Below are 53207 nucleotides of genomic sequence, written 5' to 3'. Positions count from 1 at the left end.
ATCTGTCTATCTATCTATCTATCTATCTATCTATCTGTCTGTCTGTCTGTCTGTCTGTCTGTCTGTCTGTCTGTCTGTCTGTCTGTCTATCTATTTATCTGTCTATCTATTTATCTATCTATCTATCTATCTATCTTCTCATCTTCTCTGATGGCTTCATTAGCACGACCATTCTCTTTCATTTCAAAGCTCCCTAGAAAGCTGGAATGAGCCCTTAAATATTTCTTAACTCATCCCTGGCTCATCCCTCCTTTTCCCCCTTTTTCTTTTCTGCGCCTTGCAAATTGAGATATGTCTGACAGAGCACATAATCCCGATCCTGAATTTGGATTTGGGCTGCAGCTACTGTTTGTGAGGGCTGCACTCTTTCTGTATGCGCTTCAAGTCAAAAGGCATAGAAGCTAAGACCTAAGATCTCTGCATGTAAAATCTGCTGGGAATCTGTCATGTGACGATCTCTTTTTATCTACACAGTTGGCTTGTGTGTGTGTGTGCACACGTGTGTTGGAGTAGGAGTAAGCGGTTGTGTGTTGGCAAATGTATGTGTGCACGTGTGAATGAGTGGTAGTAAATCACTATCTCACTCTTGTATCTTTGGCTCTCCTGGGTCGCAGGTTTGCAGTCAGCTTACTGCAAATCCACAAATCCATATTCTGTAGTTAAAAATCAAATTAGTCCCCATGATAATGAATTTCCTCTTTGATTTTCTCTTTGTATTTGAAGCACATGTCTTAATCAGAGTCTCTATATCTTCAAGCCTTGTGCTGCTCCTTCCTCCCGTGCCTTTATTAATGCTTGTGACAATTCCTGCCCTTTTTTTTCTTATAACACTATTATTAGGACGCATCAGACAGAACAAGTGCTTATGTTCTCTGACAATTCTCAGAAATCTGAAAGCTCCCCCAACAAACAAGAATTAATGCCTCCAAGAAACAAGGTAGCTTCAAGTCTTGATCAAGGACAGTTTGCTGTTCTCGTTCTCAAATGCAAAGTGCAGCCCTTAGCGTAGCTACAAAAAGGAACAACCAAAGGGCACGGAGACAGTTTCATCATTGCTTCTTCCAAGCAGCTATCTAGTCAGTGTTATCTAACGTTAAATAATAACAGGATAACAAAATGTCAATTTCTCTTTTCCCATTATGAACAAGGCGAAGAATCCCATTCAGAGAAAACGTGGATATGGTGCTTATTACCCTGCAGGGCTGCACGTTTGTTTCATTGTTTGATGTTAAAACGATACGTAACCCAGCAAAAGATGAGACACTTTTAAATTAGAGTGCCCCTAAAACAACATCTGCAAATCCTTACTACATGACCATGGTCTTTGTTGTTGAAAATGTGCTCATCAAGATGTCCTGTTTTTATTACATGGTTGTTATTGTGTCTTCAGTTTCTTGGCATGTGCATCCCTTGATTAAGAAATCCTCAATTAAAATTCATATGTTTGTGTGGCTGTGTGTGTTTCGTGCTCGTTTCAAAGACCGAAAGCTAGAAAGGAAATTATCATGCACTCGCGAAAGAGACTGGGAAGATGCAGGCGTTGTTCTTATTTTTGTGGTGTCACCCGTGTCCCACTTTAGAAACAAATGCATCATAATGTTCCGTGCCTTTTTTTCAATCTGGAATGATTCTCAAGCTGAGTTGAATTATTAAATATAAATGGGGTGTCAACGATGTGTCAAAACACAACAAAAACATCATGCAGCATGGAATCTGGGCTTTGAATGTGTGAGCACGTTTTTGTTTTTTTATCATGAAGGCTTGTCAGAGGAGAAGTATTCTGCCTCTCATCTGAATTGTTGTAGAGAGGATAGAGGGATGACAGTATCCCGGCTGCGGGCCAAACCGAACCTTTCAATCTTTGCTCTGCAGGGACGGACCACTCAACTCTGCCAGCCAAGTTCTGTATACACCAAATGCTGCAGTAACCTTGACAGGAGCTGACCTTTGCAATTATAATCCCTATTTTCTCATGTATCGGAGCTAGTTTTTCACTTGTTCCATGCGGTCGAGTGAAATATAACCCAGTTTAAAGATACTCTCTACTTAGCTTTAGCGTTGCGATAAGCTCTGTCTTTTCTTCTGGTCCAGCCTGATACTCATATTAACTCTATCCACATCTCAAGTTATATCCGTCCAAATAATCACGACTTGTTATTCTGTTCTTACCCCGAGGCCCATCCTCTCCAGGCCCAACCCAGTGTAAACTCCTGCATACAGTGGCCTGTCCAACCTGTGCCCCGGCTGTCAGCTTCCCAGGCAGGCTGCGTTGACAAGGGGAGGCCACTAGGGCTGTCTGTCATGGGGTTATTCTCGGGGCGGAGACGGTTCAGCTGATTCGCTGACACCGGCTGCCGTGTGCGGGGGCTGGAAGGGCGGGCATTTGGCGGGGAGTTACAAAAGCGTGTGTGTGCGTGAGTGTGTGCGCGTGTGCGTTTGGCGGGGGAGCTACCCGGGGTTAGCCTCGCCAGATGACAGGTATAAGGAAGGCGGGGAGAGAGACTTGGGAGGCGAAAGAGAGAAACACACCTGAACACACACATCGCTGCGATCCCACAAGCAGCTGAAGGACAATGGACAGGGGTTTCAGACCTCAGCAACACAGCAGGGAATAAATGTTTTTAAGAGAAGTGTGTTTCAAATTAACTTTTTTACATGTTTCGTTTGTTCAGCGTCGTGTCTGGTCATGACAGAACCAGCTCCCCTCCATTATATTGTTTAATCATTAAATTCAGAAGTTTGCATTTGCTGCTTCAAAGTGGGAACATAAAACACAGTTTGTGCGTCACTGTAAATTTCTCACTGTTCCTGGCAAACTGTTATTTTGTGTTAACTGAGATGGTAGTAAAGTCTTCCCCATCTTTGCTACATAACCATCAGAGGTACACACTTTTATGCTTTAGGTCAACTTTTGTTAGTCTAGTTTTATTCTCTTTCTCGTAGTCGGCATTGTCTCACGGAGTGCCTGTTTGTCCATTGCAGTATTCGAAGGACCGGAGGTTGAGTTAGGAATCCAGATACATAACCAGTGGAAGGAGGTAAATAGAGAAGACACAATAATGGGGCATGACAAGATGAGGCAAGAGATATATACAGATATATTTATCTGATCATTTTTGCAAGGACAGCTCAGACTTTTAACTTTTCCCTGCTTTCCCCGATGGATCTGGTTTTGAGAATAAATAATTCTGCTGAAAACCTCATCTTTCTCCAGGAAAAAAACTTCACCCTTCAAGATTTCCATTACAAATAGTAATGAATTTATCCACCAATATTTTTGATTAGTTTTGAGTTAGCCGATATGATGCAAGGATGAAAGTGTAAATCATTGATGTAAGTCACACTTTAAATGCGCCTGCACAGTATGTGTGTGTGTAATGTACCTTCTGTTGGTCTTTACCGTCTGAATGCCATTCCATCAGAGAGATTCATTTACCCCCTGCTGTAGTTTTGTCTCAGATATGTTGATCTAAGGACTGATATTTTAGCTTTATGGCATCTGGACCGTCTTCCCATGTCCTGGGCTTTGACATCATCATCTGCTGGAGTGCAACGCCCCTGTTCAGTTTGCTCTCCTTTGGGCTTGTTGGTTCAATGGGGTGATCACATCCTATTAGGAGCCTGATCAACTTTGCAAAAAAAATTATGCAAAGGTACATTCCCATCTATGTTTTTACAAGATTTTAAATGTGTACTGAGTACACATGAGCATAAATATAATGAAGGTGAATTTTCTGTGTGTGTGAGATTGGGTCTAATCCCTTGATCTGCATCAGACGGTCTCAACGACGTGCCGATGCTGACTTTGGCCACAGGAGCCAGGACAGCCGAGGCGCCGAGGCAGCCCCGTTCCACTCATGTGGTGCCAGCACTGTGGGCCTTAAACAAACAGGGTCAGCTTACAAAGATGTAGCAGCGACATGGATCCTCTGGACTCTCAGTCAGGTCCTCAGATGTGCTCTGTTCATAAATATGTCAGTCTCCCTGCACACGGCACCTTGGGGTTGGGAGATTTATTATCCAAGGAGACCTGTATAATAAAATATTTTAACTAATAACATATCTAGTGAATACTCTCACTGCTTTGTTTGCTTTTTACAAAAGAAGTGTGGCTGTGAGTGTCTTTGTTGTGATCTTGTTCGAACATGAAAAGTTGCAGCATTTGAAGCAATCCGACCTTAAGTGGCTGCTTTGAAATTCCAATAAACGTTGGCATTCTTTGAAAATGTATTAGTGTCTCTATCACACACACACACACACACACACACACACACACACACACACACACACACACGAACACATTATATATACATGTATGTACCAATTAACAATATATAAAAAGAGCTCAGCTGATAACGTCTTCTCCTCATACCCTGGACCTCAATTATCATCTTGAGAGTTTCTAAATCCTGCATTAGATAAATGGCAATTGACTCTTTCCTGTTTCCTATAATAGAAGCCGCATCGTGACACTGCAAATGAGATGGAGTTCAGACATTAGTATTCTTTTAATTTGACCCAAGGCACCTCCATGCAATCAGATCTGAAGCCAAAGCACTTAGCCTATGCTAAGGATTAATGACGGCCATCTAAAACAATTTGGGAGCCAATCAGTTGAACTGAGGAGGGTAAATCTAATATGATAATTTATCTGCATCAATGCGACTCGCCTGGCAGGGAGGAGTATGCTAATTGCGCGACCCTTACCTAGTGACTGGATGCACACAGCTGGGTGTGACTGCTCTAGCTCTGCTATTAGGGAACTTTGAGGGACTTTGGAGTTTGCTGAAGCGAGTTCTCCTTGGAGGTTGATGGGAAGTGAACCTCGCCGCCTCACACTGAGCGTAGTCCTGCTCCCCTCAACCCCTCCATTTCAATTTCCATAATGTGCCGCCTCCAATGACATGACAGCAAGGCGCAAATAAGTGTCTATATCGGTATGAGATGGAGATGTGTAGAGGAGCGAGGTTTTAATATGGTTGGAAGACGTCCCCAAGGGACCATTTTTGCTACTACAGAACATCAGTTACACAGTTACGACAATAGTCTCTTAATTGATTCGTTTAATTAGCCGGAGATGGAGTTTGCGGTACAGCCTGTCATCCTGTATCAGAGGGGGTCTCCTCGGCAGCCCGCATGGCCAGCCTCTTACACCGCAGTAGTCAGACTTCCATTAAAGTGTAATTATATGTAAATGAAAACTACATAAAACCCTTTTTCAACTTGACCACAGAAACAACCCTTTCAGGCGCTCAGTGCCTCTTTTTTTACTGATGAAAAGCGAGCAAAGTAGCATTTGGAAAATGCAGCAGCCAGACGTTTTTATACTTTACACTGACACATTTGAAACCTTTCGGCGCACTTGTGAAAGACAAGCAGTTAATCAGTGCTTTTGATGGAGAGGTAACTCAATAACTCCGTTGCCAGCTTTGTATTGTGAGTGCACTTGGGTGAGTTGGGGGTTGGAAGGGAGGGTGGGGATCAGGGGGCCTGTATTGGGGAATGTAAGAGTTTCTATTTAAACCGACGCCTCTCGACAAAAACAGCCACCCTTCCAAATCCTATACACCCGGTCCCCCCCCCCCCCCCTCGCCTCGTTGTTTACCGCAGGCCCCAACTTCACAAGCCGCCTCGATATGAAGTTGGAGCCACCGAGCTAAGAGCAGGGGAGTGATTACAACTTCCTTCAGTGTGAATGGTGCAGATGTCGGGCTGGCCTCAGTGAAGCAGAACAATGCCCTCAAAGACGTCTGGACACAATGGGCCTTTCTCCTCCGCCGGAGATGTCTCTCTATAGCAGCTTGCAGCGCAGGGATGCTAAGCAGGTGGCACACAGGGAGACAGAGACGGCCCCGGCCTTTTTAAGTTCCCCCGAGCTGAAAAGCATCGGCTGGGTACATGTGTGGAGGAGTCGCCGCGGATTGCTTCTGTGGTCAGCCTGGGCATTAGTGTCTGGAGGTGTCATTTAGCCCTGGATTAGCCAGGCTGCCTGTTCACTGGGGATTTTCCTCCCATTGACGGGCCGCGGAGAGAATCTGGGATTGATGCTCTCAGGCGTCTTTTTCTCTGATCTGCCACGGCTTGGTTGAGGATAGAGAGGAGGAGGAAGTTACCACCCATAACTCTCCACCTCTCCCCCCCCCCCCCCTTTTCCCCCCCTACTTAGAAATTTCTAAAACCCATTTTCTATATTTAATTCTCAAAGAATTATTAATATATTTTTGCAATATTATTTTTAAATGGTAAACAAAAGAAAACACCTCTCTCTAACTCATGAAAAAAAATCTTTGGATGGGGATTTTTGGATGACATGCTCTTATGTACAGTATGCATATCATAATATAATATATCACATACTGTATCTAATATGTAGTAGGATATTTGCATTTGTGTGGTTTTCCAATGTTTGTATGGCACTTGTTCCGGGCCCCTCTTTGATAGTGTTTGCCCCACCACATGTTTGTGTACTAAAATGAAAGCGCCCTGCTCTTATGGATTTGCAGATTTAATTATGACAGCACGAGCGTCCCACCGTGTGTTTACTACCCTCTCTATGGAGCAGAATAATTTGCTCTCCACTTCCCCAACTGTGTGGCATTACTGTGATTTTCCCGGGCCCAGTGGAGAGCGGTGGGGACCAAATGAAGAGGAGTCACCTGGAATCTCCTTCCAAGGTCTCGCGGAGTTAACATGTAATGAATAAATTAATATCTAATGAAGGAGCGGGGCCACTGCTACACTCACCCCGCACCGGTGCCATCAAGGAAGACAGAGGTTGAAGATGCAAAAAAATACCGCAGTTAATGCCGCGAATTGACAAACAAGATCAAGAGGGAGAGAGAATGGTGCTAAATACTTTGTGTGCTCGCCTACTGGGCTCATTTGAGCAGAAGTTAATGTGATCTGTACTTTTCTTCTTTTGTCTCATTTGTGTTCTCATCTAGGTTCATGCCGAAGCTGTGCTTTCATCACTCTGAGGGCTGATTAAAGATTTCTGACTCTTGTAAGTGTTGTTTTTTCACAAAATATTAGTTTAAGAATAGTGAGCAGTAATTTCTGTCACAGACTCTCGCCCCTGAAAGAAGAAAATTCACACATCATTTTCCACTTCCTATGTCTTTCTTGCTCTTTCCCGCAATGACTACCCACCTCGCCGCCGCTCTGTGTCCCTGGCATGTGTACAGTATGGTGTGTGGTGTATGATGGGGGCAAAACAATGTGCCCACAGATTTACCTTTCTTGTATCTTTTGTCATTGAGGGATTTAATGCGTCATTGGCACACTTGCAGGCTGAGTCCTGCTGGGCTGTTGCTAATGTCGAGGCCCCCTCGTGCGAGTACATTATCTCTGAGCCGTCCTATTATTCTGGAACAGTCTTTGACTTCTAATGTGCTTATCTAGCTGTCCCCGGATATCTAGCATCATTATGAAGCAAACTAACAATCCATTATCCTCATCTCTTGTCATTACGGCGAGCAATACTCCATTAGCTTAAGTTCTGTTGTGCGGCTCTCTTAATTTACATGAGTGACAATTTGATGTCCAACAAGTACGGACGCAAATTTATCAGCACGAAGGCAGTGAGACATGTGACGACAGATTTTCTCCACTGTTCTGATTCGTTGTCAGATAAGGAAAAAAATATTCCAGTTTGGAGGTCAGAAGACATAAGAACCAAAACACTTGCTCTAAATTGTGATGTGTTCTCAGACGTCCTTATCCAATTAAAAAACTGCATATTTATGTATAAAGAAGACAATATATTTTATACAATATAAATTGAAAAAAAAAAATTCTTAAAATTAACAGTTTTGTCTGTGTTGTGTTTAAACCGCCTGTAGTTTATATCAGGACATAGATTTCTGACACCTTGAATTAAAAGAGAAGCTTTAAAAAAAAATGGTGACTGTAACATGATCAGAGTAATTCGACCTCTCTATGCTGCACTGCAGGATGACACAGTAACAGGATACTGAACAAAGTTAGGAAACGCTCCTACCTTAGAATTCTGCACAGTGTTCAGTTTCCTTCTTTCTCTTTAATTTAATGTTTTTTTTTCTCCTCAAATACAAAATACTCTTGTACATTGGATGTTTTAATTGTTTTAAGATTTGCCACATTTAAGAACACTACTGTTTGACCGGCACAATGGGGAAACAGTGGAACAGTGAATCTGAGCGGAAGTGTTTTCGAGTATGAGACAGGGGAAACTAGTCAAACGGTCCAATCAGCGACCGAGTCGAGCATAAACAAAGTAGCAGCAAGAGGTGAGACATATTAACCTCTACCCTGAATCAAATTCTGATATTTTTAGCTGTGCAGAGCGTTCACACTGCACTTTGATCCAGTGCCAATGCACAGAGAGACTCAGTGCTGACCTGCACGTTGGTCGAATTATCAGAGGAAATACCAGAGCTTTCACTGGCTGCAGCGCACAATGCAACAAATGTGGAGGGACGAGGAGAGAAGGGGAGAGGATGAGGGCAATTTTTTGTTTAGAGCATAATTATAAGGGATGACTGAGCCCTCACCCACTGCTCAAATTCATATCAAAGGTTACTGTATCTCCCCTGCGCTGCAGCATAGCGGGAATACCTTTCAGTGCCGGGGACACAGATGTTTGTAATCGAAGTCTTACACAATTTCACAATTCCTCATTGTTTATTTTAGGACTCTTGAAATGTGGTTTCCCTTTCCTTATTCGGTGTCGCTCTCAAGTCCGTGGTTGTCTTTGGGATGTGGCCACAGGCACCGGAGAGCAGGATCTGCTATTGATCAAAATAAGTGAGACCTTTCATTTTAGTGTCAGCGCAATAAAATCAAAAACAGAGGGACGAGAAAAATCACAAAATGATGAGATAGAAAAAAGGCAAAAAATCCAAGCATGTTACTGATTAACACAGCATGACTGTCAAATGTGCAAATGTAAATTATGAAAGTATGGTCAGCTGTGGGAGAAACATGTTAGATAAAGATAATTTTATTAAATTAATTCTATTTTTATTAAAAAGTGGAAATGACCTCAAATCTATTGGATTTCACTGCACATTTTGATTTAACCATTGTACAGACAGAGAATCCGATTCCACGTCTCACCGTCGATGATGTATTTCTTCCGAAAGGCCGCCTGTAATAAGCCTGAGACGACGGTGATGTGACACTATTTGCCGAGGACCTGTTTTGCAAGTGCAATTAAATTCCCCGATATTGAGTGTTACAGTGAGCTCTGCTTCTCCACGGGAGCCGGGAGAAGCATATGTAGTGTACCTCCGTCTCCGATTACACACATAATACTCAGGTACGACGCACTTGGCAGCAGAGGTGAAAACATCCTTCTTGATACAGCATATACATATTTTTCTAAAGCATGCAATATCACCCGTTCACCGAGAGTGTGGCGTGTTTTAGTGAAGTGTAATAAAAGAAACACTTTCTGTATTTTATTACATTTTATGGTATTTTCTGTCTCTTGTAAATCCAATGTTTTTCCTCAGATCCATGAATTATCTTTAACTTGTCCCTTGAATTCCATGATATTTTAAATTCACAATTTCCTCTAAAAGTCTGAAAGTAACCAGTTTTTTTCTTCCTTTCTACACAGCGGCAGGTGCATGCACGACCATAAATCCGTCAGATTTTACGAGGAGCAACACACCAAAAACAACAAAATATGTCACCGTTCAGCCCATTCTTGTGACATGTTTGTGCAATGACATAACCGACCACGAGTGATTAATTCCCCTAATGGTCCATTCTTAGGCGAGAGGGCACTGGGAGGGCACGACCTTGGGGATAGAGGAAATGGCTGCGAAAAGCGGGGGGTCATCCTTCTGCAGGGATGACCACCGCTGGTTCACCTGCGACTTACACACGGTCCACCCTCTGCAACAGGAGAACAGCAAGACGTCCTCAACACTTCAGCTCCCCGAGACAACAGCTTGTCCTAAGAGAACAATAAAACAGTGTCAGTTTCTGCAGGGAAATAGAGGCAAAGTGAAAGAGGAAACAATTCGTCCACAACAGGACACGCGGCTGTGGAGGATAACCTGCCTTCAAAGATGCCGGGGTGGTGTATCAGAATAGTTAAGAGGTGGCGCACTTCAAAAGGCTCCGTGCGGCTCCCAGAGTCGTTTTTCCTGCTATTCTTGTGCTTCGGTTTTGGGTTTCTATAAGTAGCCCTGCATCCTGTCCCTCTGTGGTCTCAGGTGGATAGGTTTTGTTTTTGTAGCTGGGGCCGGGGCCGGGCCTTTAATGGCTATCTGTGCTTCCACGGCTTCTGTTGGCAGGGCTGATTGGCTTAGGGATGCACATATACAGTATTTCAGACAAAAGAACAATAAAACTTCTGTGAACCACGGGTTGGATCATTGTATTATGTTGTTTGACATTAGTTGTTTTGATGGCTAAGGTTACACAGTTCAGAGAGAGGCTGATGACATTAAAGTTTAGCGGTTGCTTTGAGGAGACTGATATTTGAGGAGGAGGGGGATTATGGAGCAAGTGTCAAACAAGCCCGAGGTTAAACCTTTGGCTTTTATCGTAAATGATTGCCTTTGTCGACTAATAAGTGATATTTTTTTCTAATTTCCAAGGCTCAAGGCTTTGGTTTAAGATAAAAACAAAGTATTCAAAGGTTTTAGTGAATGTCAAGTTTTTCAGAAAAACTTTCCAGTTTTATTACCTCTGCCAGGACATTACGTTTTCACCAGCGCTTGTTATTTATCAGCATTACACAATAACTACTGGACCGATTATCAGGATATAAATACTGGATGCAGTAGCTTTCATTTCTGGTGCAGATTAGTGGGCAGATCCAGGATTTATTTTTCACTTTCTTTAACTTTGATTTATTGCAATTTCCAAATATCCATCCAATTCTCACGTGTAAATCTTGTTAAAACATTTTATTAAGACATATTTAAGGGGTTGGTATCGATGAGTGTTTGCAATTTTATGCAAATTCCCCCCAAAATCAGGATCTAGTGGATTTTAATCTGGTTTCATCGGGATGTATTATATGTTTTTGCTGCTGCACGGGAACATTTAGATCTAGAAACTTGTAACTAAAAACCAATGTATAGCTGAGAAACGTAATGTGGCCTTAGATTTAAGTCTTGTTTGAATTGAAAGGGTCTTTTAGGATTTAAATGAAAAATGATCAGTTGCACTACTAACTGTCTAAACTAATTTCACAGTTACTTCCGATAATGAAAACTTACCTTGATCTACTCGACACTCTCTCTACACTCTCTCGATGAGTATGGATCATTGAAATACAATCCAATGACTTGAGCCTTGACAGCAAATGAAAGTGAAAGGCCAATAACATTTTAATAAAGTGGATATCTGAGACTTGTGGTTTGTTAATGTCCTCAACTCCTCTTTGTCCTTGTGTGAGAAGCCATCTGTCCTAAGCTTGCCCCAAGTGTCACTGTATCCGCCTTTATCCCCCAGAACCTCCTGGATAAGTACAGGTCTGACGAGGTGCCGGTCTGCAACTTTATCGGACCCTTCCCCGTCCGTCTGTCTGCCTCTGGCCTCTCCTCGTGTCCTCCCCCTTTCAGAGCCTCTGAGATCCTTTTGAAACATCTCGACCACGTTGATCGGTGGTGGTCTGCTGGTTGGCCCTGCCCCTCCCACAGCACTCAGAAGGCCACATGGTCCATTGTTCGGAGCACCAGCCCTGATTATCGTGCACGCACCAATGGGGTCGGTAGTCAAGCCACTTAAATGACCTCTACGCTGTAATTGGGTACAGTCTGTAGTAACCCTGTGGTCTAGGTTCTGGCCGGCGCGCACCTCGACTCCCTCTGGACCACCTGTACCTTTGTTGGCAACCCAGCGAGCAATGGGTGGCCAGAGGAGTCCCTTGTGCATGTGTCTCTCTCTTCCCCTCAACCTCCCGTTTCCTCTTAATGGCTTTCAACTTTGTCTGGCTGTCCTCCACACTTCTTTGAACCCGAGGTCAGCCTCCCAATTAATTACAGCTTCTGCTGATTACGGGGGTGAGAGGGAAAGTGGCGGACTTTGCCTTCTGTGTGGCGGTTCCAAACCGGACAGCTTGACTGTTTATTTAACTATGTTAGTATCCCAGGTTAAGTATGTCCATGCCATTGTTTCCTCGTGACCCGCGACCTCTACTGTCTGGAATTAATCAAGCAAGTCCTGTCTAAGAGTTCAGGGTATTTTGGGCTAGTTTTAGTTCACAGTTTACAGTGCGATGAGATTGATTTTTACAAATCATGACTTAGTTATAAGTAGAATACAGGACCTCGTTTTTTATTCATTGTTTTAGGGCCAACTCAGAAACAGTGAGGGAGGGAAGTGCACCAGCAAACTCTAAACGGGTGCAATCTCACCCTCATATCCTGATTGTGCAGTTGGTAGTGGGGACAATGAAGGCGGAGAGAGGGAAATGTGCACGGCAGCTTTCCATTATGAGATAGTGTGTATTACTGTAATCCAGAGGGTCTCCTGCTCGCTGTGGCGTGTGCCAGACTCCTGGGTGGGCAATCTCAGAGACAGTGGGGAGGCCCAGCTTATTTCTGGGCACATTTGGCATGGCCTATATGGCTGTTACCAGAAATAGAAGTGGAACAGAAGTCGTAAAAAAGACGTTGTGATATGTTTTGGGGGGAAACTTTTTAAGTGCTAGAGTTGATAGGTGTACTGTAAATGTGCAACATGGGCAGGTGGCTTAAAACTAGCCTCTCCGAAAACACATGTAATCGTCAGAATTTGGGTTATACCCTCTTCAGCATGTTACAGTTTGTGTCTAGCTGCCTTGATTATCGTGTGGCACATTTTCCTCTCCTTAAATGTCACGCAGTCATGAAAATAATAGTTTTTGGATTTAGAAAATTGAAATGATGGCACAGAAAAAGGGAAATAGTCAAACTGCATATATGACAACCCTTGATACAGTTTGTAATTGGCCCTTCCCTCCTCATGGTTCACTTCCAGGGACCCTCACAGTATGAGAGCCTGTGCTGCCCTGAAGACTACTTGTCGGAAGCCTACTGATCCTCTCAAGGTCTGGAATGGCCTCAGGAGAGTCTGAAAGCCTGTCGATGTTCTCTCATAAAGCTTATCTCAGTGCTGTTGGCACCAGGCTGGCACTGGAGCATTGCTCTCTGCTGAGATAGAAAGACAGGGTTGGTGTCCCACTGGAAATGTGTCTCATGCTTGTTAAGGTGTCTGCAGGAACATTGGCATAGAGCTTTTCAGGGGGTTGCAATAAAAAAATGTCACACACAAACATGAACAGCCAGTCACATATGTAATAACGTATAATAATTATAAATATAACTATATTTATTTAGCACAAATTTACAAATTAAAAAGAGATATTAAGAATGTTGCCTGTCTGATGTCGATATGTCAGCTTTAGGGGCTAACACACCTAAGGCCTGATCAGCCTGAGGTCAATTCATGATACTGCATCAAATATATACGCTGTAGCTCCGGTCTAGCCAACGCTTAGACTCTACGTAGAATCCAACGACGTAACCTGACGTGCACCTCCCAAGATATGTAACTAAGCATCGGGGCAATGCAAAAAGCAAGAGCTGTGATTGGTTCACTTGGTAGCGTCACATTTCACACACGGTATATCTGGTATCTCCTGCTTGGCCTCACTCGGTTGTCTGCTCCGATATCTTTCTTTTCTTAGTTGCAGCTCTTTAGGAAAAGGTAATTGCTCTTCAACATCTATCAGCTCCAACTCCAACTTCATAACACTTGCTATTGTTCCAGGGTAAACAGCCACGCCAGATTATTTGTTAAATAAGTGGACCGGAAACCGGAAGAAACTCAACAGAGTAGCAGAGAAATGGCCGCTGGCATATTTGCGGTGGACGCACATACACTTATGCACCACTATGAATGCCCCCAACGGTGTAGCTTCGATGCAAAGCCCTGAATCAGCCTTCAGTCTCCAACTAAGATTTGAGAATAACCATGCAGAGCTCCGTTCACAGATCTAAGTGAACGCCCAGCAACATATAGGCTTGATAAGGTCTTAATGTGGTTAGAAGCAAGACCCTTTTATGGCTTTAAAAACAATGAGTTGAATTTTAAGATCAATGCAGAATGTAACGGGCAAGTTAGCACCGACAGCAGTAATGCATGTTTCTTACAGCATCCGAGCAGCAGCACTCTTTCCTAGATGGTGTGGATGCAGGGAGCTTTTAATGATACAAGTTTACAGAACATTACAGTTGAGTGTAGCGGAGGAGAAAATTATTGCATTATGGCCTTGAGAAGTTTTTTGAATTAAAAGAAAGACGAGTGGACACCATTTTTCACAAAGCAAAAATCAGAATCAATAACAACCTCAAGATGTGCAGGCATACACAGACTATTAAAGTCTACATGAAGATTGACACCCGCTGTTCCTGCATAAAAGAGAAGATGTGAACTTCACTGAGGTACTCAGTCGCCATAGTTACCAGGACAACAATGATGATTGTTCGAAGGTCATAACCTTGCATGACCTGGGTTCAGGGGGAGGCTGTCTGCGGTTTCCTGAGAATAATAAGTGGGAAATCTTCACTTCCCAGACCTCCCAGTAACCCTACAAAGCCGGAGATTTACGAGGCCCGGCGAGGACGCCCCTGATTGGGTTTATGACAGGACTTCCACTACTGTCATCAGGAGGTCCTCAACTCTAAACTTAGCCTGGTCTGGAAGGTGTAATGCTCAGCGAAGGGCTGGAGGAGACGTGGAGTTTCTCCGAGGGGGAAACAGAATCAGGAATCGCAGCAGTAAACGTTGCAATGCCCGTTTTCTGTAGCACCGTGCACATGTTGCTGCTCCATTATGTACCGGTGCCTTCTTAACTTGTAAACAGAAATATATGAGCGTTGCATGGACGACCAGATGACTTTCACTCTGATAGACACACACACACGTACACGCACACACTCAGGCATGGACTGGCACTACTGGAGACATACATTGCATGGGTCACCTGTCAGGTCATGCCCCCCCCCCCCCCCCCCCTCCACTGATTTGCCCTGCTGTATGACTGTATTGATTATGGGTTTGTCTGGAAGCATGCACTCAAGCACATTTTCGTCTTAGAATCTGAACATAATCTATCAGAGCATATGTTGTAAGATATCTGTGTGTAGGTCTGCTCTGGTACAGCTGTCTTTGTGAGGACCACTGGAGTGTACAAGGACATTTTGGCAAAGTGAGGACCCTTTGGCCGGTCCTCCCTTTGTGACTGTTTGGGGATTAAGACTTGGTTTTATGGTTAGGGTTAGAATTAGGTTTAGGTTAAATTAGGCAAGGTTAGATTAGGTTAAGGGTTAGGGTTAGAATTAGGTTAGGTTAAGGGTTAGGGTTAGGCATTTAGTTTGGAGGGTTAGGTTTAGGGTAAGGGGCTAGGGAATGTATTATGCCAATGAGTGTCCTCACTCAGATAGCTGTACAAACGTGTGTTAGTGTGTGTGTGTGTGCACGTGTTGTATTGTACTATTATACATGGACTCAAGTCAATAATAAAACAAACTTGACAGGTTCAATGCCTGACAGAGTGAAAACAGTCCTTAGTCAAATAATTTATTTCCTATAATTTAAGAACAGAGAAATTCCTCACTAACCAGCATCCAACACAAACCAACTTAATAGAAAATGTGGAAACCTGGCTAGTGCCAAAGGTGCTGGACTAAACACAAAGCAACCAAAATTGGGTCCAGACATTTTCTGAAGTTTCCCTGTTTTCATTCCATACGTGGGTGTGCCAGGAGATTGTCCAGGACAGACCAGTCCATAACAAGAGGAACATTTCCAGAACTTGAAGGCGCCTAGGCAGTAGACAGGACATGAAGTATAAATGCACATAGAGGTTCTCATTTCCAAAAGATCTAAAATCTTGTTGGCTCTCCAAGTTGGCATCTACTATGTGAATGGCTCCTCTTTGTCCTCCTGAGATATTTGTATCGGTCCTGTTTCATGTCTGCAGCTTATTGGAAACGACATCAACAAACCCACTCACTTGACGTGAATTTTTCGGACACACTTGCAGAAAAGTTCAGGAAAATGTCCTAGGCAACTGACTCGGATTTTTGCGTACGTCTGAAAGAATCTTAAGCGTCTGAAGACCCAATCTGGACTCAGTGGGGCTTAGTGGCTGAGGAACTGTCACTACCCCTGAGGGAGAAGAAAAGGAAAAGAGAAATGGCTACAGTCAAATTTCCTTTTGACCAAATATAATTCAATATATATTTTTTTACGTCTCTTCAGTTCTTATCTCATTAATGACTTATCTCATTTGTTTTTTTGAGGCCACAAGTGACCCACAAGTGCATTAAATGAATAGGACCTGCTGATGTCTGTGAGAGGACACCCTGGGCGCAACCATGAAATATCTGCGAGGAGCCATGACCACTGAGATAATAACCCCTCCCTAGACTGAGGGTTCGCTCTCCCACCTCTCTCCTCCACTTGTTTCAGGTTTGGACAGATAGTGAGATGAGGCCCATGTATCTCCCAGTAGAGCAGAGGGCAAGGAAGCGCATTATGGAAAGTATGCGGATGAATAGAACGTTTTATAATTACAGTTACATAGTAGTTTTCAGGATAATGAATAGGCACAGTGCCGGCATGTGTACATATATTTGCATTATGCATTAATGGGTGTACATCGTGGTTATATTATAGAAAACTTACTCTCTTGTCTGTATATATTTATAGTATCAGTAACAAAGGGTTTTCTTGACCACAAAGGTTTATAATCAAGATACTAAATGCCAGCTCCATGTAGGCGAGTGTTGGTTGTGTCCTAGCGGGGAGTTTTGTGTGTAGGAGCTTTTTTGTGTTCATGTGTCGAGCCACATCCAGGGCGGGAGAGAAGAGAAGATGGGGGCAGCTCTAATTAAAGCCAAAGGAAGAGTGTCGTCTGCTGTGAACCTCGCAACTAGGGGCCACGGCAAATCAATGGACAGCCAGAACTGTCATCATCATCAACAGCTCCCGATCACAGCTATTGGAGGAGAACAAAAAGGAATGAGAAAGACTCTACCAGGAAGCTCCTACCACCTGTGCAGAGCAAGAGAAAGTGGGGGAGTGGGAGGGAAACACAGGGAGAAGAAGATACTGACGCCATGGTTCAGGCTATTGTGAAACGCTGGAGATTTATCGTTTCTCAGTCCAGAACAGGCAATTTTGTCATCATCACCGGGGACATCTATTTTCATAAACAAGACCGAAATTGTATGAACAGCATCTGTGATCAGAGTGATCTAATGACCCTTTAAGAAAATATAGATTTTTCCTGGCCTTTGCTGGAGGATCAAACTGCTGCATATGGAGAGTTCCAGCAGAAAATATTCCTGGCAATATAACAAGTGTTCCACAAGAGCAGGTTTAGACGACCGGACCCTGCACGCGGCATCAGAGCTCCCCTGTCCACGTGAATTGCGCCTCTCGACCAGCAAGCCGAGGGAGCGCTGGATCGGATTCTTACGCAAACACAAGCACATAAATGGCATGTTCTCATGGCATTAGCATTCCAAATGTTTTTTCGAGACGAATGTGAATGCGACTATTTTGGTCTCATAACCCGCTCTCTCAGATAACTCCCTTTGAATAAATGAATTCTGACAAGGGGAATCTGCATACAAAAACACAGCGGGTTGAGAGGGAGCGGCTGGTCCGCTGGCGAGGGCCTCCGACGCTCTCTCTGAATCTCTTCATTCACCGCCTGCACCTTATGGACTCAGGGTTTCTTTAAATGGCTGCCTCTGTTTACCCTCTGTCGGTGGCTGGTGAGGCAGCGAGGCATATGCAGCCGCACATTAAACGCTCTGTGCTTCTGGTTGGCACCTACACACATCGTTTTACCTGCTAAATCTCACACAGAATCTTTGGGAAATTTTTGCGTTTTTTAAGATGTTCTGAAAATGTCCCAGATACATGAAGCAAGACATACAAAATGTAAACATGTTCCCATCATACATCCTCAGCTTTGAAAGCAAACACTAAGCTCTGAGCAGGTTCATAGCAAAAACAATGTGCCCTGTGTCATTATTATGAATCTTCAGATTGTATCTGAAGCTGCGGTGTATTTTATAGAAAGTTCCGGGATATTTCAGTCCTATTTCTGGATAGTGAGAGGAAGTGAGACATGTGAACCGACTTTATAACAAATCTATGTTGTGCATGCACAGAGAAACCAAACCCACTTCTTTGCCACTGCAGGCACGCTGAGGTAGAAATGATTAAATCAACTCTTGTCGTTCAAATAATTTTGAAATTATAAAGTATTTATAAGACATTATTTCCTAAAATAATGCATCATAGATTGACTCTATGTCGTTGGTTTAGTATGCACAGTGTGACATATTTCTGTTCTCTCTTCTCATCATCCTGTATCATTACAATGCAACAGTCTTAATATGAATATTAGCGAGCAAAAGAGAATTGTATTTCCCTCAAGGTTATTTAGGTATTTTATATGCTAAGATGGTGAAAATGGTGATGATGACCTTCATCTGATCCAATCGCTGTAGTTAGTTCTGAAAATGAGGCAGTTCAATTTATCAATTTGCTAAGAATCAGTGTTCATCGCTATTTTAAAATAGAACTAACACTTTGAGATTTCTTTGATTGAGTGATTTGTTTTTCCATCAGCTTGATGAAGACAGGATTACCTAGTTCTCCCGGAGCATCAGCGTGAGTACCAAGTTGTGTTTGTATTTATCAAATCAAATCAAATATACTTTATTATCCCCATGGGGAACTTTTTATACAAAACAACAAAAAACTGTTCACAATGAGATATCATTAAGACCCAGAAAAATAATGCAGAATAAAAAGTGAGTTGAATATTGCACCTGCCCTAAATACACAAACAAAACAAAAAAAACACTAAAAGGTGTGAAAACCTGGCATTAGAACCTGATAACCAGAGTGTAAGATGGGCCAGTCAAAGTGCAGAGGTTGAGATACATGGCTGAATCAACAGGTTCCCTTATTGATTGTGATGGACGTTGGGACGAATGAGACGATGTTGCGAGTTGCAGCAGCACTAAGCCCGGGTCGGCAGACGGGCAGCGCCGCCAGATCGTAAAATGTTATTTAATGTTTAATTTTCTTCAACCCTTTTGGTGCAGTGGACATTGCACTGTTAGAGGGGTCAAAGTCACTGACTAATCTTCCAATGCAGGGCATCTTGGTGGGGGCCGAGTTAGTTAGTCCCATTGTTCCCCCCAGAGTGACGCCCCTGGCTCCAAATTCGCAAATATTTAAAAAACTGTCACTCTGCCTCTTTATGAACATATTTGATATTACTGAGGAATAATAACATTGCAGCATAATGTAAATCAAGACATCTCAGAAGCTCCAGGGCATCAAGGCTCCGTTTCTATCCCTGTGGATATCTTGTCCGTGACAAGACACTTTGAACCAATCGCAGGGCAGCTCAGAGAGAAGGCGCTCCTATTGGCTGTTCTGCTAAGCACGCACTGCCCTTCAGTGGAGAGCCTGTCCTAAATCAAAGTTGGAAAATTGTCCAGTGAAGTTTGTTATTCCAGGTTTGTTAACCACTGCCTTGAAAAACAAGTTAGGAGGATAAATGTAAACTAATACGCCTGCGGGTCATCTGGTGCAGGTATGAAGCACGATCATCGGCCCATGCTTGTGTGGTGGGAGGGGCTTAGGACAGAGAGCCTCCCTCCCAAAAAATGAATACTTCACACCCTGGAGATGAAACTCTGTCAGTCATTGTATAATTTCCATTCTGAACATCATGTGAGTGACATTCGGTGATGAAGATAAAACCTTGTGAGAATTTAAAGGCAGCATTGTTTATGACTGTGTTATACATGCTCATTAAGATCTAGCCTATATTGCATAATGTGTATTCAGTTATGGCAAATTCCGGATTATCGTCCCCCAAAAGTCACTCATTGTCTTCTGCTGAATATGCGAACAAACGTACCAGCGTGCTTTGTTTCATTCTGCATAAACCTTGCATTAGGAGACTGTATTGGCGCTGCCGGTCCTCCTCCCATGCGGTGCTGGTGGGGATATAGAGCAGACTTTCAAAGCAGGGCCATCTCCATATGTTCACCACGATAATCTTTTATCTGCCATCCCCGACTCTGGTTCACTCCCTTCCTCGCCCGTGGCAACAATTTCATTTCTGCATCAATTAGCGCAGTGATTAATACAACAAGCAAACAGTTTAGAGGTAATGGCACGCAATTAACATCTCTCCCCGTCGTAAGGGGGACGCCGAGCGCCCGCACCGCCACTTTCTCTCTGAGCCGATCGGAGAGCAGCGTTTATTCCCTAATTCACATGTTCTGGGATGGGAGTGGAGTGGGTCTGGCTTTGTGCTAAGCCATCGCCACCTTAATCTAATTATAGATAACTGAAAATTAGACACACACACACACTGACTCAAACTGTCCCCCAAATAGGACGAGTGAATGGGGAAGGCCTCTTAATGCGCCGCCACCACGCGGGTGCCAAACCCTCTCCGAATGCCAACGTCGCCAGTGAAAAGGCGGCGCTCGCCTCGCTTTGTATCCAAACTTGTTACCGACTCGCTCACCTACCCCCCGACTCTTTTCTCATTTCCCGTTTTCTAATTACAAAACCCACTGGCACCAGGAGGGTGTGCATGGGTAAATAGAGCTGTAGGGGCCTGTCATGTGTGTAGTGGTGGAGCGAAGTCCTCGCAGCGCCGGGGGATGAGCGGATTCGTCGTGATTGACAGCTACCTTGAGACTGGCCTGATGGAGTTGTCAAAGCTGTGTGCTAACAGCCTGTTTCCTCGCAAGTGCAGATGTACCGCGCTCCGCTGTACTGCACACACGCACGTGCACGAGCCACACGTGCGTTCGAAGTGTTTTTTAGCATAAGGCATCATGGGAACTCAAATATTTATCAGGACAATGGTTTTCTTAAAGGCAACGTGAGACGAGGCTGTCGGATTTCAAATGGGATCGTGCTTTCGGGGGTTATTCCAGTACAAACAAGCATTTTGTACCGACAGCTTCACACCGCCACCTCTTCCATATCACAGCCTTGTTTTTTCTACAAAGCCAACACAGAGCTGTATTTGCGGGTGCCGTCTTGGGCTAACACCGGGTGTGTGAATACAACGGCAATCCTACATCTGGGAACTCAGTGGGAAAGCTCTCCTATTTCTCACTTGTGCTGTCAGAAGAGGGTGTTCATTTTTACAAGGTGGATAGTGTTACTACCAAACGAAGTTGTGCAAAATTCCCAGTGAAAATTGGGTTACCGGCGTCAGGGATGATTTTTGACTGGTACTATTCATCACACGGGTCCGCGGAGAGTCAGCGGAGCAAGTTTGTTTGTGGTGGGCAGAATCCCCTCCCACTGTTAGTGAGTGTAGCTGGAGAGTTGGAAAGTGATGTCATTAAAGACCATTATTGTTTCGAAAAAAATGACTTGTGTGCTGTTGTAGAAATGTAATTTAATAGACCGTAGACCTGGTGTTACTTTTTGTGGATGCTCAGCACGAACAAGTGGACACACGTAAACACATCAAAGATTAAGATGTGTCTTTTTACCTCGGGGGGGGGGGGGGGGGGGGGGGTGGCGAAAACTGCCATGATTGTTTTGCAGGAATTGTGATGTAGTATGAGTTTGTCAAGGAACTGCAGCAAAGGGAAAAGGTGTGTCACGGCTCAGAGGCGCTTGTAATACAGGCTCAGCGGGGAATAAAATGACCGGCCTCACTTTGTACTTGGTCACCGGATTTCTCCTCTGGCACCAAGTCTTTTTTGTTCCCCCTCCGCTTTTCTTTCTCGTTTTTTCTCTTGCGCCTCGTTCTCCTCGCAGTTATTCATCTCGGGAACAAAAGCTAAGTGTTTAGCTGTGAGCCAGATCAAGGGCCTGCTTCTTCCTCCCAGGAAAAGGTGGAATAACAAATATGGCCGATGTTGAAATCAGCCATACCTTCTGTTGGCTCCAGACTCCCACATCTGTGCCGCACCTCTCCCTGTCTCCCACGCAGCTGCTGCCGAGGCTGGGGAGGCTTCAGCCCAGCGCCTCCCGGCTCCCATCGACTGGGAGTCCCCTGGGAAGCAGCTGACTGGCACCCAGACTGCCAGCCAGATGATGGATCCTACCAGGAGAATCAGACGTGACAGGGGGAGGTGAGGCTGCCGGAGTGGCCACCACTGAACCTGAGGACGAGGGGCAGATGCGGTCAGCTGCCTCAGCTCAGTGTGTGCATGTGTGTGTCGGTGTGCGCGTGTACAGACATGTTATATGTTAGCGTTTGTGTAAGTGCTCTAATGCCCCTGTCTGTGGGTGGCTATGTTGGCACGTCTTTCCTTTTGTTAAATCCCTTTTTTCACATTCTCCATCTGGACATGCGGTATTTCGTTAGCCGTGGATTGTAACGGTTTTATTTTGAGAGCTGACAAAATATCAGCCGTGTTTGATTTTTTAATGTTTGTCGTGTTTGTCATTGGAACTTCCCAAAACTGTAACAGATGCCATACAACACATGTTGCGGTTGAGATAACCAAATCAAGTTGAACGTGTACAAGTTAAATTAAAGTGGAGGAAATTAAATGTTCATAGAAGATATGTCAGATTTTGACATTTCATCCTTAATTTCCTTTCGTGTAGCCACAGATGAGTCCATCATGTGTTTGATTTGTAAGTTTTAATTATTTAAGAGGAAAAGAAAGAAGGAAAAGGAAAAGAAGAACGTGTTTAAAAGCTTTTAGTGGGCTCAGCATATTGTTTTGTCATTTCTGGCATGACCAGCTTGATCTTGTGATACCAGCTGGATGAACGCTTCCTTCTTGCCCTGCGGCGTCCTGCTGTGCCATTGCTTCAACCAGACACTGTGATGGTAAGTGACTGCTGTAATTGTTCTGCTCCCAGCTCTTACACTTCTGCCTTCCAACTGGCTCCTTCCTCTTGGTCGTGCCACATCGCCCTCATGGGCCCTCTTGGCATGAACCCGCGCCCCGGCCCCCCCGAGCACAGAGATTTAATACAACTCTACAGCTTGATGGGATGTGTAATTTCTCTCGGATTAATACCTATTGATAACCGTGGCTCTTACAGAACCCTCCTCCCTGTATCAATGCAACCGGGAGTATTACAAATTAATAGCATTCTGCACTTGCTGGTGTGTTTGATGTTATAAATAGATTCCAGTGTTTTTTCGCTTAGCCAAAAATAATCTATTATTTCATTAATCACATTTTTCAACTTACCTCCAGTGGTATGTTTAGCGGTATGCAGATTAAGATGTCTGCAGGCACACCAGCACAATGATATAAATATGATTTTGTTCATGGTTCTCAAAGTAATGATTTTTGTTGGTTTCTTGGCAGAAATAATTTCCTAGTTTTTAGTTTACTTAGCTATTTATTTTTTATATCATTTGAAAATGTTCCAGAGTAAGCTACTGATATGGTGGTTGAAGTCTGCACTGTGGATATTTCAAGCCCCTGAGCAGATAAAACCAAAACCATGTGGCTGGAAAAGAAGATGAAATTTGGAGAATATGTGTTTTTGCCTGTGCAATTAAAATGACTGGAATTTGAATGTGTTTTCCTTTTTTTAGATCACTAAAGAGATATTTAGTAAAAAATTGGAAAATAGGAAAATACTGTTGACAGCCATTGTACACAAGATGAGTATCTAGATCACTGTATCAGTGTTCACTTAGCAGTCAGTGTGTTTTCTTCATCGTCATCTATCTGAGAGATTATGCATGAATTCAAATGCTCTTGTTGCCTCATGTAGCCTGGCTGACTATGCCAGCACGCACGCACACACACACACACACACACACACACACACACACACACACACACACACACACACACACACACACACACACGCACACACACATGCAAACACACGCACAGGAAAACAAACAGAGGCGAGGGGAGAAAAGGAAGTCGGGAGGAGGCTTGCTCAATGTACTGTACATCAAATATTAAATTGTTTACCATGGCAAATAGTCTCATCTCAGCCCAGTCTGTTTGAAGTGACAGCCATTGCAGCGAGCGGTGTGTAAAGTGGATCAGCCCTCGTCGTGTGGTGGGGACCTGCTACTGTAACTGAGAGACTCATTTACCATTCACACTGTTGTGCCTTTTCTTCACACACTCTTGCTGGAGAGGCAGCCACTCTGCATTACTCAGGACAGACGTTGATGTCTTTCCTTTGGGTTGTTAACGTTGGAGCCCTGTCGTGGTCCCTGTCCGTACGTCTATGTAATAATGTGATACAGTGAAGAGGAGGAGGAGAGGAGGAGGAAGATCAGAGAGGGATAGTGAAGTGTTCTTCAGAATGAAATGTTTCAAACGATTCAATCCATCACCAGGCCATTATTTCACCTATAGGGTATGAATATACACAAACACGACACACACACACATGTGCATATACACACGTATGTACACGTGCAGCACACACACCGGACCCCAACCTCAGGGATTTGTGCGTCTGGCTCTCATCTCGCCTAAACACCAATAGTCAAGTCAGGAACCTGGTAAATAATTCAACGTATTTACCTGCTCCTCTCTTCAAGATGTATAATGTTTGTATTGAGGTGCGAGTAAATGAATAAATAAATAAATAAATGAAGCACTGGGTGAACATATGAATGCATAAATAAGTAAAAAGGAGCAGCGAGGCGAGGTGGGCCGCTGTGTCAGCCAGAGGTAATGTTGCCATCTTCTGGTTTTGGGGTCAAACTTCAGGGAAGGAGACATCTTTTTTTTTTCTGCGCCTGAGACCTTCAGGACTCCATCTTTCACTTTTCTTTATTTGATTATCTTTATTTGTTCAGAACTGTCCCAAAGGAAATGAAAGTTTAAAAGGTAAAAGGTAAGTGGCACTGTTTATATTTTCTGTACAATTTTGGCCGACTCATCTCTTGTGAGGTCCAGTCAGCGTGAACTGTCACCAAGGTCCCTGCTCCTTTCATTCGAATTTTCTACAAATCATAAATAAACATCATCAATGAAATTATGCTGATCTTGTTGTGCACGATATACATTTTAGACCGGGGGTTCAAGGCCCCACTTTGAGGCGATGTCACGCGTTGTTGCCAGAATTCAGATGCCTCTCTTGTTCATCTAATTTGCATGTATGATTATCCACATATGCCCTCCTGTTCCATGACTGCTCCGAATATGATCTCTGCAGTGGCAGGGTGTTAATTGGCTTGGCCCCGCGGTGTGTATGTGCACTGGTGTGTGTCTGCGTGTGTGTCTGCACCGCCACACAAATGTTTGCGTATGTATATGTCAGCGTGTTGACAGCGTGAGCAGTGTCGGAGGCTCTCTCCGCGGCCCGGCACATGTGGCCCTCCTCCGGTCCGAGTGGCTCCTTCCCCTGTTCCTAACATGCGCTCTGTGCCTCCCCCGCCCTGTCCAGCCCTGCTCGGCTCTCCGAGGCCCAGTGTGCAGCAAACGGGGGCCCTTACCAAGGAGCCAGCACTTTACTGCAGCTCAGGAGAACATGTTCGATTCTGTAGACATTCAGGTGGAGCTGCAAGGTCATTTATTACTGTGGTGAGGATATGATCGTGCTATTTCTTTGTAAAACATGTTGTCTAAATGTGATATTTAAAGCAAAATGTGAAGATGTACTGTATATCCATATCATAAATACTGCACAGAGCTGGATTCAATTTTTTTTTTATAAATAAGAGCCACGCTTTTTGGCTCATTTATCTTCCATTTATCTTTCGCTAAAATGTCTGTGTCCAATTTAAATGAAATTCTGTCAAAGTGGGCTATAATCTTGGTTCAGTAAGGTTCAGTCATAGTTGTACTTTACCACAACCATTACCTTGTTTCCCAGTCACGGTCCTGTGGCATTTGTGGTCATTCCATTGTTCTTCACCCGGACGTTCCCGTGGGATGTTTGCGTGTCTTCCTCTGTGGCGTCCGGTTCACCAGCCGTGTTCTCATCATGTGGCTGTGCAGCGGTCGGGCCTTGGTTTTACCTGTGAGCTCGACATGGTGAACAACACCAGAGGTGCTGTGACTTTCTGTGTCACGAGCGTTTGTGTGACTTTCCTGTGCGTGTTGTGTGTAGTTTTTTGTGGGGTCGGTGTGGGGGTGCTGAAAAAGCGGGATGCCGTGCTGAGTGGGCACATGCCCCAGAAAGTGCCAGAAGACAATCAACACTGCCACCAAACACACACAGACACACACAGCAGATACACACACAGACACAAACACACACACCAGACACACACAAATACAGGCGCTTGCCCTCCCTCTCTCATTCTCCTTTCTCCTGTCTATCTTTTTCCCTGTGTCCCTCCTTGCTCCTTTTTGCCTGCGGCAAGACAGCTGTGTCCATCAGGCCATGAGGCCTGTGACATGGGTCACACACTAAGAACCCACTAAGATCATGGCAGCGGAGCAGCTCTTCCAGCTGTTTGTGCAGGGAGGAAATGTGTGGAGCTTCCTCATGACTCTAACACAAACTGAATAAAATCAGTTTTTCACAGTGATTAAAACAAGAAACACACTGTCTAACTCTTTCAGTCATCACTCATCATATAAAGATCAAAGATTTACAATATCCTCAGTTATTAACATTGCTTTTACTAATGCTGTGATTTGTAACTCAAGATATTTTGGTTGAGTAATTGTGATTGTGTAAAGTAAAACTAAGAAATGAGTGGTTGCCTCTCAGAAAGTCTCCGAGCTACTTATTGCGACTGACACAGTGAATAGTGTGTTAATATGAAAAGAGGAAAATTGGTTTAAAAAAAACATGAGTGAATTGTAAATATAATGAGATAGATCAAAAAGACTGATAAAAGATTTTCTTTCTTTCATTTGCAGTTTGCAGGCCTCACTTCACTCTATTAAAGGCTTTAATGTGGAGCTGCCAGCAACAGAAGTACCAATGTTTTGAAAGGTTCCACAATAATGAGTGGACCATCATGGTGGCCTCTGAATAAGATCCATTATGATTTCATGGCTGGTTGAGCAGATTATTAACTGCGGGCTCTTTAAAAGGTGTTGTCAGCTTCACTTAGAATTACCTGGATTTCTTCTATTTGATGTTACACATGATGAAGGCTGGAATTGTACAAAAGATGAATCAATCACAAAATGTCCCATTTTTTAAAAGCAAGGCAAAGAGAAAATATTTTTTTCTTACCGATGCAAGTCAAAATGCTTCTGATAAGATAAAATTTGTAGACTTCAAATCCAACAGAAAATGTATTATAATAATAAATCAAGGCAATTGTAAAGATTCGCAAACATATGAAAATGTTTTAAAATGGAAAGAACAAAGCATAACATGATTTTAAAAGATTATTATCCAGAATCTAGTCCCTCACTGCCACTGAGTTCATTTAAATTTGTATTCTGATTGCAGAAAATGAAAAATTTATAAACACAGTCGTCCCTGAAAAATCTTGATTAGCTGCACAGGACTTCAGGAGTAATCATAACAAGCAAAATTATCTTTTTGAAAAAAAGAACCACTAAAGAGGGCTTGAAGACATACCTACAAAATAAAGGTTGTCACAGGGTCCTGCTCCTGAAATCTATGATTTATGCATTCGATGAAATTATCAAATTTTTGAATTTGAAACTCTGTATTTTTTTTTTTTTTTGCATCAATTAATTCTCCTAATTTACAAAAATAATAAAAGCGCAGTCATTCATAAAACATCATTTGACTTTTTAATAATTGTTATCGTATAATCTCATCTGCTTTTATTGCACATTTCAAAAGGATGAGGAACGCAAGTTTGTCTCCTTGAATGCAACATTACATTGTTTTCTCTGGAATCTCTCTGTTTACATTTCTCTCCGTCTCAATCGATGCATCTGGACTTTGTTTACATTGCTGCCCCGTTTCCACGTGCCTCTGTATTTCTAGTAAAAATATTGTCACAAATTGCCACAGCTGCTCAGGCTGACTCTGGGTCGGGCTTTGAGGAGCAGCTACAGGCTTTGCTCTAACAGCTCTGTGTGTTTGATGTTAGGGAACTGGACCCCCCCCCACCCCCTCCAGTTCTGGAGCACAGTCCCAGAGTAAACACTGTGGTCTGGAGGTTAACTCGCAGAGCAGCGTATAGCCTGAATGCTGAAATCCATACGGCTTCAATGGAGGTGCCTCTCTCTCTCGCTCTTACTCACTCACTCGTCTCGCCATCTCACCCGCTATTCATTCACTGCTTTCTCTCTCTCTCCTGCAGCTTTTGTAACTTTGTGTAGTGAGGCAGTGTGCACTCTCTCTCTCTCTCTCTCTCTCCCCCTTTATCTTTCCCTCTTCCCTCGTCCCTCTGTCCCTGGTCCTCTCTCTCCGTCCCCTTTCACATCTGAACAGAGCGGTGCTCCCTGTGACCTGTGCTTGTCAGTGTTAATTGTATGGGTTTAATTACAAAAAACACATTAAGCACATTGAAAGGGCTTTAAATGAAATCCTTCCTCCTCCTCCTCAGACCAAACGTCCACGATTTAGATGTGGCCCAGGCCGGTATCAGCTACACGAGTCAGATTAGATGCTGCCTCTCACTTGACCACAGCCTGTCTTTTACTCAGCTGTCTGTCTGAGGCTTTTACAGGCTGCTTAGATGCTCTTAGGACAAGGCGGCTTGATCCGTATGATGCACCCACTCACTGCCGCGAATGAGAATGATTTACTGCTCGGGTGCCTCTGGAATAAACTGTAAAAGAAGTTGTAAAAGTGGTCCTCCTCAAATAATAATTCTGTGAAAGGGATACATCTGATACTGTTTTAAAAGGTATTCAAGGATTTTTGTTTTTTTCCAAATACCAAAAAACAAACATGTTATTGTTTGATTTATTAGCTTGATGTCAGGTTTATGCACAGAAATCAAACCTGGGGAAACTACATTGGCATACATTTCCTAAATGTAAATACTCATATCTGGAAAAGAAATGCTCACCATTGCAGAGACAGATTTTTAACTCAAGTTTAAATTCCAGTTCAAATTTAATTTCCACATTATAAAATGTGCTTTTATAATAAACCATGAATTGAAATAATTCTGATCCATTTGACTCCAGTGATTTGTGCAGCAGCCAGTGGAGCCCTGTTTAATCAGAAGGATTTGTCATGTGATTGACGGACTGTTGACAGCGGTATTGGGGCAGTATTTAGCAAGGTCTCAGGACCCCCGTGGCTGAAGTGAATTTTATGGAGACACTGGAGGGTCGCTGGCATGGCAAGAAGTCGGGCAGTGTTTTAAAGCTGATGCAAATGAAGGTATTTCATGTTGACATCTCACCGTCTGGGGTGTGATAGTTGATCACTTTGTGCATGGTGGGAAAACAAAAGTGCAAGCAAGCCAAGCCTACAGCATTGTGTGTGTGTGTGTGTGTGTGTGTGTGTGTGTGTGTGTGTGGGTGTGTGTGGTTACACCCACCAGTGTTCCTCTCTGTGTCTGCGAGCAGAGTAGAGTACATTAACAGACCTAATTTACAATGTATGGACTCTGTGGACTGGAACTTTTGGAGTTAGGGAGATAGTTATGCGCTTGGTTAACAAAGCTTGGATTGAAAATGGGGCCAATGGCTGGTGGTGATCTGGTGTCTCTAATTATGAGTTATTAGATTTTTTTAAACTGGGCTTTATATATTGTGCAATTATTAGTGTGTAATGTTAATATGATTTTGAATAAAAGGATATAAGTAAATCTATTAAAAAAACTGTTTTAAGTTTAAGAATTGTATGAGTTTAATATTAATACCTGATTCAGGTTTACCACTCAATACTGACTGTGCATATACTGACCGCGATTATTAATATCTGAAATTGAGTAATTTACTTGGATGCTACATATATCACTTGATTTTATTTATTTATTTACTAATTTTGTTTGTTTATTTGTTTTTTCTTTTATGGCATATCCTTCCAGCAAATTCCTGGAGAGAAAAAAAAAACAAATAAATGAGATATTAATTTCTCTGTGAGATGCAAAAGCCCTTTGGGGGGTTTTGGTCGCTGGTTTTAACAATTGAAATAGAGCAAGAAAAAGCTATTCAATCATTATTAGTATTTGTTTTTATAAATACGTGTTTGTGGTGTTTTTTAGACAAAAATGTGGGACCATGATAAACACATTAATTATGTGCATGCACTCAGAAAAACAGAGGATGTTTTAAAAAAAGATAAGATAAAAAAAATGGCATATGTTTAACTGCTTTATCTTTGAACTTTAACCTCTTCACCTAAACGTAAATATTTTTCTGTTGCAGCCTAAAATAAAAAAACGTATTATTTAGGTCACATATCTTTAATGTTTTGTGGGTTTTTCTCTGCTTCCTGCAGTCCCGGGGTCATGGTTTTGTGGGCACCGCTGCCTCTAGATGTACCAATGAGAACTACAGTCCCTTCACAATCTGTGTTTGAGTTTTGAAGGTAAGACTCTCTGGCATTTTAAAGATCTCCTTCAAGTAATAATAGTAATTTACCATAGAATCTTAATTTTCCTGTAATGTGATTCTGTTTCCACTCGTCTAAACGGGTTAAAGCATCTTCAAGCAGACAGCTGCTCTCTCTCACAGGGAAAACTAAAACAAGAAAAAAATCTTGTCTCACATAAGTGATTTCAAATTGATTTCTTTCCAATGAAAGGAGAGAAATAAGAGTGAATGAACTGCGGCTCTGGGGTTTAATTGCTTTTTCATGATCCAGCAATCCTGCAGGAAAATGCAGCGTAAAAAAGCCCAATTAGAGTCTTTTCACTTTGTGCTGGAGACAGCAGGGTTCAGGCTGATTGTCTTTCTCTGCTAGTTGCTCTGCTCCAGAAGGTGATACTGGGCTGGACCCCTGTTACCCTCCGAGCCGTCTGTTAAATTTGGCAGAAAAAACACCGTGGGCTCAAGGAAGAACAAAGACGCACCGGTTTCACCATAGAACCAGGAAAAGAATCCCTTAAGAATGGATTAATTTGGTTTAATCGGGGAGACCCATTCCATGCTTACTCTAGCAGTGAGAGCCATTGGAGCAGGCAGGAAGCAGCTCCCCTTTATTAAACTGCTTGAAATGGCTCGGAAGTTCTTTAGCATGCTCCCTCTATACGGCAGATGCTCTGCATTAATTGGTCTATGAAGGCCTGACCCAGGGTTCTGTGCACAGGGTTTAAGAAGCATATTTATTATTTGCTATAACCTGGCGTACATGATGTGTGCTCACGAGGGTCGTATTTCATGATATTATACACTTCTCAATACCTTGCGTGCTTCGGGGAGCTGGTGTTGGGGAGGTAATGTTTTAACAGCAGGTAAGTCCTAAATACCATTCATCAGAGGCCTGCTCTCTCCCCTCATCCGGCCACAGCCATGACTGATGGGCCTGTCTTTTGTGTGAATGTTTAGCACAGTGGAAAGCCATATGCCACTGGCACCGACCACTGCCCAACACCTCCTACTGTAGCAGCGGAGGAGAAGGAGAAGAAAGTCAAGAGAGATGAGAGGGTGAGAGAAACCAAGAGGACAAGGGAGAGGAAGATGAGCAGAGGGAGAGAAAATAACTCCCGAGTGGTGCTATACCTGCACCCGCAAAATAATTCCAACCCTCTCACTGTTACTGTGAATCTCCTGCTCAAAATGAGAGCACATACAGTGAGAGATACACATTGATAGTGGTGGAGATGTATTTTTAATAAGAGAAGCGGTGGTGGGAGGTGAGAGGGGAGGTGGTGCCGGGCTGGTCCATCTGTCCCAAGCAGCCTCTCTCCCAGTGCTGCTGCCGCCCCCTCGTGAGAGAAGCACAGCTGTTACTGGAAAGCCCTACTGTCCAGAAAAGGGGGCCTTGCACTCCTCCCCTCCTCCGTCCTCCGTCCCTCCGTCCCTCCAGCCCTCCACCACCTCTCCGCCCAAAACACCCCCGCGAGAGGATGAAACGAACCAGCGAGCCCAGCCACTGTGCAGTCAGCCTGCGCGTCTGCAATTTCAAACCTCTTTAGATCATTTTTCATGCTCACCAGAAATGAATAATGCACACATTAACTGGTGCCAGTTAATAAATTTCCGTCTCACTGCACTATATTTTTTCAATAAGGGTCTAGCTGCTTCGTTTTGTTTTGCAAAACAGCCTCAGAGGGCTCCTGCTGCAAATGATCCCAGCTCCCCCCCACCAACACCACATTTCCCAGAGAGCCTTTCCTCGACGTAAGAAACGATAAAATGATCATAAATCGTCTTCAATCTTTCACTGTTTCACGCAAATGTCACTGAGTATATTTGTTATACCCATGATCGCTCACAGTGCTGTTCTCAGCTGAAGATAACACACCACTACGTTTTTTTCACAAGAGTGCATCCTCAACATTCAGCCCCCAGGGCACCGCTACATGGAAACAGAATCAATCTTGGGGAACTTCCAGCCTTTGTAAAGGAGCCAAATTGGCAGACGAGCTCCATTATAGAGGTTCAGCAAAGCCCTGGCTAGCATCTGGCCACACTGGACATTTTATAGCCCATCTCTAACTATTAATCATTGGCTGCAACATCGCCGACTCGACGAGAGAGGATGGCTGGATGCTCCCTTATGGAGGAGACGCCTGAAAATGCCAGGGCATGTAGACGCGGCGGTCCCAATGCCCACTGACAGTAGCCCTCCTTAAAATGACAGAGTGCATCCGAGCCAGACGGACAGAGTGGTGTCAGAGAAGCGCTGTGACAGGCGGGGGGACCCCTTCTGAAAATGCCACCGTGCCCTCGTGGCCTACAGTGCCGCGGTGCACTGGTAGTAGCTGTTCGGAGGTCGTGTCATGTAATATGATCTAGATGAGGCGGACAGGGTGGGTCCCTCTCCGGGATGCGGATGGGGTGTCAGACAAGCTGCTCCTCTAATAAGGACTGCCATTCTAATGATCAGTCAGTCAGCCTAACCTCTGACCCCACTGTTATAAGAAACAGAGGGAGGGGCCGGCCCGGGATGGTGGGAAGGACAGTGGGTTCAAATGTGCAGTATTTACATCAATTAGACAGCCAAGATGGAGGTGCCCATCAGAGCCCATTAGGATTGTTGTGGTGGGGGGGGACAGCGAGGGCCCGACGAAGGCCCAGCAGACACATCACAGGACGGCCCTTGATCATATCCTGTCACATTGATGAGAACTCCGTCCAGCCACAGTTTGTGCATGTATGTGTGTGTTTGTGTGTGTGTGTGTGTGTGCGCGCTTGATGCTACCCGGCCCGCTTCGTGTCGTTCTCCAAGTCCCACAAAATAACCTAAATCTACTCTTCACCTTTAAATTTTCTAGCTTTCCTCGACTATACCTCTAAAATAATCAAAAGACCCGTGTCCTGCGAGCTCTGCAGTCATTCAAAATGTGCCTGACCACCACCGACGCTTCATTTCCTTGTAGCCTTTTTGGAAAAAGCCCCATGTTTCTTTATTTTTTTGGGTGGGGGGGGGTTGGTGCTTATCAGATGCAAAATAGCACACCTGCTGTTCCAAAACACCCTCATTGGGTTCAAATTAGTGCTCCCCTGCTTCTTGTTCTTCTATTGAATATTCCGCCGCAACAAAAGGATGACAATGTCCCCCCCCCCCCGCCTAACAAGTTCTGTAGCAATCAAAAACAAAATGCCTTGTTGAATTTGGTATTACAGATTTGTGAGCGGCGTTTGCCGAGAACAGTCGGACGCGAATCTTCTGAAGCCATTGATTACGCTGATCAAAACTCATCAGTGTGATTAATAGAACAGAATGAAGGACCCCACCTGGGAGCTGATTTCATTATCGTTGTGATGAAGCATCCGAGCAGGTAAAAGGTGCACGCCGAAAACCCGCAGAACAAGGGGAAGGACTTCACAAGGCGGGAGTGTCCCATCTTTTATTAATGTCACTCCCTGGGACAGCAGGTTTTTGTCAGTCAGAATGGATAATGAAGACGTTGGCAGGGCCGGTGAATCCATCCCTTTAATACTCACATATTTTATGATAATGAAAGGTACTCAAAGAATGATTATGATAAAAGTGGACTCCCCCACTGATGTGCCAGCACAGCTGTGCAGCCAGACAGTCAGCTGCAGGCACCGAATAAAGGGATCACACACAGTAAGTAAAGACAGGATCCATAAGTACATAGAGCGAATAGCTGATGGTACTGGAGCCAACCCGACGTCTGCAGCGCTGCGTGTTACGCCGCATGACGAAAAATAATATGAAGCAAAAGCTTTCAGTCTTGAATGTCACTACGAAAACCTCTTTGATCTTATTCTGTCTGCATTCGCCCCATAGCATGAAGCCCTCTCACCGCACTGACCTTTACATTGATCTTGTTGAAACAGGTTTAATCTTCCACTAAACAATAGTTTCAGTGCGACGTGGGTTTGTTTTCCTTTCAGATATTTCCATCACAGAGTCTTTACATCAAAGGAGCAAAAAAATCTAAATAAAACGAGCCGAGTAACAAGGAAAATTCATCATGTGATATTAGCTGGATATTTAGGAGGTCAGACGCAGAGGAGGTCGAAGGCTGTGTGCGCCCCCCCCCCCCCCCCTGCATATCAGTAACATCTTCCAGGCATCAAAGCATCAACTGGTGTATTGTACTGTATGTGTAAACAAACTGAGCGGGCCCATAAAGCAAAGCCATACCAACCCGCCAGAGCTTCAAAAGTTTCCTGCAAGCTGTAGGAAGCAGGTGAAAAAATAGAAGTGCAACGACCTTTGACCCCGGGTGCACACTTGTTGACTGATGTTTCACACCGGGGTCGCCTTTTCCCTCGGCTGCGTTCTTCAAGAGGAGCGGGCCTGTGTGCGACTGTGTGCGTGCGTGCTCGGTCCCCGGGGAGATCATCCCCGTCTCCCTTTGAAGGCTCTGTGCTATAGAGCTGTTTTCATACAGCACCGGCCGCGGGTTTCCTGTCTCAGCTGACCCCGCGTCTCCTCTTGGACACTTCAGAACAGCATCGCAGCACAAACACCTTTCTCCCATTAACTACAGAGGCTGCGAGGGGAGAGGGGAGGCAGAGGGGCTTTTGAACCTCAGCGTCAAGACAAAAAGATGGTTATTGAAAAACAAACACGATAACCAGTTCAGGCCACCAGTGGTCAATACTTACCAGCTGATGTCGGTGTGCTGTGCTTTGCTGACGATAGTCGATGTCTCAGACTGACGATCTTGTTCCAAACCAGAGCAGCTTTCGGGTACAAAGAACATTTGGGACTCCTGACAGACGGCCAACCCAAATACATTTTACAAGGGATTCTCTGGATCCACACATGGATGGTGCTCTGTCCAGCTGACACAACACAGGGTCGGAGATGAAGAAAGCTCAGGGTTCACAGAGGATCAGTTCCACATGTCCGAAAACCAGTTCCGAGTTTATACTTGTTATTTAAGACTAATAACAAATGTGCAACTTTAATGTTTTCTACGACGAGTATTAGTAAAAAAAATGTTTTACTTTAAATATTACAAGAATAAAGTTATTATTCTAAGTAATAAGCAAGTTTGGAAAAAACATGTTTTCACTCGTTTCACTACTATTGGATGCAACATTTAGAACAGATTTCATTGTAAAACTATGAAACCTCTTCATATAATATATGTAAATATATATTTATAAACCCTGTACCCATTTATATATGAATCTCACACAGATGGAACCAACAATATACAGTAGTCCACTACCAAACATTTCCTCCAAGTCCGTGTAGTTGTTTCTTTGGAGTAGAAAGTTTCATTTCAAAGGTCCTGATAATGTTGAGCTCATGTGACCACACATTGACAATTTGTGAAACTTCTAATAAAGGAAACTTAACAAGAAGCTCTGCATTCTTCATTTTAACATAGGGAACTGGCTCTTCTCATACCCCTCCTCTAAATGTAGCAGAAAATTACAACTTTATTTTTGTGAAATTACGACTTTACTTTTAAAATCTCAGAATTTGTTTTCTTCAACGTGAATATAATAATACTGTGTTGTACTTTTCCCTCTAAGCAGTGGATGAGTTATTCCTTTTTACAAAAAAAGAAGCCTCGTGAACAAATCATGGTTTTTTATTTCCAAATGGTACAAAGTCAGAATTTGTGAGTTAAAATCATACAGAGTGAAACAATGGAATTCAAATCTAGTTTTACAGCGGGGCATGGATCCCAGAAGGTTCCTTCAGGGTGTGCTGCGTTTAAGTTGGTCCAGTTTACGTCGCAGCATGTTGTAGTTGTCTCTGGTCCCAGGAGCTTCGGGGTCCAGCTGTAGAGACAGCTCATAGTGTTTCTTTGCCAGCTCCAGCTTCCCCCAGCGATGATACAGCACCGCTGAGGAAAAAACAGAAAACGCTCTTCAAGCTGAGAAGCCACTGAAATTCCTACAGATTCTTTTCATTTGGTGTGTTCAATGTAGGTCTGCATGCATGAACAAATGCACGGTTATTCATTCAGCTTCTGAGCACTTTGAATCTTTCATCAGTTGTGTAAAACATGTGATTTAACCAATGCTGCAGTAGCCTTACCTAAATTGCCATGGCAACCAGCAGCATTTGGGTTGATCCGAAGAGCTTGAAGGAAGAAGCCCTCGGAATCCTGAGGGAAAAAAACACCAAGCTAAATTTAAAACACTGAATTTACTGTACGATTGAGAGAAATGTGTCACTTCTGACTTGAAGCAGACATGGAGGATGATTTATCAACATGCACACAAAATAATAATATTCTGTGTTGAAAGTTTATACTCAGCTGACTGACCTTGTATTTCTGTGATTTCCCCAGGACGTTAGCCAATGAGAACATGATCGTGTGGTCGTTGGGGAGGAGCTTCAGAGCCTCTCGGCCGATCAACTCTGCTTGAGCAAGGTTACCTTAAGGACAGAAGAAACAGTAAACAATTAAAAGATATCACATATTCCTTCACAACAGCCATACAGCCTTACACACATGTATTTGAGTAAAATCTACAGAATATTTTATGCTGCTACAAATTTTTGTTGGCATTTAAATGCAGTTAAAACCCAGTGATACATTAGTAATACAAGCTGGTATACTGGGAACCTGACTGTTTGCTGTATTTGTCAGCAGTGTCGAGAGCAGAGTTTTTCCTTCTCCACACATGGAGGAGCGGTTTATTCTCCTAATTAAGGTTGAACACAAGGCCCACTGAGTTATTGATCTCTGTCACAGACACGTCTGATGTCTGGCCAGAAATGGAGAAAGAGAGGGAAAGAGAGAGAGAGAGAGCGAGAGAGAGAGAGAGAGAGAGAGAGAGAGAGAGAGAGAGAGAATGATGGTCATGTCCTGAGTCATGGCCTGTGCCCTTCAGACACAGCTTGCCAACACACGGCTACATGTGTGACTGTGTCTGAGTGCATCTGCCTGAATCGACACTGATTCTGCCTTTTGTTTGTGTAATGATCAAAACAAAAGAGGGGGGGGGGGGGGGGGGGGTGAACACCAAAGAGAAAAGAATATTCCCATTTCCTTGCTTTTTGAAAATGACACCTATTGTTCTTCTTTTCACTCTTTTTGTTGGCGAGCTGGGGAGAGGGGTAGAATTATTTCTGTCAGATTTGGGGAACAAATGCTGTGGGGGGACTCTGAGGGGGCGCTGTTCTGGCTGTGCTTGCCCACGTTTGATCAGGAGCATACTGGGCCCTGATTGGACAGTTCCAGTGCCCTCCTGGGAGACTCCGCCCCCACGGGAGCGGCTTCTGACAAAACGGCTCGAGCGTTTGGAAATCAGAGCATTCTCCACACGGCAGGGAAGAGTGCCTTCAAAACTCACAACACAAAGCTTTAATACATAAATTTCAAGCATTGCTGATTCCTGCTCTTCCGGTCTAATCTTGTTGGCCATTTAGATTTCCTGCTTTTCTAAAATAACAACTCAGTGTTTCTTGGCTGTTCATGCTGAAACAACATTCACCAAGGACCCAGAGTCCTTTATGGTAAGAAAATAAAGTGTAAATAAACATTAGATCATTTAAAAAATGGGACAAAATATTATCATTATTATTGTTGCAGTTTTTAAGCAAAAAATATCCAATTAGTTGTTTTATGCTGTAATAATTTTAGGGATAGGATTGCAGGTTACAATCTTGAGGTGTAATTATTATTATTTTATTTACCAAATATGTATACATACATATATATATAAATAGATACATATATGTATATATATATAACACACGTGTACTTGATATTCTGATTGTATTTGTGTGTGGATTTATTTTTGCTACCAGTGTTGTCCAGCAGAATGACCATGTTGTTCCACGCCAGGCTGTGGTCAGGTTTGAGTACGGTTGCATTCCTCCATGCGTTCAGGGCATCCACATGTCTGTTCTGGTCAGCATACTATCATGAAAGGAGAGAACAAATAAAAAACAACCGCACTAGAAAATTATTTCTGTGTCTAGCAAAAAAAGAATCTACTACAATACAGTCGTTTTTTCCCATTGTCAATTTTGTTCTACACCCTGGAGTCTCACCAAGCGTCCCAGGTTATAGTAGCAGTCTGGGTATTTTTTCCGGAAGCGAATGGCGTTCCAGTAGCTGTGCTCTGCTTCCTCAAATCTCTTTAGGCTGTTCTGAACTATTCCCAAATTCATCCAAGCAGCAGCAAAGTCCGACCTGCACAGATGCAAACATATAATTTCATCAATAGGAGCTTTTTTTTACTATCATGTGTGTATTATGATGTTCATTGGTGTTGGACGACGTACTGAATAGAAACGGCTTTAGATAGAAGCTGCTCTGCCTCGATCAGTTCATTCCTCTCCTTCAGGATATTCCCCAGGTTGTTCATGGCGTGCACGTATGTAGGATGAAGCCTGAAAGTCACAGGACACATGCAGCATAAGGTCAACTTAGTGGTGTGATGCAGTTGACTGGATTACTGATGTGTGTGAGGGGACGCACCTGACGGCCTCTCTGTAATATCCAATAGCGGCAGTTGCATTTCCTCTGTCAGCCAAGTTCTTACCAACATTGTAATGGACCTGAGGAATCAGCCATGAACATACAAAACATCAGAGTGGGACTTTACATGTTTGGTTGTAATTTATTTAACACGTGTGTACAACAAGGCAGAGCCTTGTTTTGTTTTTTACCTTGGCATTGAGGGGACAGACAGACAGGGCACTGGTGAAGAGGCTTTGCTCCGACCGCCACTGGTGACTGCGGAGAGCGCAGCGAGCTACGTACACCGACAACAGCACAAGCACTGACACACACAGCAGCTTCTGTAACATGGAAGAAAAAAAAAAACATTTAACAACCACTGACTGTAAGCCATTATAACCCCTGAGCTCAAAAATGAATCCTCTGTGACTCAGAGTTAACAGCCTGAAAATGTACCCATGTAACACGTGGACACCACCTGCTGTGTTCATCCCTTTATAGGTGAGTCATTAGTCATCTCATGTCTGTGCCTATTCCGCAACCCTGAGCCACTGAAGCATCACAGTCGCATTAACAGGTGGTTAAATAAAAAGCGTTTAAAACCAGCACATTGTGACCCGTTGGCTGTGAAACACAAAGGTGGCATCTTTGCTGGAGACTGCTCATCAGTGCTCACCGTGCAGGAGCTTTTATTTTGGTGTGATCTTTTTTTTGGCACAATAGAGCCCTACCCTGTATTTGCTCCAGCGCCAGCAGCAGTGTCCCACGGAGTAGGCCAGCAGTAGGCAGTAGCCGGCCGAAGACAGGTAGAGCACTCTCTCTGCGACGACGAAGCCCACCCGGAAAAAAATGTTGCAGGCTGGCAGGAAAGGGACTACGAGCAGCACCAGACCCAAGGTCAGTGTCCTGGAGAGCAGAGCAGGAAAGGATCATATACAGATACATGACACTCAAAAAACACTATGCAAGGAGGAAATTTAGGCTTATCAATCTCACTAAAACCACCACACACTCAGGAAACTTTCCTCATGAAGTACACACACTAAACCAGCAGAGCATTTTAGACTCCTCACACAGCACTGGAGACATGGTGCTGTGGTCACACTGCAGTGGATAAGATACCATTTTCATGATCAAGTGTAAAGTCTAGAGAGGCCAACATGTACTTCCTCTCATCTACAGCGGGTGTGAGATGGCTGTGCTTGCTTACCTCCTTCTCTGGCTGTCCTGCGAGCATAAGGCTTGGCTTATCAAGCCTATCAGGACGCACCAGAGCAGTAGTAGCCACACCATCCTCCAATCAGTGGCTGCCTTAATGAGGGGCACACAGCCCATGGACCAATCAAAACACAGCCACCAGGGACACAGCAGCAGCCAGGCATTCAGAGAGTAGTAGTAATTATAGTTCACTATCTGCCAATCAAAGAGGAACAGGACGGGTGCGGGATGGAGGAGAGGAGGAAGAAGAAGAGGGAGTTACATAATGTCAAGATCAATCAATGTGTTAAAACAATTATGATTAATTGGGCAAAACACAATATTAGATGTCTTATTAAAATTAAGAACATAAAGAACAACAGCATTATAGAATAACACAGATTGCAACATAAAGTCTGACTGATTCAGGTAAATAAAGATGATTTCAGGATTTTATAATGCATAAGTTCATTAATCAAAGTGTATTTGTAGAGCATCTTTCATACAGGTTAGTGCAGTTCAAAGTACCTGACAAATCACAGATGAGCCAAAAGATAATACAAAACAAAAAAACAAAAACAACAAAAAAAACTAGATTTTAAAAGCTATCATTATTAAAGCAAAAGGCTCATAATTATAAAAAAAACTAAAACAAATAAAGTCAAAAAGTCAATAAAGGGTGATAAAAACATAAGATGTACAACATATATGCAATAAATTGGTGAATAAAATGATGCAATGTCCATAAAGCATACTTGATCAAAGGCCAGGCTGTGGAGTAAGCTTGCATTTCAAGATTTCAACACTTGCAGCTGCTCTGGGGTCAGACTGTTCCTGCAGCTTGGATCATAAAAGCTAAAAGCTGCATCACCAAAGGTTTTAGTTCTGCACTTTGGAACAGTTAACTTACTATGAGGCATGTACACTGGTGAAAGACCAGGAAGAGCTTGAAGAACTAGTCAAATAATCTTCAAATCAATACAGAACTGACAGACAACCAAGGAAAGTTAGGAATGGGTTCCGCTTGTGTTCTGGTCCCGGTCAGCACTCAGGCTGCAGAGTTCTGAATCAGCTGTAGTAGTAGTAGTGGCAATAAAAGCATGCTTCAGTTTAGCTGTAGTGAGTGATTACATAAACTCTGATTAAAGTAGAATGGTACTCAGTAGAGTGCATGATTCCGACAGGGCCCAACAGTCCCCTTAAATTCAATCAAGCTGCACTGAATTATACACTCACACATACCAGGCTTCTAAATGTGGCTGATTTAAAAAAAAAAATCTAGATCCATGAATTATTTCCTGGGTAAACAGGGGAAACGTTGAAAAAAGCCCAATCCAGCAATGTTAAAGTAAATGGTCCTTCCCCAAACACATCATATCCTTCCAGAAACTTTCGTGAAAATCCATAAAACTTTTATGTGTAATCTTGCTTAAAATCAAACAAATAAATGGATTTGACTGGGATAACGAATAAATCGTACTTACTCTTAGAAATATATTTTCTGCAAAAGAGGCGGGGTTGTCTACTTCAGTGAATGCTGGTGGTCCTGTTCCCATGATCCTCCAGCGTGCATAGAGCATCAAGAGTCCTCCAAGACCCATGAGAGCCAGTCGGGTAAGCAGCCCTGTTCGTAAGGTGCCACTTACCTGTCAGAAAAAGATAGGGACTGGTCAGTGACAAATAGAAATATGTGCTTTTTGGCTACTTTCGAGCACTGTTGTCGTGATCCCAACATACACACATCCATATAGCTTTTCATTAACCATATAGAGGATGTGATGTGACATTAATCACACAAGGGCGTGCATAATTTATGACAGAGAGGGAGGGGGGGGTGGGTTTATAAACTGCAACTCACGTCGAGTGGATTCTTCCTCAGGAGTAGCCTCTGGCTGAGTTCATACACATTAACATTACAGATCAGGAGGACATCAAAGGCTGCATTCACACCCTGAAGGAAAATACATAGAGGAGGAGAAATGGCATTTAAAATGTATATAGGTCAGCAACTAACTGGATCTTTAGCTCTTATCATACATGTGAGACTACATGTAACCAATTAAATGAAACAAAAATCAATTCACATGTCTTCATAAGATGTTCAACACAAGAGTATTTCTCATGGATCACTGATGAGGTTGCTTTTAAAGATTGTTACTGACGGATACATCGTTAACCTGCTTTAGAAAAAGGGTTCATACCAACACCGTGATGCCTTGTTCTTTACAGAGCATCGCTGCAGCACACAGCAAGAGACTGGCCACAACCCACCGGACGGAAAACCTGTCATCTCTGTCACTCCCTGAGAGCACAAAGAGAAAGATGACAGTTAGAGCTTAAAATAAAAAGGCAATCAAAGAGGTGCATTGAAAAACAAGAAGCAGCAAAGGGTTAAATGCCGGCACTTTTCTGTTTCTAACAGCGGGTATGTGGACAGTCGTTAATAGGGTATTGTCTTGCAGTACATAAAGATTAATAGTTGGATACCTACCTCTGTTGAAGGCTTTGCAGTAGGTGAGGAAAGAGAGCTGGAAGAACAGAGCACATAAGAGATCTGCTCGACCCACTATACCTGCCACCTTATCAGGATGGAGAGGGAAGAGAGAGAAAAAGAGACAGAATTAAAGACGAGGCCGAGACAAAGAGGCAGAACGGGTTAAACTGCCTAACACAATTCAGAAAAAGCATGACAATGTGCCTCCTTTCATAGATTTTTATCTTTTGTATCACATCCGGCACATCATCTTCTATTTTGCATACTGCATCCAGTTACAAATGGATTTATGAGGGAACGGCTTATTAAAAGAGGTAAGAAGAATCATTACCAGCAGGGCCTGTTGGTGTGTGTGCTATATACAGTGTGTGAGTACAGTATAGCTGGCATCCTGGGGTTGCCTTCTTTGATACATACAGCAGACCTAACCCAACAGTCTGCCTGCCTCCCACCCCCCAGGTCTCACCCAGTCCTTGCCCTGCATGATTAAAGACAACGGAGAGGGGGAAACGCTGCCTTCCAGCCAGGCTTTACAGCAAACACACTAATGCTGGCAGGTCAATAAGCAGCCCAACACGGCTAATAGTGAGGCCGTGCTCCCGTGCGTACCTTGGCTTCGCACGCCCAGCTGAGACGGGGCTTTTGTTCTTGGCAAGGAACCACTGCATGTTTAGTATTAAAACCTCTGGACTGGCGTGTCAAGATGCCATGATGCACTGCTTTAGGGACTCTGTGTTGTTAGCAAAAGTTTATTCAGAGCCTAAAAATCACAAACAGTACCATGTGCAAATGGGCAACAATGGCAACTGTGCCCAACTCATTCCAAGAACAAAGAGCAGAAGCTGACCGAATCTGATACAACGGGCGAGTAAGGCTGCAAGAGAACAAAGAGCTGAACTGAATATGTGATGTTCTATCATGTCTCATAGACACTGTAAATATTTGTATTTCTTTTAAAGCTGTTGCAAAATAAAAGTTAGACAGAAAATGAAAGAAAGTTAGTTTTTCCCTATTGTTTCGGATGATCTGTCGCCAACTGGCCAAAGTCACAAATTTAAATGCATTCACCAAACAATTCTTTAAATGTATATCTCACACAAATATCATGTAGGGAGCATGACTTTAATGATAAGTGCAGGAAAAGGGAGTGTAGATTTTCCCTAGAAATTCTGCTTTCATGTCCATAATTGTTTCAATAGTTAAGAGACATATGCTTCTGCTGTGTTATATCAGTGTGAACATGCAGTTAAAGTACAAACTGTTTTAAAGTAAGTCTGCATTAAGTCACATGTCAAAGGTACATCCCCCACTCTGTCCATGTGCAACTCTGAGACATGGGAACATGTCAGATGATATAGGGGGGTTAATTATCTTCCACTTTAGTTATTACTCACAGATATGTCTGTTTTTTCAGAAGGTCACACCAACTGCCGTCATGCTGATCTTTTCACCCAAGGTTTTTAGCATTTACTATAACAAATTTGCAGATGTGGCCAGTTATTAGTCTACGACGACTAAAAAGAAGGTTATTCTTTCTTTCTGCTGGATTTGGTGGTTTTTACTTACAAACTAACAAAATAACTAATTGTCAAGCTAAACATCTCCAAATAGTTATTGTGGTCCATGTAAGCATTTCCGTCCACTGTTCTGTTTATTTACATATCTTGAATTCTGTCAGACTGATGTTAGTTGGACTAAAACATGTTAGAATTCTGCTGTATTTGTCAGAAAAAAAAACGTTGAACTTGAGTTTAAACTCTGCTTACACTTTCTGTGTGGACTGGATGTGCAGCAAAGAAGAGTGCAGCGAGCAGAGACGTCTTAGGAGCGTTATTTATCAGCCGATCTTTCTCATCATAGGCCAGTCCACCAATCAATATCGCAAACACATCAATCATGAGGGCGGATATGGCGGCGTGGAGGACAATGTTGAGGACGTGGAAGCCAACAGGGTGCAGGCCTCCCGCCAAGAGGTAGTTCAGCCTGCGAAATAAAGCGGTTGGAAGATGAGGGATATTAGTTAAAGAGGACAGATGTGCTATTATTATGACTACATGCATTTCACATTGTAGTGAGAGTGTCTGTCAGACAGAGCTTAAATATGAAGGTTACACAATAGTTCCTCGTCTCTCTTTCTTATCAACCCCCTCGTCGCTCCCCCATTTTTCTCTGCTCATCCCAACGAGTCGAGGCAGATGGCCGCCCTTATTGAGTCTGGTCACCAAGTGCTTGCTCATGGTGGGAACTGATGGGTTTCCCTATAATAATGTATAACAATGTAAAGTGATTTGAGATGATGTATTTTGGGACTTTGGCGCTGTATAAGTAAAAATTGAATTGAGGGTGTGAGTTTGTACAGTAAATGGAATATCTCACCTAAAAGTCAGGACAGTGAGAGGTCGGTAGGATTTGTGACTCGAGTTGCTGCTCAGGTTACTTCCCCAGAAGTCATTGCTCCAGATGTTGTTCAAGGGTGTCGTTGGTTTCAAGTCCTGGAAGAGAAAAATGCAAAATCACCCCCGTGGACTGTGCCTCTCTGTGCAGTGTCATCCAACGGAGCTGTCGCTATGTGTCCGTTAATCAATCACACGGATCACCTTGTTGTTGACGATCGCTTCGGAGTCGTCAAACACAAACTCCCCGTCATAGCTGTTGCTGAAGCACAGGAGAGCCAGCAGGGCCACGGTGACCTTGGCCGTGGCTGGGGCGAGCTTTGGCAGGGGTATGTGGTGATCCCAATAAACTTCAGACAATCCCATGATGCACCGGGTCTTCTTGGGGTCATTATCCTGCATGAGCAGGTGGAGGAACAGGTGCAGACAGAAATATAAATAAAACAAGCGTTGGCTGCCACAGGTACAACACTATACGTCCTTCTATATAACACACATATGGCTAACAGACTGGGTGGATTCATACCTTGAGTTTCCAGAGACATGTTGTGAGAGGTCATCCTGTTTTTGTGATGATCTCCCATGGCTGCTTCTCCTCCAGCTAGCTAACAGGCTAACCCGAACTCACTGAATGACGCTGACACAGGAGCAGAAAAACAAACTCGGTCATCAGCTTTTCGCTTTGAAACCTTGAGGTGAAACAACGACGCTGTCACACACGATTAACATGACGGCGTAACGTGAAGCGGGCGCTGCAAGTTAGCATGTCTCGTTAGCGGCTGCTGGCTCCATTGTTAAGCGGCGTAGACGTGACGGACACACGGGAGAATGTGTGTCGGTGACACGCGGAATGTATTCGAGATAATTTGACGTAAAGTGTGACGGGGTTCATTCGCGAGAAGAGCTTCGAACGAGGCGCAGACGGAAACTCTGTAAACAAATACACACGCTTGGGCTGCGGCGCTTCCTGGTGAGCGTCACCGCCATGTGATCGTTTTCAGCCAATAGACGTTGAGTATTGGGAGTGACGTCGGGGGTGAACGTAGAGCCTCAACAACCACAGCTGGAATATTTAATATAAATATTGTGTATATTAATTTTGTATTATTACATACCCAATCTTTAAATTATAACCTGTTTTGCATTTATTATCTTTTAATTGTTGTATATTGATATTATGATGATTATTAGAAATAAAGATTAAAAAAAAAAGAAAAAAAAAAAGAAGCAGACAGACCAAAAGCACCGAGACACAAATGATTTTGACTAAAATGCTCTAATAATTAATTAATATTCCAACTTTCTTTCTGGTGCTCCCTCATTTACAGTTGATCTTGAAGCATCCTATTCTGGTGAAGATGGAGAGTTACTGAAAGGTTTTTGCTGAGGATGTAACTTGAATTTGGATTCTGTTCCTATGAAATTGTTAAATGCAATTTTTATTTTCACCTTCTCTATATACATGTAATTACCTCCTCAGAGGAGCTTATGTTTTTACTCTTGTGTTTGTATTGGCTTGTATGTTGGTTTATTTGAAGGCTTACACACAAAAGAAACCACAGAACCGATTTCCACCAGACTTGGTGGAGGGATGGAGCCTGGAAAGAACCCATTACATTTTGATGCAGGTGAAGGTTAAGAATCAGATCAAGGCATTTTCTTCACCTTCCTAATCTGTGTTTTATGACATATAAATCATTTGGTTAATCAAATTGCCACAATAACAACTAGACAATCATGTGCAGGATTGTTCGGTCTTGGTGGAGTTATTCACTCTGCTGTCTTTAATCATTTTAATATTAGCTTACACACCGCTGCAAATAATAAAGTTGTCCAATTCGTTGTTAGCTGCTTCAGTTTAAGAGTAAATGACATGAACAGCTTGGCTAAATTAGTTTACATCGAGACATATGAGTAATTTGTAAAATACATTTATATTTTTCTACTCAACATGTCTGCTGTGAAAATGTTCTGTTTATTTTGTCTTCTCTCTGCTGTGACATTTTTTCTTCCCTGGGTTTTTGTGAAGGTTGAATAGTTATTCCTCTTATATTGATTTCTTTCGTTACCATTGTCTCTCTGTGTTTTTCTCTTTATTTACCTACCTCTGCTGGCTCTGGCTCTGAGAAGAAGTTATAATCCAGTTATTGATCGTCCTTCCTCGTTTCCCCGTTGCAGAGCAGATGAAACATCAGATCAGTAAGTGGTGAAAAACAGTGCCAAGGAGGCTTGTCTACATCTAACCACACATGTGCCTGCGCACACATTCTCTGCAGGTGATAGCAGCAGTTTTGCATGAAAAACAAAATCTGCTGCTCTTGTTTTCTCCCTCCTAAGAACATGGCTGAACTGAATTAGTTCTGTGATGAATAATCCAAATTTAGGTTTGATTAAGGTAAAGGTTCGCAGGATTATTTAAATTGAAACAAGAACAATTACAATTTAACTAATAATTGTTATTAGCTTAGTTAAACACGTTGTGTCCGTCAATATATGTGACTAGGATCAAATCACAATTAAGGAACATTTCATGCAGAGAACCAGATCATTTGAAAGGGTTCATGTACTTTTTCTTGCCACTCTGTTTCTCCATCATAGCTCGCACAGCTGTCATTTCAAACGAGGCTCATCTGTTGTCGGTCGTAAGATATGTTAGCAGAAGTAAGTGTTAATGGAAAGACAAGTGTCTGTAAGAATTAGAGGTGCTGATGTTGTGGAGAGGCCCATGGCAGGCTCTGGGATTTTGTGCTCCATTTCACCTGTCATTGCTTAGAGAAGACGAGGAATCTTCCTAATGGCCAGAGCCAGGGGCCCGGAGGGGGGACAATTGTCAAGGGCACATTCTCAGACCTTTAAAATTGGTCTCAAGGTTGGTTAGAGAAGTAGACACTTATTCTTTAAGAAAGCGCCCATAATTAAGGCCGTGCTTCAAAACATCATCCTTTGGTATCTGAAGAGTCGAATACACTTTTTTGTGGCTGCAACTCATTTGGTGAAGCTTCAAGTTTTGAAGGATACACTCAGGAACAGAGATCATATTTCCATTAGCACCGATAAACTACCATAATTGTTTATTTATTCATCTTTTGCTTCTGTCTTAGACTTTACATGCTTTCATCAACATTTTTACCATCACTGCAGGAACAATTTTAGTTCTGCAGAAGCATTTAGCGCCACCCCCTCCCCTCCCAAAATCATCTAATTACCACCACATGCAATATGCATGAAGTATGGATTTCATCTCCTGGTTCCTCACCCATGTCAGTCAATTGGAATTCATGTTATTAGCATCACTTCCAGTGGGCCGGGCAGGGTGGAGCAGATAATGAGGGAGGATGGTCCTCGTTGGAAGATCTAGCGACTGAGATTCAGGGAGACAGGGGGTCGCCAGTGGAGACCCTGTCAGGATGGGTCCACTGTTGTTCGTGATCATGCAGAAGGGGACAGACATTGATTGTGTGCAGATAGAATCACAGCAGATAGGAAAGGTCAGGGTCAAACGGCGTGAAAGTGAAGAAATGGTTGAGCATCACGCGATGTCCCGAGATGAGTGACGCAGCCTGCGTGTGCTTTTCAACATTAGCTGTTAATCACAGATGGCACAGTTTTCTTTTCTCTGATCACAGTGGGCGAGGTTAAACCATATCTTCCAATGTTTTGTTCATGAAGGACAATGTTTGCTAATGGTAGACCATGTAAAACACGAAAACAGCGGTGAAATGTTTCTTATCTTTTTACTGATTATTTATCTGGTAAATAAAGATGTGCTTGAGCTGAAACTTTTTCATGAAAAAGGGAAGTAATTTCAATAATGATGATGTCCTGGGGGAATTTGAGTTTACACCATTCACATCTCAATCATCAAATATGTATTAGTTTCAGAAAAAGAAAATGCTTTGTTTAAAGATTGCCTGTCTGGTTATTGAACAGAATCTAGCAATCAGTGGTGAACAGAGGATGAATTTAAACCACCCCAGCATGGCAGCCAGATAAAAAAGGAAGTGGGGTTGGGAGAATATTATTTTGTAAACATGCAGTTTAGCTGAAGTGGCTGTAATATTGGTTTACCTATAAAATGTCCATTCCAAAGGTAATCGAGTCTAAAAAAATCTATTCTAAGGCCGACAGCAATTTTATTCTGATTGTTCATGAAGAGCTCACAATCGTTTTGTTTACAGTTCTTGATTTGATCTGACTCCCACATGGAGGGGGCAGGAATAAACTGAAAAGCATGTGATTACATTTTGATTTGCATTGGTCATTTTCGAGATCAGGAAATGACATGTCTTGCATAGATTATATTTGTCATACATGTATGATGTTTCTCAGGTGTGGTGTGTGTGACACCAGCCATCAGTTTGTCAGCTGCCTGTTTTGAAGCCTCGTGTTGGCCTTCTGTCCTGCGCCATCTTGTTTTTTTGGGACCAGAAGTAACCATATTTGGACAGTTGGGGGTGGAGCCTGACTGTGTGTCCACATCTGTTGACATACTATGTCTACATCTGCGACCTGCACCCATTGGGCAGTACAAGCTGTCAATCACATGGTATCCACACCCCAATGCATGCAGGGCTTTTTCGTCTATTTGGCTCTAAATGGGACCATAATTTACAAATGGACATCAAGCTGTATTTCAGAAGTCTTGAAACTAGAGATTGAGACCATAAACTTTGTCTGAAAATGTTTACTGATGTTATAAATCAAGTGAGAAGTAGAGGTATGGACTTCTATAGAAACAGACTTCTTTTTTGAAACCCCTGGGGTGGCCCTCTGCTGGTAATTTGAGTGAATACAGGTTTCAGGCACTTGCCATTGGCTTCACTTTCTGGACCCGGTAACCCCTGTTACACACGTGATAGTTTGGCAAGGGGCTAATGTTGACTGCTACACCTGAGTCTATGTGCACGAGTCTGGGCTTGGAACATGGTGAGGGTCATATTTGGGCTCTGTAGCTTAAAAACTCGTCACAAGCTCTTTCTCTGGTTATCTAGACAAAGCACAAGGTCAAACATAGTCCGTCAGTCATGGTCACACCATCACAAATAACTTCTTTATCTAATTCCATTGTGCTGAAAGCTACTCCTTATTCTGCTTCCTACAGCCTGGGTTGCTTTGAGAATCAAGAACCTGTCCTTTTGTACAAATTTGCCCCATTAAAGTCACTGTTCTTGGATACATTCCTATTTTTGTCTGGGTGCAAGAGGTGGAACAGACATCTACAACAAGGGTGAGTGAGATATAATTGACTTTAAACCGAGTACTGACTCATCACTTGTCACACGCCCCATCCGAACCTCTTTAAAAGGCGCTCTTCCCTTGTTATTTGGCGGCGAGCTGTAAGCCTCACCTTTTCTGATCAAAAGTTTCTTATTATCACACTTCCCCCAAACTTCTCCTTAAAGACAGTATTGTATTGTTACACGCGTTTCATCTCCTCTAAAGTTCTTGTAAGCGACTATTGATGTGCCGGAGCTGAACCGTCTCCTTTTGAAATTCTCCCCTCAAAGGTGCTAAATCCAAATCTTTACACAATTGAGCTGAGCCTCGGGACTTCATGTGAAAATCAAATGCCGTTTCCTGCACTTCCAAAGGTCTTCATCAGGAGCTGCTGATGTGTTCAAGGCTCTTCTAAAGCTCCCCCTGCCACCCTGCATGTAAGAACTGCTAATTTGCTCCTTTTTGTCACTCACTTTCGGTACACGTGCAGCAAATAAAATCCACACGGGCATGAGCAGAATCACACTAAAGTCACACACAGATGCCACAAAACTGACATTACACAAAGAAACTCTCATAATGAACCGTTTCTCTGTGTCCCAGAGTGTTCATTTCCCAGCTGAGGGTGCTCAGCTTCTCTTCAGCCTGCTCTCTCATTTCCTTCTGCTCAGCAGCTCGGAAAAATGCAGCATGTTCTCTCAGACAGTGGGAATTCATTTAGCTTATATAACAAGACCACCGAAGGATTAAAAAAAATGGACTTTTGCAGGAGCTGGTAAAGCGTGCTTTTGGTTATTTGGATGTGGAGAAATCAACTGATCAAAAATCTGTTGCTGTAATTAACTGAATGCTGACACTGAAGCCTGGTCAGACTAGAAACAGAAACTGGAAGGCCCCTCAAATTTTGCCCCTCGCCAACAGTTTCTGCATATTCACATGCAGAATCTGTTCATAGGGATTAAAGGAGAGGTAGTGCACACACTGAATACTGCAAGATCCCACATGATTAATGCAATGTTTCGACCTTGAAATTCCTTATACAGCAAATGTGATGAGGAGGAAACTGACAGCTTTTATAAATCTGAGAGTTACAACATTCATTCTGTTTTGTCCGTTTAATTTGTTTGACACCTACCGAACGGGCGTCCATGAAATGAGGTGGAAGGAAGGGATGAGGATGGATCCAAACACAGGGGCAGTGCAAGGATATCGCTTTCCCTTTCTTTAACTTTGCAGGATGTTTCTGTTTTCAAATTTTCCAGGGAATCATTTATGGATATATGGAGACAAAATCATGCGTATTTAGGGAAATTATATCTATGAGTGTGTGTCATCTGCTGAAGCTTAATTACATTTAAGGAAACTGTTGGGCCTTGGCATAGTGGGTGCTCTACTGAGTGTCTTTATAGTTTATTCACAGCAATAAAAATATGAGTGTTGTAATTCAGGTTGTGTAATTAGGCTGTGCAGGCACTCCGCAGCTGAGCGTGAAACTGTGGGACTGTCTGTCAGATGCAGTCGGAGGACTACCTGTGAAACATCCTCAAAAGAACCACGTCCTACACGGAATCAACCCAGCGATCGTATGTGCGGCTACATACAGTCAAAGCCTCGCCTTGTAGGAGAGTGACATCAATACAGTCAAGTCCGCTGAAGGTGAGTCATCTTCACTTTAATTAGGTGTGTGAAAGCTTACAGTAATTCCATCCTTGTCAGGGTGCTGTGGCCTGTATGAGGACGGTCCCCTCACAGAGGATGGTGATGGAGAAAGGTTTGCATTAATGAGGGGAAACACAGCGGGCAGGAGCCAGGAGACTAGCACTTAAAGAGCTAAGATGGCCGCTAATATCTATCGCCTACAGTAAGAAGAAGGTATGAGATGACACATTATAATAATGATGCCTAAGTGCAAAGTAAGCATCTTACAGTAAAACAAAGTCAATTTGTTCTTAAAGAGCAACCTAACCGTAAGTGAAGTGGTACAGTATTTCCAGCTGGAAAAAAAGTTTGCGACTTGGTTACAGTGTTTCAAATACAACTTTTAAAACTATTATTTTTAAAGTCGAGTTGCAGTTTCTTTTGTTCTTCCTCTTTACATGTCAGTAACATCTCTACTGTGAGAAACGTGAGAACATCCCAGTTTCATTTAATTGTGCTGTATGCTGAGGATGACACAGATTCTGTAAAATAAATTTTCACCCATGCATTCAGCTATTATATCTACACCGCTCATTAGTGTCTCGGGGGGGTAGCTGGAGCCAATAGGATACATTATTTGAATTATAAATACCAAATAATGGCATAATTATTTTTTTCAAAAGCGCACACTATTCCTCTGAGAAGTGGTTAGGGTTCATCTTGGCCCAACCGGGGAAACACCCAGTGCTGATCCAGTGGTGTGTGTGTTACTTGCCAACTTAAAGGAAAGAGATGACATGACTGCACATTAATCTGAGTTCACATCCATTTGGCATAAAAGCCACATTTCAAGCAGCTCATCTGTTTAATGACTGCATCCGTCATTTCTTTACATCTGAGTTAAAACAGATTCGGCTTCTTTTTACATACTGATTCACCCAGTGTGTGTGTGTGTGTGGTTCCCTGCTCTTTTCAGATCACTGGTGGTGGAGGAGTCTTTTGTTCTCTACATGAGGCCGAAGGAATGGCGATCCTTTATGATAAAGGCATTCACATCAATATGAGCACCCAGGGGAATGGCGTGCATCACAGAGTCACCATGGAGGACCTCTGCAGGCAGGTGTTCTTATCACATTAACATTTTGCTGTGATGGCATGGCTACATCTGCACTTACTCCTTACTTGGGTCTGTTCCTTGTTGCTGTTCACATGCCACAAATGTCACATTTATTTTATGCTGTTTCCATCAGAATGGTAGAATAAAGATGCTCTGTACTAAAAACCAAAACAATATAACAATAATGTTTTGATCACACTGTGTGCACAAGCTGCAGCTTTTCTTACATAAAACCAGACCTGTTTACAGATAACAGCATGCATGGGTTCTGTCTTCTCAAAGGGCGCTACCACTTAACTTTCCCTTCTTGGCAGCGTGATTGAATTA

General features: G+C 43.1%; 1 protein-coding gene and 1 long non-coding RNA gene across 4 annotated transcripts; one reads left to right on the top strand and one right to left on the bottom strand.

Moving 5' to 3' along the window:
• Window positions 1–35976: 35976 nt before the first annotated feature.
• tmtc4 (transmembrane O-mannosyltransferase targeting cadherins 4) lies at window positions 35977–45887 on the bottom strand. 2 transcript variants are annotated; one of them, XM_053440458.1, is made up of 18 exons: window positions 45435–45887; window positions 45113–45304; window positions 44892–45007; window positions 44282–44498; window positions 42513–42600; window positions 42223–42323; window positions 41880–41972; window positions 41506–41667; window positions 40035–40237; window positions 39556–39730; window positions 39034–39165; window positions 38843–38922; window positions 38647–38754; window positions 38413–38554; window positions 38164–38278; window positions 36677–36789; window positions 36445–36514; window positions 35977–36250 (listed from the first exon to the last, which is right to left on the bottom strand). In XM_053440458.1, the coding sequence occupies exons 2-18, from the start codon at window positions 45272–45274 to the stop codon at window positions 36102–36104; spliced, it is 2226 nt and encodes a 741-aa protein (XP_053296433.1). In that variant the 5' UTR covers window positions 45275–45304; window positions 45435–45887; the 3' UTR covers window positions 35977–36101. The 2 variants fall into 2 exon arrangements, with proteins under 2 accessions (XP_053296433.1, XP_053296434.1); XM_053440459.1 differs by lacking the exons at window positions 45113–45304; window positions 45435–45887 and adding an exon at window positions 44628–44773 and having other exon boundaries at window positions 44892–45002.
• LOC128456342 (uncharacterized) lies at window positions 45291–52944 on the top strand. Of its 2 annotated transcripts, XR_008341824.1 has the most exons (5): window positions 45291–45371; window positions 47039–47107; window positions 50416–50562; window positions 51587–51781; window positions 52740–52944. It is a non-coding gene; the product is annotated as an uncharacterized LOC128456342 (long non-coding RNA). The 2 variants fall into 2 exon arrangements; XR_008341825.1 differs by lacking the exon at window positions 47039–47107 and having other exon boundaries at window positions 45301–45371.
• Window positions 52945–53207: the final 263 nt, after the last annotated feature.

This window comes from Pleuronectes platessa, chromosome 14, assembly GCF_947347685.1.
Source record: "Pleuronectes platessa chromosome 14, fPlePla1.1, whole genome shotgun sequence".
NCBI lineage: Eukaryota > Metazoa > Chordata > Actinopteri > Pleuronectiformes > Pleuronectidae > Pleuronectes > Pleuronectes platessa.
Note: the sequence above shows the minus strand (reverse complement) of the source record. Positions and strands in the feature narration are given on the sequence as shown.

What these genes read in the sequence shown, in the direction of transcription:
- tmtc4 (XM_053440458.1), bottom strand. Translation starts at nt 45,274, where the DNA reads ATGGGATTGTCTGAAGTTTATTGGGATCACCACATACCCCTGCCAAAG. An exon ending in CTGCAAAGCCTTCAACAGAG is followed by an intron (nt 42,324 to 42,512) that starts GTAGGTATCCAA and finishes TTGTGCTCTCAG; the next exon opens with GGAGTGACAGAGATGACAGG. An exon ending in AACAAGGCATCACGGTGTTG is followed by an intron (nt 41,973 to 42,222) that starts GTATGAACCCTT and finishes ATTTTCCTTCAG; the next exon opens with GGTGTGAATGCAGCCTTTGA.